This window comes from Mauremys mutica, chromosome 5 (assembly GCF_020497125.1).
Source record: "Mauremys mutica isolate MM-2020 ecotype Southern chromosome 5, ASM2049712v1, whole genome shotgun sequence".
Lineage (NCBI taxonomy): Eukaryota > Metazoa > Chordata > Testudines > Geoemydidae > Mauremys > Mauremys mutica.
In genome coordinates, this window is record NC_059076.1 from 115,086,528 (window position 1) to 115,158,616 (window position 72,089).

Below are 72,089 nucleotides of genomic sequence, written 5' to 3' on the forward strand. Positions count from 1 at the left end.
TTCCACAACTTTTCAAAGATAATCGCTAATGGCTCAGATATCTCCTCAGTCAGCTCCTTGAGTATTCTAGGATGCATTTCATCAGGCCCTGGTGATTTGAAGACATCTAACTTGTCTAAGTAATTTTTGACTTGTTCTTTCTGCAGTGAAACAGGAAATCTGTTGTGGGGGGTGAGCTGTTTTCTATGGGCATGCAGTCCTGCAGAATCCCCGAGGAGTAATATATCCAATAAACAGTCACAGACCAACTGGTACCATCTCTCAGCAGGGCATGGTGGAGTAGCTGCATATGAGTCAACAGCGTGCCCTTGTTGCCAAGAAGGCTAACAGCATTTTGGGCTGTATAAGTAGGAGCAGATGGAGGGACATGATCATTCCCCTCTATTCAGCATTGGTGTTCAGTTTTGGGCCCCACACTACAAGAAGGATGTGGAAAAATTGGAAAGAGTCCAGCGGAGGGCAACAAAAATGATTAGGGGGCTGGAGCACATGATTTATGAGGAGAGGCTGAGGGAACTGGGATTATTTAGTCTGCAGAAGAGAGGAGCGAGGGGGGATTTGATAGCTGCTTTCAACTACCTAAAAGGGGGTTCCAAAGAGGATGGATCTAGACTGTTCTCAGTGGTACCAGATGATAGAACAAGGAGTAATGGTCTCAAGTTGCAGTGGGGTACGTTTAGGCTGGATATTAGGAAAAACTTTTTCACTAGGAGGGTGGTGAAGCACTGGAATGGGTTATCTAGGGAGGTGGTGGAATCTCCTTCCTTAGAGGTTTTTAAGGTCAAGCTTGACAAAGCCCTGACTGGGATGATTTAGTTGGGGTTGGTCCTGCTTTGAGCAGGGGGTTGGACTCGATGACCTCCTGAGGTCCCTTCCAACCCTATGATTCTATGATTCTACGAAATAGCTGGGGATCACTTGCTTATGCTTAGATCTTGTCTACACTACAAAGTTTTATCAGCAAAAGTTATGCCACATTAAATAAAGCGCTTTAATTAAAACCACTGTTGCATGTCCACACTAGCTCCTTGTGTCAGCAGAGTGCATTCACACTAACAGTTCTTGCATCGACACAGACAGCAGTGCACTATGGTAGCTATCCCACTGTGCAGCTGGCCTCAGGGTGCTTTGGGCAGGGTTTGCAATGCCTCATGGGGCAGGTACAGCATCACATGATGCAGATTTCTCAATCCCATCATTCCAAGAGCATCCTAGTAGATTGCCAGCTGCTTTTTCAACTGAATTGTGGTGGGGGGGAGAGGAGAGTGGTGAGTCTGGGAAGGGGGATACAGCATGCTGACCGACCTATCCTGAGGCAGGGGAGGGGGACTCCCCCCACACACGCATATCAGCCCCCAGCTCTACTCAACACAGCAGTTTCTCCCAAAGCAACCCACTCTGCCTATAGTTCTGTGATTCCCTCCGAGTTCTCCCATAGCCTCCTCAGCTGCTGGGAGTGGCATCTTGAGCAGCTCTGTGAGCTGTTCAGTGCTGATTAATGTCAAAGCAGCACAGCAGCATGCCTCTCCCTCCCTTCCCCCCGGTCCGCGCCTGCAGCTATGTTCCTAGTGCACGCTCAGCTGTCAGATGCGCCCCAGAGCTCTGAAAGGGAAGGGGTGCATGCCTGTCGGGCAGCAGAGATTAAAACAGTGAGCAGAGCAGTCACAGCAGGCATTGTGGGATACTAGTGGAAGCCAGTTATGCTAACAAAACAAATAGCAGTGTCTACACTGACACTTTGTCGCTTTAACTTTGCTGCAAAAAGCATTATGCCTCTCGTTGAGGTGATTTTATTTTGTTGGCAAAAAAGTAGAGTTTCACTGCCAAAAGTAGCTTTGTAGTGTGTACATCTTCCCTGTTTTGTCGGCAAAAGGCAGCTTTTGCCGACAAAACTTTGTAGTGTAGATAAGGCCTAAATAGAATTCTTGTCCTCTCCCTGAGGTCCAAGCCGCTTAGAGATAACAATTTCTTCTTGGTAGAGATTTTTATTCCCTTCCCCAGAGCTGAAGCTGATGGGAAGAGTGTTTGTGCAGGTCTCCTCTTCATGGGTATGGAGGGAGCAATCAACAAAATTTTTGTTTACTGATGTTCCACAATGGCTTGTCTGGTGTCTATGGGCCTTCTTTTGTCGGAGAGGAGATGACACCTCTTGTGGTAAAGTAGCATTTCACACTTAGTAATGCTTCTCTCCTGCCTGGGGACAGGGTTTACAGTTGTAGAGCAAATACTTTTTTAGTTATAGAGGAAATGTTTCAATATTACCTTATAACACGGGGTACAGAGATTATAAATGAGATTAATGCACGTGGCAATACACAAGCATTTCATACAGTCTAAACACATTTTTATAAACCTAATACCTATTTTAACAAAACTGGCACACAGGTGAGTCAGACTGGTTTCCAGCTGTGCATTTGTCAGTGTTCAGTGAGGCCTAGGGGCTGCAGCTTGAGCTAGCAACTCGTCTGCCAGCATCACAACCAGAAACATAACATTGTGCTGACCCTTAACAGCTGTTAGTGTCTATGGCAGTATCCAGCTCAGTCAAGGATATTACTTTTATAAAGAACAACCTGAATCATCTTCTCTGTGCAAAGGAGACTATACATGATTGCTGCTTGTTAAAAACAGACCATTGCATACATTGGTAACTGCAAAGTTTAAAATAGGATTTTAAATGCCAGTATAGCACAGCAATCTTGTTAGAAAATTCTCATGTACAAGTGGTGTATGATGGGTAATACTGGTTAGGAAGCAGTACTATAGGGAGTAACTTTGACTAAAAAAGCACTGGCATTCACAAAACCCCCACTCTGTCACTGGGCCAGAGAGAGCAAACATGAAAATAACCCTGTAGCCTAGGAGTTAAAACACTAACCTATGCTGCAGAAGCGCCGGGTTCCACTTCCGGTGACTAATTATTTATCCAAATTGGAACGGTTCCAGCAGGAGAGATTGAGAGAGACCTATATCAGCGTATCATATTGCCCAGTGGTTATGGTACCTAGCTGAGAGGTGGCACAACCCTGTTCACATCCTTTCTCCTTATCAGGCAGAGAGGCGATTGAACTGGGGGGTCTCCCACATCTTGGGTAAGTACCCTAACCACTGGGCTCAAAGTGACAAGGGAGGGGCTCCTCTGGCTTCTTGCAAGAAATGCCTCCTGCACCTGACTCCAGGAGAAGGTTCACAACTGAGGCTCCAAGCAGAGAGAGATGCCAAACGCCCTGAGAGGGGAAAGGCTTAATTCACACCCCTCTCCCTGGCATCTCCCATTGACTAGCTTATGTGGCTGCCCACCAGTGTTCTGACTTTTGTGACTCTCATTTTTAGGCATCTCTCTCTCCCCATGCATTGTATAGGAAGCCTGAGCACCTAACTCAGGCCTTGTGGATTACAGTGTTGTTCCTGAGATTTGCCTACAAGTTAGATGTGGTGATGCTCAGCATAACAATGCCTAAGTCCCTTTGTGAATTTAGGCCTACATGACCTCTCCAAGGTCACACTCTGGTGTCAATGGAATAACTCTCTTGATTTTTAACAAAAAAACCTGTTATGTTTCTTACCCTGCACCATATCTCTATATTCTGAATTGCCCTTCTATTTTAAGGTACCTGAAACTCCAAAGGATACTTCTGTACTTCCTGACTGAGCCATCATCAAGCAGTATTTAGTGAGCTGCTTCATCATGTCTAGTACTGGGCTGAATAACTTAGGCTGGAGGTGTTGCTCTTGAGTACTTTCAGAAATCACTGTTCAGTCCAGTAGGTCCCAGGGTAATGGGGAGGTATCCTACATAGACAGTTGCTTTTAAAGACATATTCTTGCATAGAAGGTACTATTATGAGTACATTTTTACTATTTACAGGTTGCTTGCATTTCTCATATATAATGCTAAACACCTATCAGCCATACAGCAAACTTTTTGCTGTAGACATTGTTTTTAACACACTATGATAAATGTCCTTTCATCTGTATAACTGAGATGAAATAATAGCATACATTAGTTAGGTAGGATAATCCTGCTATGCTTAATGATAGCCTAATGTCTCCTAATGATGAACTAAAGATATACTTCAGGCCCACAGCTTCTTTTTTAAGGTGAATATTAGATGGGTATGAAGCAAAGATCCAGTAATATCTGCCAGTTTGGTACGTGTGAAATACTAATATGTGGCATTCATCTACATATTGCTCCCAGAGGGTATTTTCCCTTTTACTATCCACACCAGAGTTTCATCTTTTTGCTGGTGGTAGGCTCAACTCTTTGCTAACATTTCAAGATTCTGGGTAGTACTTTATCCAGATCCAATGATAAAGATCCTATACATTTAGATTTTTCTTCTCTTTAAAGAACACATTTAACTTACAGTGAATGTAGCTGAATTTCAATTTAAAGGCTGACTGTGCAGGCCTCAACAAAGAAAGCGAAATCTTGAAATTGCAGATATCATCAGAACACTAATTAGTATTTCAGCTGCTGCCTCGCCGATATAAACCTTCACTTCTATTGGAGAGTGGAAAAAAGATCATCTAAGGGCCATATTCTGCCTGGCCCTGTTGAGAGGGAGGGCGTAGGGATGGGCGGATCCTCATTGTCTCAGAGAAAGCATCATGAGACATTCTGCCTTGAGGAAGGAGAATACCTGCCTGGAACGCCCAGACATGCAGAGGTTGCATAACCAGTGCTACACACCTCTGCGGGGTTCAGTATGCTCCCCCATCAACTTGTGTGGCCAGCCAGAGCACAGAGGGTGGAATCATGGCCATGTCTCCTCACTGCCCCTGTTAGGCCACTGTGCACCCTCCTAGGGATGAAGCAGCTTCTGCACTCCACAGAACATGGGGGTTGAAGTTCTGGTTTGTATAAGAGCCATGAAGTGTAGCATCAGCCATCCGACTTCTGCATGTATACAAGTTCCTGAGGAGGAGCTTTTCTGCCTCCTTGGGGAAGAAGGACTCCTGGTGCTGCCCTGGACTAACATGATCATCACTGCCCCTTACTGTGATATGTGTCTAACTGGCACAATCTAAGCCTGAATGAGGAGGGTACTCAAGGAACAAAATTTCTTCTTTAACCAAAGCAGTGGAAGCTGAATGAGAGAGAAAGCTGTGTATGACTCCGCTGTGCTGACTCCCCTGCAGATAAGGAATCTTTGTTTAGAAGTGGAAAAAAATTGCTGCTGTCACACATTGCTGTTTCATTACTCCTCGTCATCACGGACAAGAGCTGCTCTCATTATTTTTCATTGTTGTCATTTATTTTTCCTTGGGAATGGAACGCTTAATAACACTTTGAAAAGACGATTGTGCTGGGTCTTTTAAAAATGATGACATCGAGCTTCATGAGACTTGGTCTGAGACTGTGCCACTTATTGAGTTGGGAGGTTGAGCATTTAGCACTGGGGCTACATTTTCCATCATGAACTGCCTCCTCCCCATGGGGATCATAGGGCTGGAATACGTTTAGCCTAAGAACCTGTCCCTAGCTCTGCTCTGAGTTCAGTAGCTTTCCTTACCCTTTTTGGCTATTACCCTTATTCCAGCATCAGATATCAATTGCCTTTCAGCTCTATAGAATAAAGCACAGGAGTACTGAACGCTTTTTCAGCTGAGGATTTTGGGTCAAATTAGGTTCAAAATTATTTTAACAGTTCCAAAATTACATCAAAAACCAGGTGATGTGTTTGGAAATAAAGGTTTTGTTGGCGTCCATTTGGGCTGAGTGGCATAACTTCACCACTTCTGAGTAACTTGCTCATCTCAAACTCACCTTGATAAAACCTTTAAACCACCCCTCTCCAGTGTGTATTCCTTATGCTTTTATGTTAGGCAGGCATCCATGCTCCACCCCCTTAAAAGAAGCTTGACATTTGCACAGAAAGCCTGTATCACTAATGCAACTGATATGGTATCCTATATTATTTTTTGCTAGAAAGATTTTTTTAAATAGTTAGACATCAAAGAATTCTGAAAGGGTCCATTTTAAAATGTTTATCACTGGAATGAAGTAAGAGGCTGGCTTACCTGAAAATATTCATTTGTGCTCAAGAAGTATAAACCAGGTTGCCAACCCTCATTATTTTATCATGAGTCTGATAGCAGGTGGGGTGGGGGAGCGTTAAAGAGCCACTTGCTGGACTCATGGTATTAGATGAGAATCTAAGCTTTCCTTTTAAACATTAAAAAAAAGGAGTTTCTAGTCCTGACTGTTGCAAATTAAAGATTGAAAGCATGACCCGTGGGGTCAGAAATCCCCAAGGCCCAAGTAGATTATAAAAATCTTGATTTTTAAAGACTCTCTCATGGTTTGGCGGGAAGGCTAATTCATAATTTTTGAATGTGTGAGGTTGGTGATACTGAGTGCAGTAAATTTGAGGTTAACCCTACATTATGTATCCAAACGAAAGAATAAATCCCTGCCTTTTGCATCCTTAATGGCACCTCCATAATTCAACTGCTCTGGGTCTGATTTGTATTTCTACCAAGACCTCTTTACACCTCGCTGACAGAGTAAAAGAATCTGAAAGAGTGGTGTGAAGAGGCTTTAGCGAAAATGAAAATCAGATATAGAGAAGTTAAATTATGGATGTGTAAAGGGACCTCTCAGTAAAGGAGAATCATGCACTCGACATTTTGAGGACTGCAAAATAAATTTCTGTTAAGGCACAGCAAGGAGGAAATAGAAAAGGAAGAAAGACACTGGTCCAGTGCAGGCACACTAGTCATATTAGATCTGTTAATTAACCATAAAAATGCAGATTAAGGACGCCTTAGACAGCATTAAATTCTCCTCAGACAAAACTCATGTTCACAAAATCCCAGCACATCAATACATGTGAGAGTTTTCTTCCCAGTCTAAGTGAACATATTTTACCTTCCCAGAAAGGTACAAATTGTGGCCCTACATCTATATATGTCTGAAGAGTGTTTTTTTCTAACTTAGCTTTCTTTGCATGTGCAAATATTTGGGATCAGATACAGACATACAGCAGTCACACACACAATACATATGAGATCAATATTTCATTTTTACAAAATGATTTTTCCACCAGACTGCCACTTCCTTCATCCTCGCTGTCAAATCCCTAATGCAGAAAAGTCATTTTAAATTAAGAAGTCATTTCTCCCTCCGTTTAGATACAGTAATAGGTTTGTAGTTGCTGTGTGATACAAATGGCATGGTTCAATATGTAACTGGCTATAGCAATTGGCAAACAAGTGCATCTTGCTTTGCTGTTGTGCTATGACATTTCCTAGTCTGCTCTGCCCAAGAGCCCTACAACTCTCCTGATCTTAGAATCTGAACTTGTGGTCAACCCCCAGGGGAAACATACTAGGAAAAAATAATGGAAACCTAGGTATTTCATATCTTGGAGGAAAAAAACTACTACAGACAGCAAGAGATATAAACTGAAATTATTGTTTGGTAACAGAAAATAAGTTTCCTACCAATCACCCTGTAAGATCAAGTGTAAAATCTTTATCTAGAGGTTAAAGTTGAAATTTACCATGGTGGAAAGGAAATTTACAAATTCAGTGAAGATTTAACAAGGCATCGATGATGGGGTGTCCACCTCACGCAGGACTGGAGGGCTTAAGGTGGCCTATTAACTCCACAGGTTGTACCTGGAGGGAGAGCCAGGGAGCAGGGCATTGATTGCAAGCAGGTTCGGCTGGGCAGGAACAGCTGGGCAGGACCTATAAAGCCAGGAAGCTGGCAACAGATAGGGGCTGCTGCTGGGAAAGGACACTTATTCCCTGGGAAGAAGTAGGAGGGAGTGAAGACCCAGAGGAGTGAGGAAGGCTAGGAAGTATGGAGGTGGCTCAAGGACAGGCAGCAAGGTGCAGGGAATGGACCTTGGCTGCTATGTAGAAGGTCTCTGAGCTGGAACCCCGAGTAGAGTGTGACCCTGGGTTCCCCTGCTGGCCACTGCAGGTGTGGCATACACCGGTGGGGCAGTGAATGGGAAGTCTGCCTGGGGTCACTGTGGAAGTGACAGAGAGTTGAAGGACTGTCCCCCGGAAGTGGGGGAGGGGATCGCCGAGTGACCTAGCCGGTGGGCTGAGTCACAAAGAGGATGCTGCAGTACCTGGGGTGAGAAAGGAGCTGCAAACTGGAGAGAGACATAGTGTGATGGTGTGCAACCACGGGGGGGCGCCAACCTCGAGAATTAGTCCCTTGAGTGACCAGGAGGAGGCACCAGAGAAATGGTGAGTGGAGCACCCCGTGACAGCATCTGAGATATTTGTACTGACTGACTGATATGTTTTTTAGTATGCAGTGGTAGAAACTCAGAGGACTTGCAAGAAAATACTCTTCTGAGGTATGCCGGCACTTCATGTTCTGGTGTTTGGTTAATGTAGAGATTAGTAGTGGGATGAATCCTCAGCAGGCAAGAAATCAGCAGAGCTCTGACTCCAGTGGAGCTAAACTGATTTATACCAGCTTTGGATTTGGCCTACAAAATGAAAAATAATATGAAAAAAAAGGTGAACTGGTGAAAAAAAGGTCACATTCAGATTCAGTTAAAGAAATGGGCAACGGGTTTGGAGTTTTTTGATGTGTAGCTTTCCAGTTTTTTTCTGAACTGGTTTACCCATTCCTAATTTCAGTGGGTTGATATGATGAAAATTTAACATAATTTTTAACCTGCAGAAGCAAAACTTTCTGCTAAACTAATACTACAGAGACAGGAAATGACAGGGACGGAGACTGAAGTCAGAACTTCAGAAATGTGGTCAGTTGTCATAAAATGGGAGTTGGGTTTTTTTTCTTTTAAAAAAGTGAATATTATCACCATTACCTACAGCTAGTGACAAGTGAGAGATAGCAAACTCTGAAGCCTCCAGACTTCCATTAATTCCATAATAGGGATGTTTGTAGGCAGCTCTTCCTTACTTGGATACACTTATCTTTGTCATTGCTCAGCAATGATGGACTCATATCTAGAAAGGCAAGTAAGTATTTTATTTTGGCATTTCTCCGTGATTAATTCTACTCCCTGATGTTATGATCGTGTCAGATATCATAATAAGAACAATACTTTGCTCTCATGTAGCATTTGGTCATCTAATGTTCAAAGACTTAGAGACACAATTAGATCAAATTCCCCCAATTTTAGACTTTTAAAAACAAGCTTTTACAAAGCCTAAGACAAATATGTTTTCATAATTAACTCTTGCCATTGGGATTTTTTTTTTAAATCTAAGAACATTCCCTTGCACTGATGTTTGCAATCTAAACAATGCAGCATTGTGTTAGTGCATGAGAACCTGAAAGTGAAATTAACTAGAAACAAAAGGCAAGCTGACAGCTCTTTCAGTTTCACACTGGAGAGAGACAGAGGTATTCGTAAATTGTTTAAAAAATGAAAATTAAATTAATTTAAAAATTGTAATTTATTAAAAAAGACTTTTTTGTAACTATGATTTCTTTGACCTCATTTGAAATGAGAACATTAAGCCTTATACATCATAAAATTATCGGATCAGAATAATCTGATTCTATAGAGTTAGCCCCCCAGTACAAAGCCAGAGGTGGGAAAAAGTAGAATAAACTCAGTCATTAATTCACTGCATCATCACTCTCAGCAGCCAAACACTATCTGGGTGGTACAAGTTTCTTTTGCTTACTTTGTTTGAGCCCCAAGGACACAAAGTACAGTAAAAACTTTGTTATCCAGCATGTTGGGGGAATGGAGGGTACCAGTTAGTCAGAAATTCCAGTTAACTGAGAGTTATACTTACCAATGGAGGGAGGTAGTTTGGGTGCAGGAGGGGGCTCAGGGCTGGGGATTGGGGTGTGGGAGAGAGTGCACGGTGTGGGCTCTGGGAGGGAGTTTGGGTGTGGGAGGGCACTCGGGGCAGGGGGTTGGGATGTGGGAGGGGTTTCCGGGTGCTGGATCCATGTGGCGCTCACCTTGTGAGGCTCCCCACAAGTGATGACGTCCCTGATGGTCCTAGGTGGAGGTGCGGCCAGGCGGCTCTGCGCACAGCCTCCATCTACAGGCGCTGCCCCTGCAGCTCCCATTGGCTGCGGTTCCTGGCCAATGGAGCTGTGGAGCAAGTGCTCAGGGAAAGGCAGGGGCAGCACACAGAGCCCTTGTGGCCATTCCTTTGCCTAGGAGCAACGGGGACATGTCACCACTTCCGGGGAGCTACGCAGAGCCTGGTAGGGAGTCTGCCAGCTCTGCGTCAACCAGACTTTGAATGGATATCAAAAATGCCTGTTTCTAGAGCTTTTTGGTTGGTAAAGAGATGGATAACACAGCTTTTAGTGTACTAAGACAGGAGGAGGATATCTACATGGGGTCCTTGCAAACTCAAAGGCACACACTAGCCAATCAGTTTACCTGGAGCACAAAGTTGTTGTTTTTTAAATCAAACAAACAAAAAAATCAGTTTCATGTTCCTCTTGGATCAGATGCAAAACTTCTCCCCATGTTCCCTTAAGCCATTTTTGTCTTTCCCCGACTCTGAAACAGTCAGTTTCTCACCATTGGCAGAGGATGGGAAAAACTGCCACTGTTAAAAAAGAGGAAATTTGAACCGATTCAGAGAGCTATGCCCTGCTTCCTGCAAATGTTTGTCTGTTGTTGCTCACCCAATATGAGATATTAGGTTGTAAAAAAGAGAGGATGTAAAACTAGCTGAATAACTAAACTGTTCTTTTATTTAGCACGATATTAGAACTATTCCATAACTGGAGTCTGGGGTTCTCTCAGGGTATTTGTGTGGCCCATTCCATGATGTGATCTACTTATCGGTGGAGTGTCCTTGTTTGCTAAAGGCGGTTAAGAATGTGTTACAGTATATATCCAGATTTCTTGGTGTGTTCGGGGAGGTTACCTAATCTATGAGGGCAGGTGTGGTGATCTGTGGTTTCTTGTATATAGTTGTCTGTAGGGTTCCAATGTTGAAGCTGATTGAAGCTGATCCAGGAAGTTGATGCTAGTATGGGAGTATTCCAGAGAAAGTTTGATGGATGGATGGTGGTTATTGAAGTTCTGGTAGAGTTTAAGGGAGAATATTTAAGTGTCCATCTGACGGGTGCTGGTGCAATGGTTTCTCCTGAAGGTGGTGTTCTCTGGGTTGTGGAGAAGTTGTAGTTGGTTCCACTTTTTGTTTTTGTGTTGAATGGCTGTCATCAGGTTATTTCATAGTTGTTTTGGATATCTTGCATGAGTTGTGTGGGAGCATGTGATTTCTTGTTTGGCAGTTTTATGTCACAACAACCTCTGATGTGGTGGTCACCTGGACAGCTGGTCTGGTGAGATTTTTGTTACCCCAGAAGGGAAAAATTCTGTATAGTGACCTGGCTGGAGGACCATGCTGCAAAGAGGAAGACCATGAAACAAAGAGGAACCACTGCAACTCCTAGAGAGCAGGGGGGCTGTGGTGTGAGCCAGTGATGGAAGCGGGCATCAGACAATCAAGAGCTAATCCCCAGATGCAGCCACAAGGCGACCCCCGATTGATGAGTGTACCCCGACAAACCCTCTCACATGCCTCTTGAGGGTGTAGGGGATCGGTGCCTTGATAGCAGGTTGTGTTTTGTTTGGGATATTTTACTGCTTAAGATTTTAAAAGAACTTGAGCTTCTGCACTTCAAATGACCATGAAAGAGGAAGGTCAATGGGAAGCTGTGAGCCGGTACCAGACAAGTGACGAGGCACATTCACTGCAGGCATGACTGATGAGCAGCGAGGGTTCTTTCTAAACTAATTTGGCCCATCCTTTCTGTTCTCCCGCTGACAATACTAGCTTCAGGAGTCTTCATCAAGTCTCACTTCAGACAGGGAACATCAGCAGGAAACTGAGCAAATAATTAGCTACTAGAATTTACTGTGAAATCAGGTTGTGTGTAGGGTTGGGGGTGGTTTTTTTTTCTCCTTTTTTCATTTTGCCATCTCAAGGTAGAAGCTTAGTAATGAGTGTTTTTAATCTGACACAAACCTCTCTGCTTCCTTCATAGTACCTCTTTTTATTAATCTGAAGGATAAAACTTTTTATGAAAACTTTCATGCTTCTGGATTTGGGTTTTGTTCCTTCATTTTGATGAGGGCACACAGCATGGTTAGGCTAATTATTTTCTCCCCACTGTCTGTGCAAACCTCATTCTTTATAGGGAGAGCACTGAAGGTCGGGATAATAGGTTTAACTTTGTAATGAGCCATACAAACAGTTCCTCTCAGCCCTGCTCCAGTAGAGGGTCTAGAGGTCCAGTTCTGCAAGGCACTAACTTAACTCTCATTAAGCTCTTGGGGAATTGAGGGGGATCAGAACTACCTAGGACTGAACCCTCTATGTGGATTTCAATGCTCAATTCCTACAGTTCTACCAAGCAGGGCATCTGTAGTGAGGTGGTGTTGCCTCCCTCCGAGCCCGAGGGGGAGGAACTGGAACAGGAAGTATAAAGGCAGGGCCTCCCGCTGAGTTGCGGCTGAGACACTGAGAGAGGCAGACGGATACTGCTTGCTCCTGGCCACTGACCCGGCTGCTGAGCCCAGTGATGCCCTGCCTGCCAGGGAACTTTGCTTCTGCCACAGACCTGCAGGGACTGCCATGGGCCACCTTCCCAGAAGAGCCAGAGGATGCCCCACTGACCCAGGTACACCCCAAGGGGAGGTGAGGAGGTGGTCCAAATATCAAAGAATCATAGAATATCAGGGTTGGAAGGGACCTCAGAAGGTCATCTAGTCCAACCCCCTGCTCAAAGCAGGACCAATCCCCAACTAAATCTGGCTACACCTTAGTCTGGCTACAGCTCTGCCTGAGGCACAGTCAGCCTGTTGCGGCTGGGATCCCTGCTGGCCCAGTGGCAGATCACTCTGCCACTATTAGGGCCCTGGGTCAGGGTCTGGTGGAATAGGGTGGGCGCAGGCCCCACCTGCCACCCCACTGCTGGGTTGTCAGCCTCCTCACTAGGCCCATTGACCTGTGTTCATTGGCCATCCACCAGAGCTCGGACACCCAACCCCTGGGATTTGCTCAGGCTCTGCAATAAGGGTCCTGAACTGATTGACTGCTGGGTGTGCTCTGTCTCTGAACCAAGAGACCAGAGCAAATTGACTACAGGTTTTGCCCCGTCTCTGCATCAAGAAACCAGGGCTAATTGACAACTGGGTTTGCCTGGTCTCTGCATTAAGAGATCAGGGCTAAAGGACCATGGTGTTTGCACAGTCCTGCTTAAAGGGCCCAAGGGCTATAGACTTTTGATTGTTGACCTCCCACCTCTGGGAGAGGGCATACCGGATCCTGAGAGAACTTGTTTCTGCCTACAGGCCAAAGCTAATTGCCCATCAGGGAATTCAACCCCGTTAGGCCAGTTGGGATACTAATGCCTAAATGCTAATTCCCACCACCACCAATGCTAGACCAAGGTTCCGACGGCAGAGTGAGATGGTGTAGCCACCTCTAACCCAGTGAGAGAGGGATGACCACCACACAACTATAGCATCCCTACAATTAAATGCCATTACAAGCCTCCACTCTTTTGTCCCCACCTCTGTGCTCTCATTGGGAGAATGAAGAGTGAAATTGCAGCTAAGTACAAACTTTAGTGTTCTATTTTTAGAATGTGTTTGCAACCACAGCAGGAATGGGATACCAGTGCTAACTGTTGTACTACCTAGTAATCCTACTTCTCTAAATGATCTAAGCGGGAAGGACAAACCAGTGTTTCTGCTGGTATCCATGGTATTAGTATCTAAGCTTAGAACCAACAGATGAAAACCTGGCCTTGTTGAAATCAATGACAAAACTCCCTGTTGATTGCAGTAGGGCCAATATTTCATCCAATATGTCCAGCCACTGCATATCTGCCCATGCATGTTTGCATGAATATGCACATGAACTAGGATACCAGCAGCAGCACTGTTATAATAGTCACAGTTTACCCCCATAATAGACCACCCCCATTGATGTCAAAGGACCATTTTTGGAGTAAAGTACTATTCACTGTGCGTGAAGGGTTCCCATTATGGCACACATTAATTTATTACAACTTTGGTTTGGAGGAAAGGATTGACTGAATCAGTACAAAGAATTCTGTCACTGGGGTCAGCTGGGGCAAATCATTCATAGGTGTAGGTGTGGTGTTGGGATGGTGGAGAAAAATGGGTTTGAGATTCAAGTGTTTCTCTTTGTATAGGTAACAATAGATCTCAGTACAAGGTAAACCAATACTTTAACCTTACATTGCTATTAGCTTAAAACTCAATAATGAGATAAAGTAACCTGATAAAATTATTTAAGCAGAAGTTCATATACATGATTGTGATAAATTATACCAATAATATTCAAAGGCGCCTTTCAGTTTGTTTTATTCTTTTAATAAAAATACCATTATTCATTATCTTATATCAGTTTCATATTGTATTTTTCAAAACCCAGAATATTACCCAAAGGAAAAAAATTGTCATAACTTCAGCAGAGCTACACTGACTTACAGCAGCTCAGGATATGGACCAAAACACTGATTCATGTCAACTTTGACAATTATGGTACTCACAATGTTCAACATTTGTTTTTAGGATTCTTTGCAGTCAAATAATACCATTCACCAGGGGATCTCAAATGAACTACATAAGAACAGCCATACTGGGTGAGACTGTGGTCCATCTAGCCCAGTGTCCTGACTTCTGACAGTGGCCAATGCCAGATGCTTCAGAGGGAATGAACAGAACTGGGAAATTATTGCATGATCCATCCCCTCCCAGTTTCTGGCAGTTAGAGGCTTAGGACATTCAGAACATGGGGTTGCATCCCTGACCATCTTGGCTCATAACTATTGATGGACCTATCCTCCATGAATTTTACCTAATTCTTTTTTGAACCCAGTTATACTTCTGGCCTTCACAGCTTCTCCCTGGCAATGAGTTCCACAGGTTGACTGTGCATTGTGTGAAGAAGTACTTCCTTTTCTTTCTTTTTAAACCTGCAGCCTATTAATTTCACTGGGTGACCCCTGGTGTTCTGTGAAGAGGTAAATAATACATCCTTATTCACTTTCTCCATATCAGTCATGATTTTATAGACCTCTATCATATTCCCCTTTAATTGTCTCTTTTCTAAGCTGAACAGTCCCAGTCTTTTAGTTGCTCATTATATGGAAGTTGTTCCATACCCCTAATCATTTTTATCGCCCTTCTCTATAGTTTTTCCAATTCTAATAAATCTCTTTTGAGATGGGGTGACCAGAACTGCACACAGTATTCAATGTGTGCCCATGCCATGGATTTATATAGTGGCATTATGATATTTTTTGTTTTATTACCTATCATTTTCCTAATGGATCCTAACATTCTGTTCGCTTTTTTGACTGCTGCTGCACACTGAGTGGATGTTTTCAGAGAATTACCCACAATGACTCCAAGATCTCTTCCTTGAGTAGTAACAGCTAATTTAGACCCCATTGTTTTGTATGTATAGTTGGGATTATGTTTTCCAGTGTGCATTACTTTGCATTTATCAACATTGAATTTCACCTCCCATTTTGTTGCCCAATCACCTAGTTTTGTGAGATCCCTTTGTAACTCTTTGCACTTAAGTCCAAACAATTTTCTACTGTCTGCAAACTCTGCCATAAGAACATAAGAATGGCTATACTGGGTCAGACCAAAGGTCCATCCAGCCCAATATCCTGTCTACTGACAGTGGCCAATGTCAGGTGCCCAGAGGGAGTGAACCTAACAGGTAATGATCAAGTGATCTCTCTCTTGCCATCCATCTCCACCCTCTGACAAACAGAGGCTAGGGACACCATTCCTTACCCTAATAGCCATTAATGGACTTAACATCCATGAATTTATCTAGTTCTCTTTGAAATGCTGTTATAGTCCTAGTCTTCACAACCTCCTCAGGCAAGGAGTTCCACAGGTTGACTGTGCGCTGTGTGAAGAACTTCCTTTTATTTGTTTTAAACCTGCTGCCCATTAATTTCATTTGGTGGCCCCTAGTTCTTATATTATGGGAACAAGTAAATAACTTTTCCTTATTCACTTCCTCCACACCACTCATGATTTTATCACCTCACTATTTATCCCCCTTTCCAAATCATTTATCAGTATCTTGAACACCATTGGTCCCAATAGAGATCCTTTGCGGATCTTGCTATCTACCTCTCTCCACTGTGAAAACTGACCATTTATTCCTATCCATGCAGATAGTAGGAGGGCAGAGTGAGGGTAGCCGGCTCCAGCACTGTTACTGAGCATGCTCAGTCCATGTGAGCATGTTTAGTACAAGACAAGAAGCAAATGGGGAGGAAGGCGACCTCGCATGTTCCTCCCCGATGTGTTACCTCTGTTCTTAATCCTCCTCTGACTGGTGATTAAAAAGTGCTGGTGGAATGAGCAGACAATTGAGAAAGCACTTAAAGGGGACAGACTGCTGTTTCCTAAAGTGACAGCATAAATCAGGGGTCTCAAACTCCCAGCCCGCAAGCCACCTGCGGCCCGACAACCTCCCCACTGCAGCCCGTGGAGGAGAGACGGGAGGCGAGACACAGGCAGACAGTTGCCGGCAATGTCCACTGTAGGCACCACCCCCTCGTACCTCCCATTGGCAATATCATCATTAGTTGATATCATTAGGGACGGCGATATCATCATTAGTTGCTGGGCAGAGTCAGCTCAGTCACGGAGGCCAAACATCAACAAACTGACAGAACTGAAGCATTGCCAGGTGTCTGGCAAACGCTAAAAACTCTCTGGCAGGCGAAGAATTGTATAAAGTTGTATGACAGTTTTATTATTTCTAAGAAACTCAAAATAAAAAATACAATATGAACGTTTTCTTTTCTGAACACCATCTTCAGTTTTCAGAGTAGCAGCCGTGTTAGTCTGTATCCGCAAAAAGAACAGGAGTACTTGTGGCACCTTAGAGACTAACAAATTTATTTCAGCATGAGCTTTCGTGAGCTACAGCTCACTTCTTCAATGCATAGAATGGAACACACAGACATGAGATATTTATACATACAGAGAACATGAAAAGGTGGAAGTATGCATACCAACAGGAAGAGTCTAATCAATTGAGATGAGCTATCATCAGCAGGAGAAAAAAAAATTTTTTTTGAAGTGATAATTAAGATGACCCATAGAAAGTGTGAGGAGAACTTAACATATTTCCCTATGTTAAGTTCTCCTCACACCTTCTATGGGTCATCTTAATTATCACTTCAAAAAAAATTTTTTTTCTCCTGCTGATGATAGCTCATCTCAATTGATTAGACTCTTCCTGTTGGTATGCATACTTCCACCTTTTCATGTTCTCTGTATGTATAAATATCTCCTGTCTGTGTGTTCCATTCTATGCATCGAAGAAGTGAGCTGTAGCTCACGAAAGCTCATGCTGAAATAAATTTGTTAGTCTCTAAGGTGCCACAAGTACTCCTGTTCTTTTTACCATCTTCAGTGACATCATTAGCCTGCTGGGAGGATTTGAAGATTGGCACTTGCCCTGGCCCTAAGGCAAATTGAGTTTGAGACCCCTGGGATAAATAGATCTGCAGCTCAGGATAGAGGGAAGACAGTCTACACAGCAGGGAGAAATGCCTGCAGTCTTCAGCATGTGAGTTTAGAAAGGGACAGAGGTAAGCAATTGAACAGTTTCTCTGCCAGTCTCTGTGGAGAGGAGCCAGGCAGTCCATTCCAAAAGAGGTCTATCGGTTTGGGGAATGAGGGCAAAGATAAGCATCCCTTGCTCCCAGAAAACCCAAAGGTAGCCATAGGAAAGGGGAGCAGGGAATGCAGCCAAGATAAAAATCATCCGATTTTTGAGTGCACCCACCTCCTTTCCTCCTATAAAGCTACTACTGAGCCTCACTATCTGGCACATAAATCTCTGTGAGCTGCAATCACCTATTTGTTCCAAAATAACATCCCACATTCCTTAAAAAGACACCAGAACAATAGAATGGGACTTCAGATGCATGACAGCAGAGAAGCTTTTCAGCAGAATGAAGTGACAGGAAGCGCCAAGAGTTTGGAATTGCTACCTTTGGAGCGGAGATATAGAAGAACATGCAAAGGAGATTAAAAAGGGAGAAAGATATGAGCAGAGACAGATTTAAAGTTACATGACCGACAAGACTATTATTTCAGCAAGAACATCTGAAGGGTGATGATTTATAATGAATACCGTGTGTATGGAGAAGAGGAGCAGTAAGAGGAAATAGGAAGTAGCAAAGTAAAATTGCACATAAAACAGTTTAGGGTGATACTGTATGGCAGGGATTGCACTAGAAAGGTGTTATAATACTACAGTACAGAAGGCAGGTGCGAAGGCAGGAAGGAGAAGAGAGGAATGGAAAGACATTCCACAATGTTGTACTGGAAGAAAGTGCGCCAGTTTCGGTAACACAAAATTACCTAACCACATAAGGAGCTGCTGTAAGTATACTATGAACGGTAGTGTTCTAATACAATGATAGAGCCAAATGCCCAGAGAGCCCAGCTGCTGCTGGCGAAGCCACCCAAGCCTGTATGCTGCTAGCTTGTTTACCGCAATGGTTCCTGCTGACGTTATGACCGACTGGCGTGGGAAAGTGCCCTACTGCAGAGGAAGAAATAAGGCTGCCAGCCCTAGAAACCTTCAGCAATGGTTGCAGAGTACCTCCACGGAAGTTTCATCAAGAGCTCTCAGGAGGATTCAAGGGACATCTCTGTGTATCTAAACAAACTGCTCTGCATGGCCACTGCCAGCTAACTCAAGAGGGGAATGAAAAGGCATGACATGGGTAATGGTAATAAATAATTGGAGATATACCACTCTCCTAGAACTGGAAGGGATCTTGAAAGGTCATTGAGTCCAGCCCCCTGCCTTCACTAGCAGGACCAATTTTTGCCCCAGATCCCTAAATGGCCTCTTCAAGGATTAAACTCACAACCGTGGGTTTAGCAGGCCAATATGCAAACCACTGAGCTATCCCTCCCTACCTGTTTGCCAAACAGGCACAAATTAGTGCTCTTCTGGCCACCCTTGGCTTATGCAAAATGCTACAGGCAAGTTATTCCTGCCAGTAGCAAGGGTAAAGTGTTCAAGAGGGGGTGCATGGGGATGTGCTAAAATGGGTTAACTATGTGACTGACTTCCTAAGACACATGGAGATAATGCTACCTATCTGTGTTGTACCTCTACCTTTTCTACTAAGAGTAATTAATGAAAAGTCAATAACTGTGTCCTGCTAAGTTTACACACTTATCTGAGGACCCATCCACTGCTTCAGGCTCACCCATTCTTGACTGCTGGGAATGACTGGACTGTGGTAGAGTCTCAAACAGATCCTGGCTTGAGGCATTGCTGTAAACCCCCCACACACACACCCGCCGATCACATATTCCCCCATCCTCCTGCTTTTCCTTCTCTACCACCTCCTCCTTGCTGTTCACACCTGGGACCTGGGACTCAGGCTCCTTGGCAGCATCCATCGGCGTGTGCAGGGCAATGGTGGGGTGTCCACCATATATGGCATTCAGCTCTTTGTAAGAGCGACAGATCTTCAGTTTGGCACCAGATTGACTGTTGGCCTTCCTGGTCTTCTGATACGCCTGCCACATTTCCTTTGCTTACATGCAGCACTCCTGCTGATCTCTATCATATCCCTTCTCCCGATCCCCTATGCAATCTGCTTATAGATGTCTACATTTCCGCTGCTGATCCATAGCTGTGATTGCACAGCCTCTTCTCCCCATAGGCCCAAGAGATCCAATATGTCCTGTCTACTCCAGGCCAGAGCACATCTGCAGCATTGTAGCTGGCATGGTCAGCTGGGCAGTTGCACGCAACAAGAGAAAGCAGCTAGATATGCTTTCCAAGATGGATAATCAGGAAAAGGCATTTCAAATATTCATGGGATTCTAAGAGGGGGTGTCTTTTGGTCTCTGTGACCCGTGGGCAGTGGAGTTCATAATTGTGACCATAGCAGATAGTGTCAGGCATTATGGAATAGCTGCTGGAGAACTATTAGTGTCAACACAGGTAATGCATTGGCTACGTTCATGCTGCGTCGACCTAAGAACATAAGAACAACCATACTGGGTCAGAACAAAGGTCCATCTACCCAGTATCCTGTCTTCCAACAGTGCTCAATGCCAGGTGCCCGAGAGGGAATGAACAGAACAGGTAATCATCAAGTGATCCATCCCTAGTCGCCCATTCCCAGCTTCTGGCAAACAGAGGCTAGGGACACCATAGCTAGTACATTGACCATGGCTCAGTGCCAGCACTGCTCAGTGGGAGACAAATTTAATCATAGGCACATACACAAATAGGTCAACACACTGCAGTTAAGTCAACCTAATTTTGTAGTGTAGACCAGGCCTTAGTTACCAGATCCTACATGTCTGAAAAGCAAAACCCTGCTCCAATATTGTCATGTCAGAGTCAGCTTCTGCTGGAGAAAGATGAGTGATTCCCTTCCTGACTCAGATTATTAAACTCTGCATATGGGTTTAGTTTATATGTCCCGAAAAACCTTTCCTTGATCCAGGGCAGCTACCCCTGCTTTCCAAATCAGTTTACCAACTCAAAGGCTCAATACTTTCTCTGAGAGAAGGGCCATTGAGGATACAAATGCTCTTTAATGATGATTAGTTGGCACCTTTCAGAGGCTTAACAACCTACTTTAGATTCCACACCTCGCAGACTAAACTGCATATGTGCCCCAGCTAGTTTCTGTATTGTCCTTCAAAACAGGAAGTTTGACATTTTCCTCCATAACTCCCCATAATTTTCTTTCATGAATGACGAATTAGGGACTGAGGTGCAGTCTCTGTCACTGAAGGTTAATGCATTAGGAAGGAAAAGAGCCCGGAGCACATGGAGAATGTGGCACCAAACAAGAGAAGGAGCAGAGTGTTACAGGAGTTCTTTAAATATACACAAGGCACTGTGAAAAGTCAGCAATCAACAATCCAAATCAATGGTTATACCCGGGATGAATTTGGCCCATTGTCTAATTAAGACATCTGTTGGTAGTTACCACCTCACTATGGCTGTTAATCAACACTGTGTGATGTCTTTCTACATTAACTTCTCAGGCAATAGGCGTTACTCTTAATAGAAATATTCCTTAAATGAAAAGCTAGTTGTAAATGGGAATTTCATGGTGTTAACATGCTAGCGTAACCTCTGCACCATTTAAGCACATTTCTATTTTTCTAATGAATATTAATAGACATTGAGGGACAACATGAATGCTTTGCTAGCTAGGCAACATCCATTTTTTCCCAAGTGACTTAGGGCCTGATTTAAACTTCCACTGAAGTCAATGGGAGTCTTTCCACTCACTCCAGTGAGCTTTGCATCAAGCCTTCAATATCTCAGTGATAGATGCTTTAGAAATATCATACTAGGTGAGTGATAAGCATAAAGATTGCCATGCATCCAAAGGGTCATTTGCTTCTCTTTCCTGTAGAGAGAGTGTATAATGGTCAATTTTAACATTCAGAAGGGTTTCCTACTCACGTTCAGAAAATCTCTCCATCTGATTTATCACTTGTACTCAGCTTTATTCGAGTACCCTAGTGAAATTAGGTAACCAATAAGAGAGCTAAGGGTCTGAATTTCCACTGCCTTACACCTGGTAGAATCATTTACAGCTCTGCAAAGTGAGTACAAAGCTGGTATAAAACTATCGGTTGGATTTTTTTTACACCAACTTTATACTGGTGCAAATGACTTCACACATTGCAAGGTGGCAGAGAAATAGGCCCCAAAGGGGATGTCTGCACAGCCCACAGAAACAAGCCTCCCAGCCCAGGTCCACAGACATGGATGAAAGAGGCTTGCAGTAGCACTCTAAACATACATGTGTGGACAGCGCTTCGAAGTTGTGGCTTAAGTTGGCGCTTGGGCTCAAAAGCCTAGGGAGAAGGATAGGTGTCCTATCAAGAGTGTTCAGGCACCTGGATTCTATTCCCAGCTCTCTCACTGATCCATTGTGTGCCCTTATGCAAGTTATTTTACTTCTTTTTGCTTCTGTTTACCCATCAATACATGGGCACAACATTAACTTACATCAAAGGAGTGTTGTGAGGTTTCATTGTAATTATATTCACCCAAGAATTCTGAAGGAACTCAAATATGAAATTGCAGAACTACTCACTGTAGTGTGTAACCTATCACTTAATGCCAGATGACTGAGGATAGCTAATGTGATGCCCATTTTTTTAAAGGCTCCAGAGGTGATCCTGGCAATTACAGGCTGGTAAGATCAGCTGCTATCCTCTGTGTTGCTATCCTCTGTGTTGCATCCTGTGGAGGAGCCATCTCTGCATCCTCACCCATTGATGAGGCTCACAATCTCACAGCATCCTCAGAGGAGGGGAAACAACAGCAGAGGAAACCCTTGAGCAGTGTACTTGCCACTAGGGATGCACTTCAGGGCACGGCTCCGCCTTCCCGCCTTGTGAAAACTGGGCCAGTCTGGTCTCTGCTCCTAACCCCCTTCCCACCCCACACACACACATGCATCTCTACAACACCTGCTCTGTGAAGGGGTCGAGGGGTCCCTGCCAGGCTGGGAGGGCAGGGGTGAAGAACCATTGTAGCTGCAGGAATAGCAGATGTACTGAAGGTGGCAGAACTGATGTGGGGCTGCTGTGGTGCATAATTAATTGCTGGGATAGGGGTGGGGCCGGGCAGATGTGGAGCACAGAATGAATTAATTAGAAGTTTGGGGAGGGGCTGGAAATGCTACATCATCAGACAGCCCTTGAGAGCTCCTGCAGCAGGGGCCAAAATCACCTTACACACTAAATGTGGAGAGCTGGCGACATTAACTGTCACACTCTCACAGGGGGCAGGCAAAATCAAAGAACAAAGCAAAAACCACAATGTAAATGCTTTAAAAAATCACATGATTTTGGGGCCAATCGCATTATATTTGATCTGCTGGAGTTGGCATTACTGAGTTCATTCTCCCTCCTCCAGCCCTACTTCTCCTTCTTGATGCCTGACTCTGCCTTGCAATCTTAATCCTGTACTTTATGACATACCCTGTAACTGCTGGAATGGCATGGATGCCTGCACTCTGGTGTCACTGCAGGTTCAAATGTGAGTGGCACACAGCCTTTGAAGGCATAGTCCTTTGTTTAAGTCAACTACTTATTTGGACAACTCTTTCAGGGTGAGCATTTGCTCACATGAAGTGACCTGCCTCTCAAAGATTTTTGGTAATTAACAGAAAAGTTAATGAAAAAATTGTGAAAGGCAAATGAAGTTGGGTTTTGATTTAACAAATGTTCCCATTTATTTGAAAGGTCTACAATACCATGGTGTATTTTTTCCTGATAATCTGATTTGGCCAAGAGTGCACAAATGCAGTAATGCTATTTCCTGATCCCTGCAGGTGCTCAGCTTTTACCCTGCTGTCTGGGACATGAATGATTACCCTTATCCGTCACTTACTTAGTTTCAAATGCTACAGCGGTCACAAAATCGTCCTGCAGCCAGTGGGCAAGCCAGCAATGAAGAACACAGAGTAGAAGGAATGTGATTGAGAACAGAATGGGAGAGCAGTTACATACATTGAAGGTAGATAGGGTGACCAAGCTGTGGTTAATGTTTTAACACATTGCTAACTAATGATTGATTACTGTGTCAATATTAGTACATGTTAATTAAAATCATGGTAGCTAACATGTTTTAAAACACAACCAATTTTCCTAGTCTAGACAGGGCACACTGTAAACTACATGGTAGCTGAAGGCCAGCATTGTCCTTGCTGCAACAAAAATCTGGAGTTCCAGGGTATTTAGGTATTTCTCACTGGGCCAGTAGGCCGTTTCTTCCAGGTTCTTTTGTATACAGGATAAACAGGGTTAACCAGAAAGAACTCATACATTCCACTCTGAAAAGGGGCTGGAGAAATTGCTGATGCTTGTCTATGGTCCTTTTTTTTTCTTTTAAGGTATTGAAAATGTGAACAGAGTCCCAGACAGATTTAAACTTGCCTTGATAATAAAATGTAAATGCATAAATCAAACAGTTTGTCTGAAGCAATAAGCACTACAAGATGCAGCTCAGACTGGCAGCGTAAGAGAAATTACACAAATAGTTGCCCATAGAAAACATGAATAAAATCTGCCTTGAATTATTTATTTTTAGTGCTTTATTTTATCTCCTCTATTTTGGAAGGCTGAAAATTATTCCTGATGAGAGCTTTTGAGTGCCTGAGTCTCAAATTAAAACAACACATTAATGTCTTCCATACAACACGGTGGTAGCAAGATTAGAGCAGAGTGCTTACTAATGTACAGGCTTCACCACTTTTCACTAATGGGACCACTAGTTTGCACCACTTTAATTTACTGCCTTAAAATGTATCCATGAAACACAATGTTCTTGGTTGTAAGGCAACCGAATAAAATTTAATATATACAAAAGTGGCAGAAGCAGAACTAATCCTTTCCAGGGTACTGGCCCTTGCATCAACTGTATTTATTTTGGAATCTGATTAAAAACATGTCTTGCTGCGTTAGCAAGATCTCATAGGGAGGGAAATCAAATGTAGTGTGGGTCATAAGAGATTTCAAATGACCAGATCATCTATAATTGGGTCTTTTTCCCCCTCCTTATTGAGGGAGTTTTCTTTATCAGAGCCTGTGGGTCTTTAAAGCCGTTTTCTGAGCCAAGCTTCGTGGCTTGGCATTGCATTCTTCTAGGCAAGGAGAGGACTTCTTTCTAAGCATATCTTTGCTGTTCCTTACCTTGCCAGTGGAGTGTTGTCAAGCTTTAATACATGGCCTGACTTTGGTTTACAGCCTCTGGTTCAGGTCTCAGGTCTTTCACCAGGTCCAGTTCTCCAGGCTCTCTCTGTACTACATTCCCTGCTTTTTTATGTGGAGGACGTTTACCCATCATCCTGGAAAAGTGGAATGCATGGACTGCAGATGACCCAGATGGGCCAAACACTGTTGTTGGCCATTTTGCTTTCCCAATCCATACACTCATGCCCCATGCGACATGCAGGGGCGGCTCTAGCCATTTCGCCGCCCCAAGCACGGCGGCACGCCACGGGGGGGGCGCTCTGCCAGTCGCTGGTCCCGCGGCTCCGGTGGACCTCCCACAGACGTGCCTGCGGAGAGTCCGCTGGTCCCACGGCTCCGGTGGAGCATCCGCAGGCGTGACTGCGGATGCTCCACCGGAGCTGCGGGACCAGTGGACCCTCCACAGGCACGTCTGTGGGAGGTCCACCGAAGCCGCCTGCCGCCCTCCCGGCGACCAGCAGAGTGCCCCCCACGGCATGCCGCCCCAAGCACGCGCTTGGCGTGCTGGGGCCTGAAGCCGCCCCTGGCGCCAGGTGAACCCTAAGCTGGGGGCGTTTTCTGTTTACTTCTGCCCGTGTTAACTTTTATTTTGCTTTCTTGTTATAAACATCTCCTGAGCAAAAGATCTTGCTGACAGTCACTGTTTTTTTTTCTTCTGCTTACCTAGGAGGAAGAGTGAAATATGAATTAACCAATAAATCTTCCTGCTCAATATCTCCGATTTCTTAGGCATATTATAATACTAAGCATATTTAGGGTTCAACCTGGAGACCAGTCCTTGGCTGGAATACTTAGGCTTTGTGCTGAGCTGATGGAGGTACAGAGACTATAAGGACTCCACTGTATGAAGGCTACTAAGTAGCTTCCATGGGCCTTTACACAAATCCCCCATAGGATGGGAAGACAGGAGGTTTAAATCAGCAGCAGATCCCCTAGGCCCCTCCTCAGTCATCAGTGCCAAATCCACTCATGTCCCCATGGGCTACCACACAGGGAGTTCTCCTGGAGCAAGCCACACAAGGGATACACAGTTCTTGTGCTGCTCTTTCTGCATCCAAGTCTACACTTGCACAAATTCTGCTGGAAGTCCAAGGAACAGCAGACTGTATTTGTCCCTTAAGCCACCTTTCATCTGAGTGAAAGTGCTTTACAATCATTAATTCACTGGGGTTCATGGCATTCCTATGAAGTTAGTAACTCTTATTAACTCCATTGCCCAGATGTGAAAACCGAAGCTTGGTAAAGTAATTACTTGCTCAACATCACACACTGATTTAATGGCATTTAGAAAGAGAACCCAAGATTCTTGATTCTCCTTCCCTTGATCTAACACTCTCTCCCATGCATATCAATCTCTTATTTTTGTGAGCAAAACTACTTACAATAAATGTAAATAAAATCCCACTTCCTGTGTACATTATGTTTAAATAAATCATTCCATCCTCCCCCATTCTTCCCCATATGTTCTATAACATCTTAGGTTAGAGCAGAAATAGAGGATCTTGTTCTATCTGTTTTTCTTCTGGATTCCTGCTCAAGATTTCAGTGCCTTGGAGTGATCAGTAATGTTTAGTGAATTTCTGCTTGTGTCTCTTGGGCACTGAAATAGTTTAGCCTCGTGATGACATCTGGAGCTCTGGGTCTGCCTTATCTCATCTCCCTGAAGTCAATGGAGGCAACAGAGGATCCTGTGGTGACAATGGTTTTTCACATCGTAAATGCCAAAATCAGAATGAGAAGACCTCATTCTCTCATCAGATGTTAGAAAACTAATCAGAGTCTCTGCATGATACCTTGATAGAGGCTGCTTCTCTGTTACTTAAAATACCATGTGTATTTGACAGGTCTTCCTAATTTCAGTTCTCCTAATATGGTAGAAAACAAGAGCAATCGTACCTTGTGATGAGGTGTACCAGCCCTCCGCTAGTTCAGCAGGGGTTAATCCCAATCTGTGGGCTGAGGAGGCTCTGTTGGGCATGCTCCAGCTGGAACCTGGATATAAAAGGGAGCAACGCAGCTTAGTTGGGGTTGACTCCGTAAGGGAACAGAGGCTCCTGAGTAGGGACCACTGATACTCCAGGACGCAGAGGCCAGCCAGACTGTAACAACCAATGACCCCCAGACTCCTGACACCACAGAGGGAGGAGAGGCTGTGGGACCCAGAAAATGACTAGCTGCATAAGAACAGGTAGGAAGTAACCCTGGGGAACTTAGCGGGAACCAGTCATAGAACTGGGTCTTGGCTCAACGTGTTTCAGCAGAATCCCTGCTGAGCAGATGGCGGGCAACCCCACCACCACCAGGGCCCTGGGTTGGGACGCCGTGGAGTAGCGAGGGGCTGGGTCCCCCTAGCCTGGCTGCCACCTGCCCTGAGGCAATGACCCACCTCTCAAGATGTCCCGGCCACCAGGCCACAGAGCCCTGCGAGGAAGGGCAGCCATATTGACTCTGCCACTAGGCCGTGCAGCCCTGAGAGGGAAGGCATCTATATCAACTCTGACCATGGAGCCACACAATCCTACGAGTGAGGGCAGCTATGTGGTCTCTGGTCACATGACCATGCTGCCCTGCTGCTCAAGCAAGGGTAGTCCAGTCGACTCTGGCCATTGGGCCACACAGCCCTGATAAGGGAGGCAGCTATACTGATTCTGGCCACTAGACCATGTAGCCCTGCAATAGAGGGCAACCACATGGACTCTGGCCACTATATTAACATAGCCCCGCTAAATAGGACAGCCATATTGACTCGGGCTACTGGGCCATGCAGCCCTGTGAGGAAGAGCAGTCATATTGACTCTGGCCCCAGGCTGTACCACCGTGAGTTGAAGGGCGGTCAAATGGATGCAGACACGGGGCTGTAAGTCCCCTTGGGATGGGGTGTATCAGCCCCATGACATACCTCTATATAAAAACCACACTCAATTGCTTTCTAGAACCTTTAGAGGGAAATTAGTCAGGCTGCAAGACACAATAATAATAAGTTTTCCTTAAAATAGATCTGATTACATAACAGATTGCTGTATTAAAAATTAAATAACCCTTGAAATACACAGTAATTTGCAGGCACAAGGGAACTGAGCCTAACAAACGGGAATGCATTAGCTGCGCCTACTTTTTAAAATCCAGTCTATAAATACTGTACCATCTTCCTATTTGTTTCATATGTGAGAGGACCAGACTTTGTGAACCTGCTTGTTAAAAATCAGTGCTGAGTTAATTTTGACTGATTGCGTTTAGGTATGCTGTAGTCTTAATATTTCTCTAATTGGCTTAGATTCATAGATTTCCAAGCAAGACAGGACCACTGTGACCAATTAGTCTGACCGCCTGTATTACACAGGCCATAGAACTCCCTCAAAATAATTCACAGAGCATCTCTTTTAGAAAAATGTCCAATCTTGATTTTAAAATAGCCAGTGATAGAGAATCCACCATGCCCCTTGGCAAACTCTTCCAATGATTAATTACCCTTATTGTTAAAAATTACGTGTTATTTCTAGCCTGATAATTCCAGACCGGCATGTGACAATTGCTATTCAGCTCCCAGAGTATGCTCTCTTGCATGCAGTTTCTGTTTTGTTGTGAGTTTAGGACCTAATCCTGACAGTAAAGTGATGGGAATTGAAGAATTGAAAGGGCCCCCATCCCTCACTAGAGGCACTCAGCATTTCACAGGACAGGGTAATGTACTTGTTTGGTAGTGGTTATTCCCAGTGTCCCCATCTGTAAAATGGCAATAATAATACTTACCAAACATAGATGTCCATGAAGCTTAATTAATTAATGTTTACAGAGTGTTCTGAGATGCTCAAATGCCAGGCTGTTACAGAGTGACTGGCTCCTTCAAGAGATATTGGGTCTAGCCCCACCTAGGTTTCACTCAGCTTTTCTCTCTACATGGGAAGAATTATCAGTCACATGACAGGGCGATCAGGAGGCTAATTAATGCCAGCGTAGCAATAGAGGAGAAGCCTTTAGAGAGCCAGAAGACAGATAGGCAGTTTGTAGAGGAGAATGCCCGTTTGCCAGCACACCCCAAGAAGGAGGGATGTGGGACTCCTGAACCACGGAGGGGAAGGGTTAGCACAGGCATAGTCAGTAGGCAAACTATGGGGCCAAATCCGGGCCTCCAGACAATTTTTAATAGACCCTGAAATCTTTTTTATTTACTTATTATCATAATTGTTATTTTTTCTTTTCTCTGGAGTCTTGATCTTGACTATACCTTGACCAAGAACACTGGATCTTGACAAAAATATAATTGATTACCCTGCGTTAGGGAGAGGTAGCAATGATTCGGTGTTCTGAAATGACTTAATAAATAAGACCCCACAAGGGGGAATCGTACTTTAAGTATTCTGGCTTGTGTGTGAATTATTGGAAGAACCATTAGGAAGCTGAAGGCAGACTGCCTGCAGGACCACACCATGCAACAAGGGGGCATGCTCTGGGACAGCACCCTGCCACAGTCACTACAGAAGTCCAGAGTATTTCATTATTTCTTTTAGCTTACGCCATAGCTTAAAGTGGAGAGGCCCTTGAAAACAATAAGGTTACCTTATTGTTCAGTGCCGATTAATTATTATTATTGTTATTATTTGTATTGCTGTAGTGCCTAGGAGCCCCAGTCCTGGACCAGGACCCCACTGTGCTAGGTGTTGTCAAACACAGAACAAAAAGAGAGTCATGGGAGATCATTCCTAAAACTGGTGATGCCTGTGTTTTGCATCCTGTACTGACTGACTGTTGTCCAGCAAGTGAGTTTCAATGTTTTACTTTTCGTATTAGACTGGTCCCATATTGTGTATATCTATTGTATTATCATAGTTATTATAGGTGGGACTGGGCAAACCACGTGTTATTGAGGTTGCTTGACGCTTCCCATTATGAGCGAGGGGTGCTGTGGAAAAAATAAGCGATAAAATGTCCTGTGGCACCTTACAGACTAACAGACGTATTGGAGCATAAGCTTTTGTGGGTGAATACCCACTTCGTCGGATGCATGGAAAAAATAATATTTTATCAAGTAACTAAAAATTGCTAAGTGCTCTGAAAAATTAACCCCCCAATGTCTGAAGTTGGGTATTGACAATTAGTGTCCATCTGACAATTTTGTCCTTACTCTCTCTCTATCTCAGTCTCCCATCTGTAAAATGGGTAATAATACCACCACTTATTCTACAGGGGTGTGAAGATAAATTCATTCATGTTTGTGAAGCACTCATGATGAGAGCACCACAAGGAAATTAATAATTTTATATTTGGTGCGTGGTTTAAATGTTGTGTGCTAAATAAGACCCAGGACCACACATTCAGTTTTTGAGAGTAAAAAGAAATTTGAATGACTGCCCATTCACTGAAAAAAAATTGTATCATAGTTTGCATTCATCTGGTGGGTAGTTGTTTTATTTATGGGCTGTTGGAAGGTGAATTATTGGAGGGTTCTGTTCACTGGCTTACAAATTTATTAAGCTATTTTCCTTTTTTATTATATTTTAATTAAATTTTGTTAGGCTGTCAGAGGAGTTTAGATATAGGGGGGCATATTAATAAAAATATTATTATTTTCCAATTTTAATCCAAATCCGAGATACAACCTTCTTTTGCTTCTCTCCCACCCCTCAATCTGTGGCTGCCTTTTCCCCATTCTTTAGAAGCAGAAAAGAATCCTGTGGCACCTTATAGACTAACAGACGTTTTGCAGCATGAGCTTTCGTGGGTGAATACCCACTTCTTCAGATGCAAGTTGGCATTTTTGTTCTTGTTCCCTCCCAGCCAAGTCTATCAGGATTTCAAATGTTACTTTGTAATTACCCAGTCCCCAACTTTGTTTTACTTACACAGTCTTCTGAGGCTACTGTTATATTACAACTAAATAAATACATTAAACTAAAACTATGGAAAATGTTCTTCTCAACCAGTGGAAATAACGTGTCCTGCTTTTGAAAACAGATGCATGATTTTAGCTGCTGCAGTTTGAAGAGAGCCCCCGAGGAGGAGATTGCAGTAAACAAGGTGGAAGAAGGCAAGGACAAAGACAGTGTTTTAGCTGTAGAACAGAAAGGGAGAATTGGACTTTTGATAAGTTATGGAGGAAAAAGTGGCATGACTTGGTATCATTCTGGATAGATTGGGAGGAGTCAAAGATGATACCCAGGTGAATGATGGGGAAGATGGAGGGGCCATCCACCATAATGGATAAAGGAAGAAATGCAGAGGGCTTGGGAGACAAAATAAGGAGCAAGATTTCAGCCATATTTAGTTTGAGTTGTTGGCAAGTCATGAAGAATGGTAGGACAGAGAGATGGTCCAAAATGAGAGGCTGAATAAATGGAGATAAAAACAACGAGGAGTCTGGTGGCACCTTAAAGACTAACAAATTTATTTGGACATAAGCTTGCATGGGTAAAAAACCCACTTCTTCAGAAGCACCAGGCATCTGAAGAAGTGGGTTTTTTACCCACAAAAGCTTATGCCCAAATAAATCTGTTAGTCTTTAAGGTGCCACCAGACTCCTCATTGTTTTGTGGGTATCGACTAACACGGCTACCCCTCTGATAAATGGAGATAGGTCAAGTGTGGAAAGGCATGTGAGTCATCAGCTAGAGAGGTAACAGTGGATGAAGAGGTCATTAGAAATCTTGATGAGCACTCTTTCAATTTAGTGGAGGGGTGGAAAGGCAGTTTGGAAGGGATTCAGGAGAGAGTTAGAGGAGAAAAATTCCTGGTAGCGGCTGTAAGTGGCTTAACTGAAGAGATTAGAAGTGATTTTGAGTGCTGCTTTGTCTTGGTAATATGTTTTATTTCTCATAAAAGTTCTGAGGGTTTTTTAAAAATCGACATTCAAAAACTAAATCCTGGGAGTTTTGGCAAATAACCACAGTTGTTTTATTATACTAATTTGTCATGCTTATATTTGATCTCTAACACAGCAGATCCCTGCCCCCATGGTACATGGTATCTTATTGTGAGTTAACAGTATGGCTGCAGTTATATTTGTCATATAGCAGCATTTTTTGGGAGTAATGCTATAGTTAAGGGTGATGAGGCACTTTTCATATTTAGCTGCATTAGGCAAGGGATAAATTATCTTAAATGAAACTTTGTTTTGTTTTTTTCAAATTTATTTAAAAAATAAACTTTCTGCTGTCTCTAATTCAAGGCTATCCCAGAGAACAGAGTAATGTTCCGGTTTGTAACAACAAGAGGTGGTGCTGGCCATTAGTTCTTTCTTATGGGAAATGTATTTAGAACAATAAAAAAGCTGTGCAGAAGAGAATTCTTGTTATACATTCCTCACATGAGAGTTGAAGGGCACACTGAGTCTATGAAAGCTTTCAGAAGTATAAAGTAGGAGGCAATCTGGAAGGCCAAGGGAGTTGTTGATAGGAATGTGGAACCTGTCTCTTGTAAATTTCTGATTTCAGTCGAGCTCCAACTGATAGTAAGCAATAATCATCATTATATGATGACCATTCATTGACCTATGTAAAATGAGTTGGTGATTTCAATCAAGTTACTAGTGGACAGATGCCCATAATCACAGCTGGTAACTTTAAGTCTCAGCAGAGCAGCGAAGTCCTGAATGGACATGGAGACTGAACAAACCACCCATGCCTAGAGACTGTATGGTCCCTTCAGAAACATGAAGCACATTGTTGGGGTATTGCGAGTATGAATGAACCGCTCTTGCTCAGATTGTGCCTATCCTATGGGTAATCTCTGGCCTTCTATTAAGAAGTTGCCAACCTGCCACCTTGGAAGTCCTTCGTGACTTTTTTTCTTTTCCTAAGGCTAAATGTGAAGTATTAAGTAAAATATCTGAACATTACATAATTTAAATAAAATAACTGAAGACCAAGTTTCTTCAGCATCCTTTCTGCCACATTCAGGGCAGCAGCAACCCAGTTTGCATGCACATTGGGACAAGTTAGTTAGCTCATCAGATATTCTATACTTGCCTTCCATCTCCTCCTTGAAAAATAAAAACAGAGACCCTAATGAGCATTAATTAGGGCTGAATTTTTCCCCCACCATGTTTTTGTTTGTATTGTTTGTTTTCTGTAAATCCAGAGGAGGAAAAAAAATCATATTACTTCTCCTTCAAATATAGCAAACATAATAAAAAACAAACACGGTAATTAGCTTCCCCATTAAGTATACCAAGCATAGACAATAGCAGTCGTACAGTGCTGATTACAGACAATATCCTAGCCTATTTTTTATTTTTATTTTTTTACTATTCAATCAACACTGCTAAATAGAAACCTCAGTGCTCTATATTATAAGACAGTAGCTGGCAGTTATACAAAGATGCCTTACACAATGTCATCTGGCTTCATGCCTGATTCTCATATTACCTTCCTCTCTCGCCTTCAACAGCAATATGCACGGCTGATTAGAGAAAAAATGCAGAAGCTATTTCCTCCTTTCCTTGCTTTTTTTCTCCATCTTCATGCCTTGAGGAGAAAATTGAATCACATTTGTTAATTTTACCATCAGAGCCTTACCTGAGAATGGGAAGCAATTCTCTTTCAGCCCAGCGTACATTATGTCTAAATTCATATATGAACACTGTTCTGTGTTAGACTAATTGATTAGTATTTGATTTCAATTTGAGGGATATATTGTTTACAATTGTTCTATAGAAGTGCTGTAGTAGCCTCAATAGGATAAGTCTGACTTTCCCTTTTTGTTCAAAATAGCGATTCAGGAGCTTATACTGCATCCAGCAAGCTATGAGTGAGATCTCTGAAAACAGCATTTCAGGCTGACAATGGAGAGAGCTGTTTTTCCACAGTCATTGTAGCTAAGCACTTCTCATGTGACTACATTTGCAAAGACTGTAGAAGCCTGTAAATACAGGCCAAGATCCTGATCTTGCCAGCAACTGCTGCTGGAAGAGATTGTGGCCCCTATCCTGCAAAGAGAACTATGAAGGCGGAGACAGTCTGTGTGGAGTCCCGTCAAGACCATCAGGGTGCTGCATGAGTACAGGGGTCTGCCCAGGCAGTTCTTTTTGCAAAATTGGGGCTTCTGTGGGGATCAGGGGCACAGAGTCCCACAGCCAGAGGTAGTGTTTCATGGAGGGCCTGCAAAACAAATATTTCCATTCCCTGCTTTGTTTCTGTCCACCATATTCATCAATAGGCACAAAGCCAACCTAAGGATTTGAGGCTGGACCCCAAAATTAACTGATTCACATTACATAAAGTGTAGGGGAGAAGGGGGCATGGGGCAGGTGTATCTTCAGGTCTCCCTCTGCCCCTTGCTATAGAAGTGTAGCCCAGCTCTTTGTTCCTTTCCATCACAGCAACAACTTTACACCAGTTGATTTTGCTGGGGCTATATACATAAGGGAAAGGGCGAGACGCTAAATGGAAGCTGAGATTCTCTTTTAAATTTCTATTTCTTCAACATCAGAGAGGACCACAACTTAAAGACCAGCTCTGCAGATTCCCAGTCACCAGAGCAGACAGGCTGCAGCCTCTGAGGCAGAGTAGGAATTGCACCCTGGTATTGCCCCAGATTTACTTGAACTGTTCCTGAGCATCTCAAGTGATAACTGTCCACCTTCTGCCTGATGTAGGACTTGTGAATAGCTGCAGTTATATGCTGTAATCTAAAGCAACAGCAGCCCTAAATCAGGCAGTTTCATGCAGGCATGATGAACTAGTTTCAAACATCAGGGAAGTCCCTGTCATGTATTTATAATTAAAAAGTTAGTGGAGCAAATTTGTTTTGGCAAAAAACTTGTTCCCTAGATACATTGCCCACCATGCAAAGTGCACTCAGACAATATCTTCACTGCTGCAGGAGTTATTATAAAAGGCTGAAAAAGCATGGTGCTGGCAGAATTGAGCACTTCATTTTCTCAGAATTGAATTTATGTGTCTGTCCCTCTAACTTACTTACACTCCAGAGGACGTGACACTGAATAGGGAGACCTTGGGAATATTTCTTGTTTCTGTGAGCAAGTACAATAAATAGGGGTGAATCCTCCATAAAATCAGGCTGCCTCTGGCTATTAAAATTCAAACACCTGTGTGCAAGCTATATAAAGCTTTGCACATCTCTGATCTTCATGTAGCACTCACCAAAAGCCCCTTGATTTCTTCATAACAGACTAGAGATGAGGTTGGGAGAGGAAGTGTTCGTTAGAAAAAGTGAAGTTCACATTATGAAAATGTTTCTTTTTAGAAATCTCCCCCTACCACCACTTCTTGCAATGACTGTGGTGCTGAATATGGATTCAGATCAATCCCTATGAGTCATTTTCTGAATTTGGAGAATATATACCCAACTTTTTTTGATGTGGAAGAGCTCATAATTCAACCAGTGAATAACTACTAGTATTTTGAAAGAATGGGTCAGAGTTCAAATGTGACTTTACCGTACTAGAAAATATAATAATCGGCATGCCTTTGACTAAATGATTTGATATCTTCTCAGGGAGAAAATACCAGATTCTAAGTGTTCTTTAACCAGGCAGAGAAAGACATAACCAGAACCAATGGCTGGAAGTTCAAGCCAGACAAATTCAAACTAGAAATAAGGCACACATTTTTAATAGTGTTCAGAGGCCAGGCATGCAGGGACATGTGGGGTCACGTGCCCTCCCTCCCGCAGAGATTTCTGACAGGGTTTTTATGCCCTGCCCTGAACCCTATTATATACCACCAGAACCTTTAAATTGTCCATCCCCCCTCCCCCACCAATAGTTATGTGTCATGATTAACCACTGGAACAAACTACCAAGGGGAGCAGGGATTATCTATTTCTTGAAGGCTTCAGATCAAGACTGGATGCTCTTCTGGAAGAAATGCTATAGCCAAGCATAAGTTATTGGTCTCAATACAAGGCTAGCTGGATGAACTTCTGTCATGTGATATACAGGAGGCCAGACTAGATGATCTAATGGTCCTTTCAGGCCTTGAAACCTATCAATCTATGAAGGTCTTGCATATAAGCAGACACAGAGGCATGAATCAATGTAACCATATTTTCACAAAAATAATAAAAAGACAAAGATAAAAAGTCTGCAGTGATTTAAGAACATAAGAACTGACATACTGGCACAGACCCATGGTCCACCTAGATCAGTATTCTGTCCCACACAGTGGTCCATATCAGAGTTTCAGGGAGAATGTACAGAACAAAGTAGTTGGAGTGATCCACCTGTGTCTTCCCCTTCTGGCAGTCAGATGTTTAGGGTTCCTCAAGCTTGGGGTTGCCTCCCTGACAATCTTGGCTAATAGTTATTGATGGGCCTATCCTCCATGAACTTATTTTTGAACCCAGTTATATTTTTGGCCTTTACAACAACCAATGTCAGTGAGTTCCACAGGTTAATTGTGCATTTTACAAAAGAGTACTTCCTCTTGTTTGTATTAAACCTGCTGCCTAATAACTTCATCCGGTGACTGCTAGTTTTTGTATTCAAGCTGAGAGTGCCCAATGGATTTATAAAGTAACATTATGATATTTCTTGTCTTACTTTCTATCCCTTTCCCAATAGTTCCTACTTACATCATTGTAAATCCATAACACCTCACTGAAGGCCATTTAGCCCATTCATCCCACCTTCTCATAAACAAACTAGGGAAACACAACCTAGATGGAGCTAATATACTATTTCAGGAAAGATGCAGTAGCTATATTTTACTTAGATTTGGGTCAACATTGCATACATATTTATTTATATTTATTAATAAATATTAGCACTGAAGGTTTCCTGTAGTCATTTAGTGATGTACTATGCTGTCATCTTATACGTTGTATACTACCTTTTGTAGTGACTTGTACACCGTATTTTCAAATAGCTATGTGGAACATGATGTTGAATTACACCTGATTTTGTCTGTTCCCTTAATAAGACATTTCAGTAACAGAGAAAATGTAAATTCTACATGGGTTATTTGTTACTTTAAAAAATGGACACAGAGAGGTAAAGGCATTCAATATCCATATTATCTGTACAGCATCTGATAAGTGCATAGATACTCCCCAAATTGTTACAGGCAATTCTGCATCTCCTTATTTTCAAGTAAAATAATGTTATAGTTTATAAACTACAGAAAGAAGGTAATGAACTCATAATGCTCACGGGGAATTATGGATTTGATGTCTTGGCACAAATCAAGTGCAGTATTTTAAGATCTGTAATAAAATTTGCCATCTTGCCATTTTGTCAGCCGTTAAATTAAGGGTAATTTAAGATACCATTAAGACTTTCTTTTTAAAAGAAATAGAGGATATACTTTGAGTATCAGAGTTTAAAGCATTAAAAGACACCATAAACTGTTTAAGGGATATCTTTGTATCAAGCTGCTGTGGATACATTATCCTGACAGCCTGTTTTCACAGTGCTAAGGGAATTTTGAAGTACAAACAGTTAACACAAGGCTGTGAATGTATCAAGCAGAGATTAAAAAAAAATACTGTGATACAATGCCATGGGATAACATTGGAAATATTAGTGACAGGAATTATTAAATACTGGCCAACTTGATAACCCTCCCGATGGCTAGTGAGCTCTTATACCTCCCAGTGAAACCATAGGAGTACTGGGTGGAGGTAAGGACTTTTGAGGATTGGATCCAGAGTGTACACATTAGCATCTATAGTAGTTGCCCATAGTGCCAGGTAAATTTTGAGGAAAAGGAAAATGATTCCAAATGAATTATGATTTCCCAGTGCCAAATCCAAGAAATATGAACAGATGCAATTTAAAAAAAAAGTAACATAAAAAGAAGATGTTTTGATGCTAAAATTGAAGATCTTCATTTAATTATAATATTTTTCTTGCATTGTTAACTTTCAAGTTGTTACTAAAGATACTAGGTCATAATGAAAGGTTCATGTACAGTACCTAGGAAGTTAGAGACACTTATGTCTGTCAAATACAATATAAAACCAATGACCATTCATGGTCATTAAAGATCCAGGGCCATTTTTCACAAGAGTAGCAATGTTAAAGTGAGCAGTGTCATGGCCAAATTCCAGTTTGGGAAATGACAGTCTGCCTACCTGAAATATCTTCTGGATTTTCAGTTGGAGAAGTTCATTTTCATTTCCTCTCCTATGGTGTTAACTAGTGCAGAAAAACTACCCTGCTCCCTTTCAGAAGTGAGCCCTATATAGAGATAGCCAGATGCTTTGTCATACTTAGTAGTGCACATGCAGGGGAGTAACCCCACTGACTATACACATGGGTAAGTGCTACTTGAGGTGAGCATGATTGCAGAATAGGAACCAGAGTTTGTAGCCAGAGATACTTCTGGATGGAAAGCGACATATACATCGTGTATGTATATTTATGCAAGAAGTGCAAAAAGGAGAGCACCATAAGCAATTTGTGCACCAATCCTACAAATAATGGGTTAGAATCTTTGTTGTATCCAGCTTACACTGGATGCAGCAAAGATGGGGGCTATCAGGGATCCGATTACAACTCTCTGATTCTCTACTCAACCCTTGTCCCAGGTTCAAGTTAAAGGAGCAGAAGAGCTGCTCTAACCAACATCAGCTGGCAAAAGGGCCAGCCCTAGCTGGGATAGCTAGAGCGCATTATGCTCCAGCTATTTTTCCTCCCTATCCCTGCATTTGGGTCTATGGGAAAAGTAGCATAAGAGCCAGCTCTTCCAGCTCTATGCCAGCTGGGGATTTCCTCAATCCAGGGTAAGTGGCACAAAGGGAGCATTTGTAACCTGCAGGTTCAGCTCTACCATGGGTAGCAATGACGGAAGCTTTAGGGTAGACAGAGGTCAGGTTTTCTTACCTCTTTATCATCTAAACACTGCTCTGGTAATGGTTAAATGATGTGAATAAGGAAACTTCAAGTCTGTAATGCACTTCCCCTTATTCTGACAGAGCTCTGATTGTGTGACCTTCAGTTTAGACTGCAAAATCTCTCTTCTTCCAGTCTTTCTTTGCAGGGGAGAGGTGAGAAGATGACTGGGTGCTTTTGGAAGAGTTGGAGAAGCTGGAGAAAATTGGGAGGGTTTTAGCTTGGAACAGTGGCCCAATTTGTAGGTCATAAGAATTTTTCAATGTATTTTGTGCACATGGCCAAAGCTTTGGATGTAAGCATTTTAAATCAATCAAAATACATAAACTGCTGACTCCCACTGATGAGCTGCTTGTGATCTCAACAGCAGGTAGCACAAAACTGATTAAAAGTTAATAGGTTTTTTTTCTCATAGATCTCAAATTGATCTATACCTCACCAGGCCCTTGCTCCTTCACAAAGTCAGGTAAGTGATACAAGCTTCCAGTTACAGGGACAGAGGTTACTTTTCCAGGAATAGCAAGTAAATCTCCTTGGTCTCAAAGCTGGTATAAAGGGATCACCATAAAGATGGAGAAATGATTCCTTGTAAATAGATTATTGGATGAATTTTGCGCTATGTTTCATTAACTTATTTACGAATTTTTTTAATTTCCATTATTTGATGCATTCAATTGTGTTGAGTTACAATTATTGGTCATGATGGGTTACGAATTGTACATATCCTATTATTTTTGTGAATCCAGTTCCCCACTCCTATCCCAACCCATTTGTTTGTGTCTTGTAGACTTTAAGGTCAGAAGGGACAATCATGATCATCTAGTCTAACCTCCCGCACATTGCAGGCCACAGACCCTCACCCACCCACTCCTGTAATAGACCCCTAATCTCTGGCTGAGCTACTGAAGACCTCAGATCATGATTTAAACACTTCAAGTTACAGAGAATCCACCATTTACATTCATTTAAACCTGCAAGTGATCCGTGCTGCAGAGGAAGGTGAAAACCCCCCATCCTAGGACTGCATTAGCCTTTTTCACGGCCACATCACATTGGTGGCTCAGTCATCCTGTGATTAACCAATACACCCCGGTCTTTCTCCTCCTCTGTCACTTCCAAGTGATATGTTCCCAGCTTATAGCAAAAATTATTTTTGTTAGTCCCTAAATGCATGACCTTGCACTTTACACTGTTAAATTTCATCCCATTTCTATTACTCCAGGTTGTCCAGATCTTCTTGTATGATATTCCAGTCGTCCTTCATACTGGCAATACCTCCCAACTTTGTGTCATCTGTAAATTTTATTAGCACACTCCTACTTTTTGTGCTAAGGTCAGTAATAAAAATATTAAATAAGATTGGTCCCAAGACTGATCCCTGAGGAATCCACTAGTAACCTCCCTGCAGCCTGACAGTTCATCTTTCAGTATGACCCACTGTAATCTCCCCTTTAACCAGTTCCTTATCCATCTTTCAATTCTCATAGTGATCCCCATCTTCTCCAGTTTAACTAATAATTTTCCATATGGAACTGTATCAAATGCCTTACTGAAATCCTTTGTCTAAAAAAATCAGTTATCTTCTCAAAGAAGGAGATCAGATTGGTCTGGCACAATCTACCATAAGTGTTGCCCCTTATGTTTTGTCTTTTAGACTGTAAGCTTTTGGGGGCATGCCAGGTTATTTACTATGGTTGTACAGTGTACTGCACAAAGAGGTATTCACCTAGCTGGCCTCTGAGCACTACTGCAACATAAATGTATACCATTAAAAATATTTATATATTAATCAAATAATATTTGGCAATTCATTTGACAGCTTTTTAACCAGTTGTTGTATACTTTATTTATTAAGGTTTGTGATGACCCCTTCAAAAAGGGGGACAGATAGCTCAGTGGTTTACTCATTGGCCTGCTTAAACCCAGGATTGTGAAATTCAATCCTTGAGGGGGGCCACTTAGGGATCTGGGGCAAAAATCAGTACTTGGTCCTGCTAGTGAAGGCAGGGGGCTGGACTCAATGACTTTTCAAGGTCCCTTCCAGTTCTAGGAGATAGGTATATCTCCTATTATTATTATTGCAGTAAGACATTAACAAACAAAGATATTTCCCCTGCTAAAGCAGCAGTTTAGTAAGTAACCATGTTAATACATAAGCCAGAGGAAATACGGTTGAGAGAACAGAAACCTCTTTACGGTTGGCAGCAATAGATAAGCTTTTGAAAGTGCATTTTTCAGCTGGACTAGATAATCCATGCAGTGTGCAGTAGCCCCAGGGCACAATGTTTCATCTAAATTGTGATGCTTACTCAGCACTTACAAGGGAGACTCTGCATGTGGGGTTTCAACAGATACTGACCAAGCAAGTAGCTGATTTGGGTCAAACTGGGTTCATACTGCAATGAAGAAAGCCTGTCATTTTTGCCTTCAGTATGACTGGAGAGTAATAAACTTGACAGAATATCTTTACTGAGTAAACATTTGGTAGCAGCTGAATGACTGTACACAAACCAATTTTCTCATATTGATGGAATGTTATCTTGCATCCTTAAATTTTTACTATGTGCTTAGCAATGGCACAATAGCCTCCAACACCATTGTTGTGCTATTTTGGTCACCATCACAACTAATCAGAGGGAAAGAATGACCTTGTGATTAAGGAATTGAAGGGGGACTCAAGTGAGCTGGGTCCCATTCCCACTTCTGTCATAGGTGTCCTTGTGTGACCTTGGGCAAGACACTTAGGGTTAGAGCGCGATATCCTTACTCATGCTGAATAATACCTTGCCTCACAGTGTGGTGTATCGTTGAGTAGTTCCACTGAACTAACTGGCCTAATGATGTTAAAATCAGGCCCTTAGTTTCTATGTGCCTCAGTTCTTCATCTGTAAAATTAGGGCAATAATAACTGTCCTTGTCTGTCTTCTCATTTAGATTGTAAACTCTTTGGAGCAGGGACTGTCTCGTACTATGTGTATGGAATATGCCCAGTATTACAGAGCCCTGATAGCTGTTGGAGTGTCTAGGAACAACTGACATACAATAACTAGTATTAATAGCCCATTTTCTCATCCTTTGACTTCAGTGGGAGTTTTATCTAAGGAAGAGCCAAGATTAGGTGCTGTCTGGATAACACAATTTGCAGTCATGTACAGCAACTATAGATGGGCCTGAGCCAAAAGGTTTGGAGATATTCAGATCTGGAGACTTGGCTCCATTCTAGTAGCAATGTACATAAGAAATAGAGTGCCATTATTTTGTTTTTGAATAAGAGTGCCATCCATCATTATTTCTAGGGCCCTACATGGAATCAGGAGTTAATATGCAAAGAAGATTGTGCAAATTAGCATGATAAAATGAACATCTCCTTTCTGCCTCCACCCACCCGCTATGAACATTTGCCCATTTGTAGAATCCAACTAAACTTTTAAGATTCCGACATTTTGGGGAAAAGTTTCTTCACTTATAGTTTCTAGCTGGGGTCATCACCAGAGTTGTCAAAATATTGCAAGAAAACCTGTCCTTGTGAGCATTCTGGCTGCAACCTACACTGGAAGTGCCTGGAAGCTCAGGAGAAGGACTGTTCAGCTGAGATTTCCAGCCCAGTTTCATGGACTCAGGAGATTCAGAGAGTTTTACTAAGAGTCCAAGAAGCATCTGAACTCCTGGATCTGATTCTCCTCAGACAGCCATGAGTATCTCCCATTGACTTCAGTGAGCTACTTGAGTCCTGTGTGGAGCTAAATTAAGGCTCTTTTTGCTAATTATCTAAACTGAATCTGAACTTTTGAGATTTGCCCATCACTATTATGAAAAACTTCTTTCACCTGCACATAGAATATTCTAAGGTTTTGGAGAATTATAGGTGCTAATTCATATATTTTCATCTAGATCTCATCTGCTCTAAAGATTAGAATTGTTAACAACGTCACAGAACACTTGACTTTATACATATTCTAAAGTTAACGTCCTCTGACCTCGAACTAACAAAACTTGCTCCCTACACTTAATCCATTAAAGTTTAAACAAACAAGCACATTGCAATCACTTTTACTTGCAGAGTAATATTTGTTTGGTTTAAAGCTTAGCTACCTTATAGCTCGTTGATTAATAGGAGAAAAAAGTGATAAAATTTCAGAAGTGAGTGTGTATAGCATGGACTTTGTATTCTGTAAAGGACTCATCTTTTGCTTGGCTTTTAAAGAATAGACAGTTCCTGCTACATTTCATTGGCTAAAGGATGGAAATGAAACCGATCAATGTTTATAAAGAAATGTCTTTCAGTCACAGTGATACCTGTCTTTGCATAAATATAAACCTGACACTGAATTCAGTGTCGTTGCCAACTTATCAGAAGGCTCTGGGTGTGTATATGTAAACAAGTTGTTTAATAATAACCCCAAAGGAGCTTTCTTTTAACCTAAGCACACCCGTCAGAGTCCCCTTTCCATGCTATGCTTTTTTGTGATAATTGGGTCTACAAATTTATCATAATCTGAGCTCAACTGTAAAAAGTGAGTAAAAGTTTATAAAGCGTCACAACCTATAACAATAAATGTTGTTGAAAAGAGGTGCAAAAGCAAGACGGAAAAACTGAATTAGTCCAAACAAAAAGGCTTATTGGTATAACGCAAGGGTTGTGTGACGATCATGCTTGGTAAACCAGAAATGTGGGACTGGAAATTAGTGAACCAAAATTGGTGTGTTGGATTTTAGGCCTAACTGGTGGATAAAATAATGAGGGAATGGACTATTCCACCCATCACTTGATTTTAGGGTCCTTAACAAAAGAGACTTTGGGAGATAAATTGACTACTACAGCGACTTTCACCATTGCAGCAGTCACCCTACTGTTTCTGGAGACCCCAGACCTTTGTCATCCTGATCCTGAGAGATGTCCTGACCAGACTGAGCCAGAGAGAGGGACCCACATGACATCACCACCTCTGATTGAACCCCAAACACCACCTGGGATGTGACACTTTGTTCCCATCACTCTACCTTTAAATGTGCCTTTTTCTTCCCTACCTTATTTTTTCTTTCCCCAGCTCTCTCTCTCCTTTTTCCTTCTGTCTCATTAGTGTCAGGCTTAGTTGGCCAAGACGCATAGTTTGCAACACTGCTGTAAGCCTGTGACCAGAAAGAGGCAGCTAAAAGCAATGCCCTAGATAGCATGATTCTGGCACAAGTTTGCCAGGTCTTGGAGTGGCTGATCAGACCGTGTGCTCTGCCTGTGTTTTTCCAGCAGTGAGCTTGTAACAACAGAGACAGAAGCTGCATTTTCTACCTTTGCTGTTCTTTTCTCTCCTTTTGTGTGTGTGTTTGTCTTGTTTTGTCTTCTAGGAAATGGTATTGGACTTTAACAACAGCAGCAATAACAACAGCTGCAGCTCATCTCAGCTAAGTTCTTTTCTTTACCATGAAAGGGACAGTTATTGCCATCATTGTTACCATCTAAGAGACTGTTAAACAAGGGGGCAGGAGGAGGGCTTCCTCCTAAAGACTCTCCAGCTAAAGCCAAAGAGAACCAGGGACATTGTTAAAATGAAGACATTACTCAATACTTTACCTGCTTTTCCATCTTTTCCTGTATCTTTAATAAAAGCTTAAAAGGATTTTTAATGGTGTGTTTGCCATGGTACTAAGCAGGCTGAAGTCTCTATATACCAAACCTTGTTTAATACTCTTTAATGTTGGACAGTGACTGGGCTATGTTAATGCCTTTGACTTTTGTGCATATATATTCCATCTAAATTAATGCAACAGACCCCAAGTACATTCAGGACCATATGTTTCAGGTGTCTTCCAAGTATGAGTAATAGCTTTGTGAGATGTGGCATACTTGTATGTCCAAAAGGCTATGGGAGTGACTGAAAGCTCAATGTGCATGATGCTGCATTTCCTAACTGTCATAGTGCAGGCCATCCCGGCATGCCTCCTCGCAGTCAGGTGTAGCATTGCAGGTGAGCCCGGCCTTGGTTTCCCCTCACTCGGGGTATAAACAAGACCAAACAGGTCAAGCCTTCAGGTATTAAGGAGTGCTCCCCTTTGCAGGGTCTTAGTTATTAACAAAATAAATAAATAAATGGTATAATCAAACCTTCAGCCCAGCATCTTAGCTGGGAGACAGAGTCTTAGATTATCTGTTCCCTCCTGAGTGTGCTGCTTGCTTCTGTTCAGGCCCTTTACCAGCAGGGTTCTCTCCAGGCCTGTGCGCTATGGAAATTGTCCCCCGCCCCCAGCTTTTCCTAAACTAGACAGCAAAGTGCCCCTACCCCACACATATCCCCCTACTCCACACAGACCTCAGAATGCCCCCCACACACACACATACCCCTGAATACCCTTCTTCCCCACCCCACCGGATGGAGGGGCAGCCAAGCCAAACCTGAATGAGTGGTGTTGTGACTTGGTGCTCAGGGTTGGGGCACTGCTAAGATTTTTTCCCCACCCCAGTCATCGGGTGCCCCCTGAGATAGGGGCCCTGTGCAAGTGCACCGAGTGCATTTTGTTTAATCCAGGACTGGTTCAGCTCAGGTCTCTGCCCCCGGAGCCAAGTCTCTTGGAGCTACCTGGGTAGAATCCTTCTCTGGATTCAGGGGTCCATGCAGGGCCGGCTCTGGCTTTTTTGCCGCCCCAAGCAAAAAAAAAAAAGAGAGGGGAGGGGCCGCCAGAGCGGCAAAGCAGGGGAAAAAACAAAACCACAGCGGCGCCAGAGCGGCAAAGCGGGGTGGGGGGGACAAAAAAAGGCGCGGCTGGAATGGCAAAGAGGGAGGGGGGAAACTGCAGCATAGCCGGAGCAGCACAGCAGGGGGAAAACCAAAACAACAACATAAAACCACGGTGGGGCTGGAGCGGTAAAGGCGGGGGAGGGGCAACAGGGCGCTGGAGCGGCAAAGCGGGTGAAGAAAGAAAAAGAAAAAGAAAACACGGCGCAGCCAGAGCGGCAAAGCAGGGTGGGGGGAACAAAAAAACGGCGCAGCTGGAATGGCCAAGCAGGGAAGAAAAAAAAAACCCGGCAGCGCAGCCAGAGCGGTAAAGCAGGGTGGGGGGAAAAAAAACAAAACCTGCACGGCTGGAGCGGCAAAGCAGGTGAAAAAAAAAAAACCTGCGGCGCGGCTGGAGCGGCAAAGCGGGGGTGGGGGAATGGCACGGCCGGCAAAGCAGAGGAGAACAAAACAAAAAAACCTACAGGGCGGCCGGAGCCAGGGGACTCCCTGTGCTGCAGAGTGCGCGCCCGGTCTAATGGGGGGGAAGGGGAGGGAGCGAGGGGGGAGAGAGAGAAGGGGGGCAGCCAGGGCTTCAGGGGGACGCTCACCCCGTGGCCCCAACCTCCGCGCCGCCTGCCGGGAGGGCTCCGAGCTGCTCCGGTCGGTGGGGAGGGAAGGACGCAGGCTGCCCTGCCAAATTTGCTGCACGTCGCTCCCCTCCTCTGCCCCCTACAGGGCAGCCAGAGCAGCAAACAAACAAACAAAAAAAGTGTCAGTGCCGCCCTAGGATTGGGCGGAATGCCGCCCCCTAGAATCTGCCACCCCAAGCACCATCTTGCTCAGCTGGTGCCTGGAGCCGGCCCTGGGTCCATGGAGAGCTAACAACGGCATCTCTTTCCCAGGGCAGTATGTAGTTCCAGCAGGCTGTTACCATTTGGGAGTTCCCTTTGCAGAGACCAGGCACTCCTGGATGCCTGCCTTCTGAAGCTGACCCTTTAGGAATCTCTAGGAGCACCTCCCCAGGCTTCCTGCTCTGGTGGGTTCTCTGGAGAGTTTCCTATCTCCAGGAGTACTCCCTGTAGGTGCCCTACTTTGGTAAGCTCACCTGATCAGCTCTCCTAGGAGTTCTGCTCCTCAGAAGCTTCTTGTCTCCTTGGGAAAGCCTTCCTTAACTAAGCTCAGGGAACCTTTTTGTAGGGCCAGGTACCTGTTTACTAATTAACCATTCAGCAGCTACCTGGAGCAGTCAGTGACTGCCAGCTGTTCTTTCAGAAGGCATTAGTGGGCAGACGGGGCCCTGGTTCTCATTTGTCGTTAACCCAGAAAAAGTGGATAAGATTTGCTCTAAATCAGGGGTAGGCAACCTATGGCACACGTGCCGAAGGCGGCACACAAGCTGATTTTCAGTGGCACTCACACTGCCTGGGTCCTGGCCACCGGTCCGGGAGGCTTTGCATTTTAATTTAATTTTAAATGAAGCTTCTTAAACATTTTAAAAACCTTATTTACTTTACATACAACAACAGTTTAGTTATATATTATAGACTTATAGAAAGAGACCTTCTAAAAATATTAAAATGTATTACTGGCACGCGAAACCTTAAATTAGCGTGAATAAATGAAGACTCGGCACAGCACTTCTGAAAGGGTGCTGACCCCTGCTCTAAATGCAGCACCTTGATGTACAATTTCTTCATCACTTTAAAAACTCACCTTATTGCTGAACTCCCTCCTGATTGGTGAAGGAGGAAATGGGGGTCTCCTTTTGGTTTCTAGAAGAAGATCATCTTTAGGGTCATAATGCCTCTCTTGTGTTCTTTATGGTTGAGCCATGTACAGAGCTTTTAAATTTCTTCAGTGGCTGATAGACATTCATGTATCTGAGGAAGACCAATCTCACACACTACGGTGATGAATGCTCAGGCATTTGCTGAATGTCATTCATAGATCCAGATCATGCTGTATGACTGCCCTGTCCTCATCATTATTTACCATTCTGCCAATCTTAGTCATCCCCAAATGTTATCAGCATTGATTTTATATTTACTTCTAGATTATTGAGAAAAATGTTGAATGGCATCAGACATCGTACCGATCCCTGTGGAACCCCATTGTTAACACCCCCAGACCATGATGATTTCCCATCGACAACTCCTTTTAGAGATCTGTCAGTTAGCTTCTTGTTAATTCATTTAACATGCACTTTATGTATCTTATATAGTGCTCATTTTAAAATGAGAATGTCATGCTTTATTAATTTAAATGCCTTACAGAAGTCTGTTATATCTACAAAGTTACCTTTATCAAGCAAACTTGTAATCTCATTTAAAAAATGAATCAGGCTTGTTCGACAAGACTTATTTTCCATCCTTTGATTCTTTAATAATTGAATCCTGTATCAGCTTTTCCATATTTTTCCCAGGATAGATGTCAGGTTTATGGCCTGTAATTTCCCAGGTGATCCTGCTTGCCCTTTCTTAATATTGGTACAACATTAGAACTCTTCCAGTCTTCTGGAATTTCCCTTATATTCCATGGTGTGTGAAAAACTAACATCAGCAGGCCAGAGATTTCCTCAGCCAACTCTTTTAGGACTCTTGAGTACAAATTGTCTCAGCCTGTTGATTTAAAAATATGTATCCCTGGTAGGTGCTGTTTAGCATCATTTTAATACTAATGGACTAGAAATTACTTCAGCATCATCATGTGATACAAAGATATCATCCTTCTTCTTTCCAGATTCCCAAGATTCTTAAGGAGGGGGAAATGAATGGTTTATTTGGCATGTCATTATTGAATACTGTATGCAGCATGGTTGTAGCTGTGTTCGTCCCAGGTTATTAGAGAGACAAGGTGAGTGAGGTAATATCTTTTATTTCTTACACAGAGTGGAAGGAGAGCTCTGTAAAAGCTTGTCTCTCTCACCAACAAAAGTTGATCCAATAAAAGATATTACCTCGCCAACGTTGTCTCTATGTTATTGAAAACTGTGACTTGTCAACATATTTGTCTTAGTTCCTTGCTTCTTTCTGTAATCGAGACACATTAGCCAAATGCACAGTGTTCTATGACTCTCCATTTCACCCCTGTCTGTTCTGAGTGGGGAATCTAACATTAATATAATAAGCTAAAATAGAGCACTTTTATATCAAGTGTTCAGGTGTCCTAGAACTGGGAGAGAGAAAATTCCTAGCCACATGAGCTGGATTTTTCTAATCTCAAGCCTCCTAATCTTCTTCTCCGGCTCCCAAGAGAAATGAGGTGAGGTCAGAGAGTCTGAGACTTCCTCCCCGTTAGGGCAAGTGATGAGAAGCTAAGGAGTTATGCAAAAAGGTTAGAAAGTGAGATCCCTGTTTGTAGTTATCTGTCCTCAGTGTGTTTTCCTTTTTTCATTAATTACAATAGGAGAGTTGGTAGCTATTATGATTTGGCTACTTTACCTGAACCAACACATTTACAGGTAAAAGTTGGATCAAATTACAAGAGTTTTGGTGTCTTGGTAACTAACTCATCTCTGTTTTGTGGTAGCCTTGGAGGTCTCCATTAGTTGAAATGATATGGAAACAATGCCTTTGTTATCATTTTAGAGCAAGAAGCAGTTTTTACTGTTTTATATATGGAATGAAAGAAAAAGCATGCAGGCAGGAGAAGGGTATCTGAAAGTAAACATCAAGAGATAACTTAGAATAATATTCCCATATACTTCAAACAATCCAAGTTAATGTTCTTTGTCTATTTTATTTTTAAATGAGTAATTATTTTCTTCTTCTCTTTGGATAATCATTATTATCCTAGTACTGTGTATGACAGCTGTACTTGCAAACTGACAACAAAACAGATGTAAGGTAAAAATAATAAGGGCCTGCTATTGGGATGTAAAGAGACAGAGAAGGCAACAATGTAAACAAAGTTTTTAGATTAGAGGAAGTGGGAATGCAAAGATTACCATTTATTGCTTAGATGTGCAATATTCTTCATGAATATTCAGAGTGACCTTCATCTTTCAATACTATTCCATTCTAATAGTTCCTATAATATGTTTCTCAGGCTGAGGGACAGGATACTGGGCTAGATGGATCTTTGGTCTGATCCAGTATGGCTGTTCTTATTTTCTTATATGTTTACAAGCAAATGTGGGGGATGGGCGAGCTAAGTTTTAAAATACATTCCCCTCTTGTTAACATATCATGCCCAAGATTAAGAATTCTACAGAGGCTTAAGAAGGCACAAAGACTAAAAACTTTCAATGAGATATAAAACTAAAACAGATTACAGCAAAACAAGAACTATGCTGACTGTTTATCAACTGCATGAAGATAGGGAGATACTTTTTATTTTCTCTTGAAAAGGATTTGCTGACTAGGACTTTACAACAGATTTAAACTTTTGAAAATGTATTTAATCTTGAGAATTATTCTGCAAATAATTCTTGGTCTGAGCTCATCTGTATGCAGCTAGTTGCAAGTATTCCATAGGTGAAAAATACGCTATTTAGGCTAGATACGTAGGTCAGATGGCATGGATCCAACTGGAGGAATAGAGACTTGGATCCACAAAGAGATTTAGGCATTATAAGGAGGAGGACTTCCCTTATAACCTTTAGCCAGTAGTTAGAGTACTCACCTAGGAGACCCCTGGTTCAAGTCTGCCCTCTGCCTGCAGAGGAGAATGGATTTGAATAGGGGATTTGCCACCTTTCAGGAGAGAGCCCTAATCACTGGATTATGGGATATGTTAATGTGGAGTTACTCAATCTCTTCTGCTGAAGTTGTGCCACTTTAATTAAGTAGTAATCAGGATAGCGACAGAAGGAGAATCACTCCGTGCACTCATATGAAAGATGGCAGCACCCTGTTCAAATCCTGTCTCCTTAGCAGGCAAAGCAGGGAGTTGAACTGGTGATCTCCCACATCCCAATGAGTACCCTAACCACTGGGCCAAAAGTTATAAAGGATGGCTTTCTCCTCCTCCCCCTGGTGTTTTGTGTTGACAGCCTCTGAGCATACTTACCATATTGGGCCCTGCACATGAGTTAGGTGGAAGAACACCTATCTTACCCCGTTTGTGGATCACTCTGCAGCTTGGATAACAGATAGGCATCTGGACGCCTAAAGTGAGGCAGCAGTGCTCATGCTCACAGGCAAGAATATAGGTGCCAAGGGACCTTTCACTACAAAAGCTTAAGTGCTTTAGGTTCCTACAGGGATAGGTGGCAGATAAGTGAGTGGGGGATCACAGTGTCAACTAAAAATGGAACTTAGGTGCCTACATTTGGTGGTTAGGATCCGAGTCAGAAGTCTTAGAATCAGATGTCCAATGTGAATGTTTGCGATTTCATTTTCTAAATTCGGTTTATTTTCTGCAATTTTGGTGACTGTTTTGACCAGGAAACTCATTTGCTAAGATATTCATAGCAGATGAAATCCTCCCATGTGCAGAAAGCCAGCAGCAGGGCTTTGCATCACTAACAACCAATTTTGGTGGCTGTAATGGGGAGTAGGCGTTGCATTGTCTTTTACCACATGAGTAAATTTAACTCAGAAAACAATAAAATTATTCAAAAATAATTGCATATGGAAGTTATATGATTTACGGTTTCCAAACAGCTCTTGGCACTCTTGAGCTGTCTTTTGTAAGCTCAACCCTTCTGCTATCACAAGTATATTTTATCTATGGTATTTGTAAGGCACCCTTCTTCATGATATCTAGGCACCAGACTTCCTATGACGCCTGGTCTTCAAACATTTGAGCTGTTATGTCTCCCAAAATCCACACTGTCCATCATGCTTTTTAATTTTTAATGACAATGATTTTAATTAGATCAGATCACCAACAGGAAAATAAAACCCCTACAAAATAAACAAGTTAGCAGCGTGAGACAGGCCTGGCTTAAAATTCCCACTTTATCACACAATCAGCATACAGCGCCACTTCATTCTTGAATTCAGTCTCCAACCTGGCTTCATTTGTCACTGCTTCCAGCTGGCAAGACTTTGGAATGCTACAGCAGAGAATGTTCCAGACCTTCAACATACAGTAACCCCACAACACACACCACAGTTCTTAAAGCTCCAGATGGGACATACTACCAAAAGGATGCATTGTTAGCTTAAAAGTACGCCCAGTTATAAGTCATTTCAGCTCTGGTGCAAAGACGTTTCAGATTTATAATACACATTTTACATTTGTTTCAGCCATCAAGGCTTTTGAGGCCCGTTAAATAGTCATAGATTTTAAGGCAGAGGAACTATTCTGATAATCTAGCCTGAAAAACACAATACAGATGAGGCCATAGAATCTCACACAATCATGTCTGCTTCAAACCCATGACTTCTGGTTGAGCAGACCATATCTTTTAGAAAGATTTGATTTAAAGACTTCAAGTGATGGAGAGTCCACCATGTCTCTAGGTTCCAATGGTAAAATAAAACACTACACTGCACACACCATTTCTCCCGGGGGGGGGGGGGGGAAGGAGGGGATGAGAAAAAGAGTGAACCACACATGACCGATATTAGCTGTGTTTCTTAACGCACTCAGATACTAATGGTAATGAGTGCAATATAAGAATATATATTACCCTCACTGTTAACAGTTTGTGCCTTATTTCTAGTCAGAATTTGTCTAATAAATATACCAAAAAGTCTAATTTCTTTCTTTTTCTGAGACAACATACAAATCTACATGGCTGTCTTTGTTTATTTCAAAGGGGCTCTCCCATTGCCCACCTGTTCAAACATAGCTCTGTAGAACATCAAACGCTCCAACACAATAATGTAAAGGTTCTGAATATATTTTCCATTTTCACCCAATTCCCCATTCTTTTCCTAAAGACTGTATACAACACCTTTCAGCTAGCAGAACTTAATTACTGCTGCACATCAATCACAATTTTTAGGCCCACTGTGCAAAGCAAGCAGGATTCACTTGTGTATTGCGAAGGTCAGTCCTTTGTTTTGCAGTGGAAAAAAACCATAGTACATGCATCAAAAGTACAGATATGGAAATGATTAAAAGGGAGATTTTGGCTGTGTACACATTCTGAGTGGCCAGTTAAGCCTTTTCAATTATGTTTTAGCCATGTACCAGCTTCTGCTGGGATCTCCTCACACTGGAACATGTACAAAAAGCCTTTTACTGATTCTAACTGGATAGTGCAAGGGAAATATTGATGGAGGGAGGGCAAAGATAAAATAGCGTCCTCTGGAAATCAGGGTGAAAAAAAGTGGTGAGGAGAGTGAAGCTGAAAGAGTTTTTCCATCTGTCAGCCACTTGCAACTCACTCCTACAGTAAAAAGCAGTGGAAACTGTTCAATAGTGTTTACAAAGGAGAGGATGAAATTCACCCCTGTGACTCATGTAAGCACAAGGTCTATGTATCACTTAAGCAGGGCCAGCGCAACCCATTAGGCGACCTAGACTGTTGCCTAAGGTGCTAACATTTGGAGGGCGGTGACCACGGCAGCCGGATCTTCAGCCGCCGCGGTCGTCGTCGGTATTTCGGGGGCGGGACCTTCCGCCGCCTCTGTTGGGGGCGCCATTTCGGAGGCGGGACCTTCTGCCACCTAGGGCGCTGGAAAAGCTGGCGGTGCTCCTGCACGTAAGCCTCTTAAGCCCTCAAAATAGAAGTGGAAGGAAGATTCAAAACTTCAGGCTTGGTTTACACTTCAAAGTTAGTTCAATGTAAGCGGCCTTGTGTGACCTATTTTTGTATGTGTCTACATTTACGTTCATTTCCCACTGATTTAAGTACCCCATTACGCCAACATAGCAACACCAGCTCTCTGAGTGGCGTTGAGCCAAGGCTGATGTACGGAGGTCAACGCAGCATGAGTGTAGGCACTGTGCTACCACCAACAGCTTTCTAACAATGCCCGACACTGACCGCTCTGGTCACAAGTGTTAACTTCACTACCCAGGGATCACGCCTACTGGAAGCCTCCCCTTTAAAATCCACGCTCATTTTTTAAATGCTTTTTCTGGTTGTCCAGCTTGGTGAACATGCTTTTATCTGCTCTTTGTTGTATACAACTGCCCAGCTGACCATGCTGGCTACATGCTAATTAATTAAATAATTTAATTAATTAATAATTGGAGATATACCAATCTCCTAGAACTGGAAGGGACCTTGAAAGGTCATCTAGTCCAGCCCCTGCCTTCACTAGTAGGACCAATTTTTGCCCCAGATACTTAAGTGGCCTCCCTCATGGATTGAACTCACAACCCTGGGTTTAGCAGGCCAATGCTCAAACCACTGAGCTATCCCTCCCCCCCTCCAGATGTGCTCCTGCCTAGAGTAGACAGGAGATATTGGATCTCCTGGGCCTGTGGGGAGAAGAGGCTGTGCAGGCACAGTTCTGAATCAGCCATAGAAATATTGAACTCTATGAGCAGATTGCTCAGGGGAAGCAGGAACAGGGGTACAACAGAGACCAGCAGCAGTGCCATGTGAAAGCCAAGGAACTGCATCAGGCATACCAGAAGGCCAGTGAGGCCAACAATCAATCTAGTGCCAAGCAGCAGACCTGCTACTTTTACAAAGAGCAGCATGCCATATTTGGTGGAGACCCTGCCACAACCCTGAACACCACCGTGGATACCTCCAAGGAGTCGGAGTCACAGGCCCCTGCTGTAAACAGTCAGGAGGAGGAGTATAGGAGGCAGGTGAACAGGGAGTCCAGCTCTGCCATGAGACAGGACCTTTTTTGACTTCACCACAGTCCAGCCAGTCCCTTCAGCAGGGTCGGCTCCAGGGTTTTTGCCACTCCAAGCAGCAAAAAGAAAAAAAAAAGCCGTGATTGCGATCCGCAGCTCTACTGCCACCGCTTCAGTCTTCAGTGGCAATTCGGCGGCTAGTCCTTCGCTCCGAGAGGGAGTGAGGGACTCACTGCGAATTGCCGCAAAAGACCCGACCACTGGCCCCTCACCGTTGGCCGCCCCAAGCAGCTGCTTGCTGGGCTGGTGCCTGGAGCCAGCCCTGCCCTTCAGTCAAGCACGAGAGAGTGTCATACAGGGGAAGGAACCTCAGGTAGGTGTGAAAATGTATTTCCCATTATAATGATGGTGTCCCCAACTTAGCAGGACACAGCTATTGACTTTTATTTACTTTACTTGTATTCAAAGAGGTAATGGTACAACAAAAAGAGGTAGAGTTACTATCTCTTTTTCATTCCCATCTAGAGTTGGGCAGGGGGACCATGAGGAGCAGTATGTTTATGTACACCTGGATGTCCTTTTAATCCTTCTGAAAGATCTCAATGAAACTTCCATGGAGGTACTCTGCAATATTCAGCCCAAAGTTTCTTGGGAGGACTGCCTTATTTCTTCCTCCATGGTAGGACAGTTTCCCATGCCAGTCAGTGATAACTTTGGTAGGCATCATTGCAGTAAACTGGCTAGCAGCATATGGGCCTGGGAGACTTCAGGATGCAAGCAGCAGCTGCACTCTCTGTGCCTCTGTTACCATCAGGAGTGAGATATCAGCTAACATCACCACTGCCTCTGGAAAATGGTGCCAGTATACAGTGCCACTGCCTTGTACTCCCATATAGCTGCATGCAACTAAGCAATTCCTTCCTCGCTTCCCTCACCCCTGGCAGGTCATACTCACCATGGCTGCAGCTGAGAGTGGCACTGGGAACAAGCAGTCCAAAGCAGAAGTGTCAATAAGCTTGTCTTGTTTAATACTTTAGGGGTGCAAGGGAAGGAGAGAGTTCTGAATCTTAAGTTTCGCTTTCCATTCCTACTATACTGACAGTGGATCCTCTGTGTGTTTTATCTGTAGCTGCAGCCATTGCGGCCTTGAGGGGTTCCCCCTCCACATCAGCAGAATAACGGACCCAGAGAAGGAGAAAGAATAGAATGCAGGAGGACATGTTCTGTGAAGATCCTGCTGCGTCAGACCAGAGGGCCTGGAGGATGAATATTGCAGACTGTATGGAGAAAGAAAGAGCAGACAGGAGAAAGGTGCAGGAAAAGGAGAGGGAGACACACCAGGACATTATGAGGCTTCTCCATAAGCAAACTCAAATGCTGTAGACTCTTGTCCACCTCCAAATTCAACAATCTTGGGCTTGCCTCCCTTTTTTAATCCATCATGACCTCCACTATAACGTTGGTCTACCCCATCCCCCACCCTGAGCATTCCATGTGGCTTCAGGGCTCACACACCCACTCCACACCCAGGGGAACCATGGACAACCACAGCTTCACATTGATCTGTGAGAGCCAACACTGATGTTTGTGTAGCTACAATGGACATCAATGTTACTTCCTCGTGTGTATATATTAAGGTTCCTAAAAAAATTAATTTAAAAATGTGTTTACTTCCAAGTTCTTCAGATTTTTTTTTGGAGCCAGTTTCATAAGACAATAAAACTCTTTTGTTTTGAAAGTAATTAATCTTTATTAGTTTACAACCCATGATATATAATGCCTGCTGGTAGTGAAGGTAGTGGTCTTGTACATTCACAGGATCAGTGCCAAACAGTGCAGTTGTCATAAATGTACAGCAATACATTAATAGGTTCACCAGCAGTCATATATGCACAGATGTGCAGCAAGCACCACACAACTCCGAACTGCGACCCTAGGTTGAACACAGCACATTGCTGTGGCTCACTAAAAGTGCTCTTTCAAAGCCTCCCTAAGCCCTATTGCTCCTTGTTAAGCTTGTCTGATAGCCCTTGTGTACAGCTGTTCAAAATCCACCTCACCCCCCATTTGCTTCACAGATATTATGCAGGATGCAACAGGCAGCTATAACCATTGGGATATTTTTTGCACAGAGATCCAATCTGGTGAGTAAACAATGCCAGTGCCCTTTCAATCTACCAAAAGCACATTCAACTGTCATTCTGCACCTGCTGAGCCTGTAGTTGAATCTTTCCTTGGTGCCATCAAGGTGGTTGGTGTACGGCTCTATGAACCTGGGAGTAAAGGGTAGGCTGGATTGCCCGGGATCACTACTGGCATTTCAATGTCACCATTGGTAATCTGCCAGTCAGGAAAGAAAGTCTCTGCTTGTAGTTGTCTGAACAGTCCTGGCTTCTTAAAGATGTGAGTGTCATGCAACTTCCTTGACCAGCCAACGCTGATATCAGTGAAGCATCCCCATGAACCGCCAGTGTTTACATAACCGTGGAAAAATAGTTTTCATTTGCTGTCCTCTGTGGCAAGGTGATCTGGGCCAAAATAGAGACATGTGTGCCCCATTTATTGCTCCACGGTAGTTCAGGAACCCCATTGCTGCAAATCCATCCATTATGTCCTACACATTGCTGAGCATCACAGTCCTGCATAGCAGGAGATGATTAATGGCTCTGCACACTTGCATGACAGTGGATTTTCCCACTCCAAAATTACTTCCCACGGACCAATAGCAATCCAGTGTTTCAAGTTTCCACAGTGTGATAGTCACTCACTTCTGCACTGTTAGTGCAGCTCTCATTCTGGTGTCCCTGCATTGGATGGCTGGGGCGAGCTTTGCACACAGATCCAGGAGTGTGACCTGGCGCATCCAAAAGTTCTGCAGCAATTGCTTATCATCCCAAACCAGCATTACAATGTGATCCCACCAGTCAGTGCTCATTTCTTGAGCCCAGAACACAGCTCCACTGTCTGCAGCTGCTTTGTGAATGCCATCAACAACCTTGAATTGGTTCTTGCTATGTCCCATAGCAAACTGTCTGCCAGGGAATCATCATGTTCCCTTTGGTTCTTCTTGTGGCTTTGCAAATAATGGAGGATCAGCTATTCAGTGCTTACAACGCTCAAGACAATAGTGCACAGCTGTGCAGTCTCCATGCTTCTGTCAGATATGGTGGACATAGACAAATCCTACATGGGTTTGTGGGAAATTGAAAATATGTGCGAAAATTATGGGATAGAGATATTATGGGATGAAGAACACTGTATTATGGGAAGTTGACCCCCTTGCTCCCAGTGACCCCTGCATGACTTGTTTCTGCCCCACCATGCATTGCTAAAACCAGCTAAAAGGCTGCACTGAACAGTGATGTGTTGTGCACTCGGATACCTATCCATGGTGCACCGCAAGCACTCCTGGTGAGTATGTGCAGTACTGAGCACCCACTAATTTTTTCCCGTGGGTGTTTCAGCCCTGGAGCACCCACGGAGCTGGCACCTATGCTTGGATGGTACATTACTGGGGAAACCCTACTGGTGAGACACAGAATGGATATCTTGAAGACTTGTGGTCATTTAAGAACCTATAGCATTTTTCAAAGGAGTAGAGACAGGTATTTGTATTACTATCTTGGACAAATTCTATTGGGCCTCCCTAGATCCCTCGCATAATTTCAGGTGGATACAATATTCATCCTTTTTTACCTAAACGCTTGTACAGTGTTGCTGTGTGCTGTTAAACAGTTCTTGCACCTCACTTCAAAGGTGGCTGCATCTCTCCTTTGTTGTACTTCAGTTAGTAAAATTTGTTACATGTTTTGGCACTATCTATGTAATAAGATTCCAGGATTGTCACTCCATCTGTGTGTCACTCTGAAGCCTAGAATGTCTGTTGAGTTAGTGTGAAGCAATGGAAACAGCTACAAGCATAACTGAAAGCTCTGTTTGTTTAGAATATCACCAGGTTCAGTCATCGCTGGGATTCATGGTCTGTTATCTCTCTATTTTTCTCAGCCATTTTCTGCTTTTTACACATTATGAATTACACTCATATGACAGCATGGGCTTTCACCTCATATAAGTATAAGATCATTATCATTACTATTAACTAATTAGCTCCTGGACCACAAGTCCTGCCAGAAATGTATTTATTTATTTTGCTTAAAGCAGTCTTCAAGAAACAAGATGGTGCAATGTATCAAGGTCTGAGTGTGAGGTTTGTGTTCCTAAAGCAGATCAGAAAAGAAAAAGTGACATGGTCTGGGAAATCAGCCCAAGAACTATTTAATTACTAATGAACATTTACCTTGGTTGAACTCCAGCTGAATTCATCCTCCACCTTCTGCCTTCTCCCTCTTTTTTTTTTTTTTAATCCTGGAAACTAGTATCAACAGGTCCTAGCATACTAATATACCTCATGGTGTGTTCACAGACCAGGCTTTAACTGGTGCATGACTGAATGTTTCAGTTCTGGCTGCGTGTTCTGATATTAACTGTGTTTGTCATGCTACATAAGGGCTATGATCAGCAGCTGGCCTAAGGCAAGGGAAAGTAATCAGTCTTTTGGAGAACTTTTCTAGTGGCTGCCAAGAATTTTCTGCATGAGGAAGCCTATTAACAAGCATCATGTGAGAGAATGTTTACAGAAAGTCAGAAAATGCTGACCTAGAATAAGGAAAATGTCCCCTCTAAATAGTTTCATGGTTGATTAACTCTATGATATTTCATTGATGGGATTTATAGATAAGGGTTACTAACTAACTACACAAAAGTGTTCTAAAAACACGTTAACATGAACTATAGTTTAGGTTCATACAGAAATTCTCTAACAGATACTGCATTTCAAGGGGCAAAGGAATGTTCTTTGTGTATAATATTTATGAAAAGCAAAATCCCACAGCTCAAAGGGTGTATCTGACCCACTGTGCTGCTTAATATTTATCTAAACCTCATGACTTAGTGAGCATGGTGATAGCTATATGAAATCCTTGTTCAGAAATTAACTCATTGAGTTCCAGAACGAAACCTAATAAAAATGCAAATAATGTAATGAAAATAAACTGAACAATTACCAATATCATATATGTGACCATTAATAATCCAAAATGAAAAGGCCCTTTTCTTATTTGTCAAATCAGTTTCCAGTAGGTTTGCCAGAGTGGTGAATGATGGGTAACTGTGATAGGTAGGTGTAGCATCCTGGTCACTTAGGTACTTGTGTAACAGTGAAGATTACAGGCTTAACTGTAAGCAATTAACCTGTTACAGGGCAGATTGTTGACATTTGGAGGCAAAAGCTGGACTAACGAGGTAATCAGCTCAATAAGGGGAAGATACACAATTGGCAGGAACAGGAAGTAAATGGGGAGCACAGAGATTGAGCTCTGTGTGATAGAGGAAATTGGATAGAAGGTTCCTCCTGAGAAATGCCTTTGCTATGTTCTGCAAGCTTGGAATCTAAAAAGTAAAGGTGCCCATGGGGAAAAGAAATTGGACAGTGTGTATGTTGTGAATAAGAGACAATGCAAATGGGCCAGGCAGTGCAGCACATTGGGTAGCTGAGGGAACACCCCATGATAATAACATAGAATATTTCTTCTAATTCAGTGGTCAGAACTGAAATGTAGAATATAAGATCTTAGTCTGAGTGATATTTGTGAAAAATACATTGTCAAGGATTTTTCTCAAGGCAAGTATTCCAGTATTATTTCAGATAGGTTATACAGTGTACTTGCCTCTCAACTTCTAGCAGACTGAGGTGCAGCGCTTTTTTCTGCTTCTTTCCCAGTGCTTGCAAGCTAGTTACAAGTGCAAACTGTAATCCCCAAAACCTACTAATAATTATTACTTAAAACCCTAGATATTCTCTAGCGACAGTGTGAGCGCCTCCCTACTGACATGCCCATGAACTCATAATGTGGGAGTACAGTCTTTATGTGACATCTCCTGCCATTGTTGCAAAATGGTTGGAATTTCCACATCCTATACAAGCTACACTTAAAACTGAAATTTGTACAGACAAAAACAGTGATGTAATTGAGTAGGACCTGCAACATATGTGTTTAATGGAAGAGATTAGTCCACACATGTTGTCACATGACACACCCACCCTTAGTACTTTGAAAAAAAATTCAAAATATACTGTGAATTTCTTTCCACTGGTGGGGGCGTGGGGATGTAACCAAGCTGAAAAATTTTTTTTTAATAATTTGCAGTAAAATTTGTTTTTCAGTAGACTGAACTGAGATTTTTTACTGAGACTTAAAAATTTTTACCCAAAAAAAAAAGTTTTACTGAAAAAAGTATTTTTTAATGAAAAACTGGGAAATTTTGACCAAAATAAATATTTGGTTGAAAAGCAGATTTCTGTAGGGAAAAGTTTAAAAAAAAAACCTTTTTAACCAGCTGTGGCAGTTGTAGACCAGCCTTTTCGTGAGTTTTTATACTGCTAGACCATAGAGATGATTTTTTTTTCTGTCCCCAACTGTCATGTGATGGCATCACCTAATATCATTATTGTCACTTTGACATGAATACAAACTGTTTTTAAAAAAATTACTAAACAAAAATGTGTGTGTATTATGTGACTGATTGTCTCCATCTCCCTCAGCCTTCATAGGTTTCTCATCTGATTAGTTTGCAAGCTCTTCAAATCAGAGACCATGTCTACATTTGTTTGTGCAGCACCTATAATTAAGTCTGCAAGTTTCTCACAGAGGTCAGGGATTCTGCAGCAGCTGGTGGTCTTGGGCCACCGCCAGCAGCAGCAGCAGGAGGAGTTTGGGTGTGAGAGGGGCTCAGGGCTGCGGGTTGGGGCCTAGCTCCATGTGCTGTCTCCAACCACAGGCACTGACCCTGCAGCTCCCATTGGCTGCAGTTCCTGGCCAATGTGAGCTGCAGAGCCGGTGCTTGGGATGGGGGCAACGCACAGAGCTAGGAACTGAGGGAGGGACATGTCACCACTTCCAAGAAGCCACAAGGAGCCGGGTAGGGAGCCAGGCAGCCCCCACCCAGCAATAGCAGGGGCCCGGGCTGCTTTCCCCGAGCACCTGTGGCACCCTGAGCATCCGTGGCGCCCTGTGGGCCGCCAACCCCTCAAGCATCCGTAGTGCCCCCAGGCTGCCCTTCCCCCCGCAGCACCTCCTGAGCCACTCCTCCTGAGTACCCACACCAACCCCTCAAGCACCCATGGCACTTCCAGGCTGCCCCCCCCCAAGCACCTGTGGCACCCCCCGAGCCACCCCTCCTGAGCACCCATGGAACTCCCCGGGCCGCCCCGACCCCCCCCCCCCCAAGATTTAGTCAGGGGTATATAGTACATGTCATGGACAGGTCACTGGCTGTGAATTTTTGTTTACTGGCCGTGACCTGTCCTTGATTTCTACTAAAAATACCTGTGACTAAAACATAGCCTTACCTATAATGATGGAACCTGGATCCTGAATGGGACTGCTGGAAGGGCTTCAGGATATCACACAGAGTCTTTATTAGTGGCTACTTTTCCAGTACCAAGTTCAAGCTACTGTTTTTCTTGGTCTGAGCAGAGTAGTGCAGATAGAAATAACTACATGTTTACTCGCAGAGCCAGTCCTGAATATGGAGTATGGAATTTCACAGCACCACCCCCTCCAATTTCACTAGGAGGTATGTTAATTCTCCGTCCGAAGTTCCCAGAGAAGATAATCTGCAGCATCAGATGGGCTGATGTAGCCAGAGATCTTCCTGGCTGTGGTGTGTCTCATTATTAGGAGGAACTCCCCAATTCTAGTTTGATGCACTGCAGAGAACAGGGTCTGAATGGATCATATGCTGCCTTCCCCATTGTCAGAGGCAGGGGAGAGAAAGGGGCTTGGCAGCCAGTCTTGTGTGACAACCCACATTTTCTCAAATATGTTGCTTCTTGTGTGTTTTTTCTTAAATCCACACCTGCACATAGTGGTGTGCTGACAAGTACAGCTGCTGCTGGCAAGTACAGCTGACCTAGTGCACTAAAATAGACATTTAAGCAGTGGTTTGTCCAGTGCTCCACAAGTCTGCAATCAGGTGGGACCTTCCAGCTGACAAAATCATGCGCTACTGGGGCCCGGGTGCAGGGTAGAGTGAATCTCTTCCTCCCTCGCACCATGTAATGGTAGCCACCAACAACTCCCAGAAGCCCTCTTCCTCCAGATGGAGTAAGTCAAGTGGTAACTTAACTTTTGGGTAGGCTACAGTTTACTTCATTGCCCTTCTCCAGTGCCTAAAAAAATCCCAACTCCCATAGAAAAGCACTTGGAGACCCAGAATTCAGTCAGTGAGGATTTTCAGCAAGGATAGCACAGAGTCAACCTCCTCACAATCAGTCCAAAAGAACAAAAGGAATGAACTTAATTCTTAGGTACCAGCTTCATAAAATCTTATGCTGAAGTATAATTAATAATAATAACTTAATTTTTACCTCATAACATGGCTATTTTATAAGCCACTTACATCACCTTAACAGTTAAACACAAGTAAAGAAAACAAATTAAATCTAAACGGTGCAGTCCCACAGAAATACATTGAGAAGAAACTCAAGAGTTCCCAGAAGCTGGCAAGTTCACCTGAGTCTCGGCGTCTTTGATCACCAAATCTATACAGAGGGGTAGCCGTGTTAGTCTGGTTCTGTAAAAGCAGCAAAGAATCCTGTGGCACCTTATAGACTAACAGACGTTTTGTAGCATGAGCTTTCGTGGGTGAATACCCACTTCTTCGGATGACTTGCATCCGAAGAAGTGGGTATTCACCCACGAAAGCTCATGCTACAAAACGTCTGTTAGTCTATAAGGTGCCACAGGATTCTTTGCTGCTTTTACAAATCTATACAGACTGCTGAGTCAAAAGCAACATCTTCCCTCCCCTTGCTTGCAGAAATTTCATTTGGAAGCCATGCAGACGCTTCCTCCTTCTCTGCTAAAATCACTGAGGCTATGTCTACACTACCACTTATGTCAGTATAACTTATGTCAGGGGTGTGAAAAAAACACCCCCCTGAGCAACATAAGTTACACTGACATAAGTTCCGGCATGGACGGCGCTATGTTGGTGGGAGAAGCTACCACTGCTAGTTGGGGGTGGATTAATTAAGTCGATGGGAGAGCTCTCCCCCGTCGAGCGGCTACCGAGAGATCTTACAGCGGCACAGCTGCATCGGTACAGCTGTAAGCTCTCTAGTGTAGACACACCCTCAGTTAGCTAGTCAGCTAACCAATTAACCAACCATTCTGTTAAGTATATAGATTTTTTTTAAAAAACAAAAAACCTGTTACAAGAAAAATACACAACTGAGACTAGCAAAGGAAATGACTCTTTCCCCGTTATCACATTTAAAGAAGAGTTGGGGAATCAGACTTGTTGAGACAATTTAACTAAAACAATTTGGCTAAAATCAAAACATTCAAAGCATACAATTAAAATAAAAGAAATTATTTCTCCCTCCCAGTTTCCCCTTGCTATAATTAACACTGCCAGGGCATCCCTGTTGGAGGGTTAACAATATCACTAACCTGCTGCAAAATACTTCAGAGCTAGGGACAACAGCCTGCTGCCTGCTTCCTGCTCCTGGGCTCAGCCTCTCCCAGCCCACACAGGGCACATGGCCTTTTGCAAAGCAACTGCCCTGACTGCTCGCCTTCATGAAGTCTGAGCCCAGCTACAGGGAGCCTACTGAGCATATCCCAAACTACCACACCCAACTCCACCCCCCATTTAGTGTCTGGACACTCATGAAGGAAAATGTTAGCAGCATACAACTGTGATCTCCTCCCTCCTGTAACACATCCCTATGGCGCCTTACATCACTACTCTACTGCTTTTCCTCCTCCAAACCCTGAAAAGTGGTAGGATTCTTTATCTAAGAATAACTCAGAAGTGGGTGATCACTAGATGACGTCTCTCTGGGTGAGTATCCTGACCGGAACAGCAACAGCCTCTAATTGAACAACCTGTTTCACATCCTCTGGACTGATTTAATAGCCCCCAAGTCCCTGATTACTTGCTTGTAAAAGACCAATATTTCCAAAAAGCAGATTGCTGTGGCCTGCAACTAGTAGAAGATCCATGTTGCAATGTTTCAGAGTAGCAGCCGTGTTAGTCTGTATCCGCAAAAAGAACAGGAGTACTTGTGGCACCTTAGAGACTAACAAATTTATTTCAGCATAAGCTTTCATGGGCTACAGCTCACTTCTTCGGCAATGATGAAACTCTGCTGTTACCAATGCTAGGAGTAGTCCCTTCTGTCTGCCTGAGGCCTAAATATGTCTGTGTGGAAGACAACGTTCTGTATCTTCTGCTGTTATGGCTGTTTCTCTTTGTTACATTCTGAGTAAAGGCAGTTAGTATATTTTATAAGGTGCACTGCTTACCAATCCAGGGGAACAGAGTTCCCCAAACCTCTCTCCATGGCTCTGAAGCAATTAAATTAGCTAGATCAGCATCTGACCTGACCCTTCATAGTTTAGGACCATGGAGACACACACATACAATTATTTGTGTCAGTGACTGTGACGATGCTGGACAGTTACAAGGCAGAAGACACCATGCAGTATATATATTTTATCTGAGTTGGAACATGGCTTAACACATTAAGAAGAGATAGCCTTCCCAAAACTATTTGTCAAAGCCTTGGCAGAGAGACTTCCAAAGGAGCCACAGAAGCCTCTGCATACCTTTTTCAGCTAAACCCACACAAGCACATGTAATGCATTACTTTGTGTGAACATGATGAGAGAAAATTAAATGTAAATTCTGTGCCCAGCCTATGAATCTTAGAGTATCCTAAATTTTCCAGGAATGAGGCTGAAGGCAAAGCCTAAAGTGTCCAGAGGGAAAATGTTTATTTTCAGATTCTATTGGAGCTGACGTTAGCAGGAGAAATGCTGTTCACTTCAAGTTAAGCAGAAGAGTTTTGAAGTGGGTGCAGGAGTGTGCAGGATGGGGGTGCAGGCCTTCTGTGGCCTGGCTAACTACAGGATTACACTTTACAACTTCCTCTACTGCAGCGTTTCTCAAACTGGGGTCTGTCTACCTCCGTTACGCCAGCGGGTTTGCGGACCCCACTGATCAACTCCTCCTCCTCCCTCCCAGCACCTTCTACATGCCGAGGAAAAAGCTATTCAGCAGTCTGCAGAAGGTGCTGGGAAGGGGTGGGATGAGCAGGGATGGGGTGTGCTCAGGAGAGGGAGCAGAATCATGTCCGGGGCCGCCGACCCCGCTGATCAACTCCTCCCCCTCACTCCCGTGCCTCCTGCATGCCAGGGAACAGCTGTTAAGTGGCGTGCCGGAGGCACTGGGGGGGAGGAGAAGAGCGGGGATGGAGTGGGCGGAAAGAGGCAGGGAAGAGGCGGGGCAGGGGTGGCGCGGGGGCGGAAAGAGGTGGGGGTAGGGCTTTGGAGGAAGGGGTGGAGTGGGGGTGGGGCCTGGGGCTGAGCGGGGAGGCTTGGGGGGGGTCTGTGAAAAATTTTAAATCAAAATGGGGGGCCTTGGATTGCTAAAGTTTGAGAACTGCTGCTCTATAGCATGTGGTACTGGTTAGTGATAGAGACGGATACTGGACAAGGTGGACCTTGTACAACAATTCCTATGTTTGAGCAGTGCTGGGAGTAAGCTGACTGTATGGTCATACATGTATTTTGGTAATGATGCTTAACTGCATGCTTTTTTTCCTATGTGAATTTTGCCAAAAGGGGAGGAAGATTTACTCAGTGATTGTTTGAGAATAGCAGTGTTGGGATTTGGCTGACTGCATGACCCTATATATATTTTGGCAGTCCTGGAGGTTGCTTTACCCTGTGCTCTCCTATAGGATTTCTGGCAATGCTAATGGTAGGCTAACTGCATGCTATCCTGTGAGCCTGAGGTTTTCACATGAGGTTGCATTTTTTTAAATTTAATTCCCCTCATATTCCTAGAAACAGGGAAATAATTAACTGAAGAGGAATGGCTGATTGTTTTAGATGCTAGTGGAAGAAGAAGAGGAAACTTGGATGCTATAGACCATGAACCCAACCCCAACTCAGGAACAGTGTTTGCTCTACCATTGGAAAGGCAAAACCTGATGAATGAGGTTTTGCCCAAATCAAAACACAGCTGTCCTGCCCCGTTTCTAATGTTAGCCCCAACCACATGAAATGTAAAAGTAGAATTGTCATGATTTCCAGCAAATCTGCGAGGAAAGGGACCAGTTTTAGCTCTAAGTGATGCTTTCAGAAGTCTCAATACCCTAGCTCCTCCAGGGATTTATTATTCACTTAAAATTAATTACAGTACAGTAATTTAAAAACATTAAACCACATCTTATTAACACCATGCACATTTATGGCACTGTAGAAATGATAATGAGTAAGGCTGCCTGTATGTCGCGGAGGTCACGGAAGTCACAGTGACTTCTGCAGCGGCCAGTGTGGTTGGCTCTTTGGCTGCCCGAGCAGATCAGGCAGCCCCTGGGCCACCCCTCAGCAGCAACAGCAGTAGTTTGGATGTGGGAGGGGGCTCAGGTCTGGGGCAGGGGATTGGGGTGCAGGGAGGTGCTTACCTTGGGGGGGGCTCCCCGGAAGTGGCCAGCATGTCCCTGCAGCTCCTAGGTGGAGGGGCCATGGGACTCTGTGCACTGTCTGTGCCTTTAGGCACCACCCCCGCAGCTCCCATTGGCTGAGGCTCCTGGCCAATTGGAGCTGCGGAGCTGGATCTTGTGGCAAGGACAGCGCACGGAGCCCCCCTGGCGCTCCCTCCCCCTAGGAGCTGCAGGGACATGCCAGCCACTTCCAGGGAACTGCACGGGTAGGGAGCCTGCCAGCCTCACCAGCCCTCCCCACCCAGTACAAGCAGGGGTCCCAGGCCACACGTCGCCCCGTCCAGCACCAGTGGGGTCCTGGGCCACACACCTCCTCAGAGCACCCAGCCCAAGTTTTAGTTAGGGGTACAAATCATGGACAGGTCACGGGCTATGAATTTTTGTTTACTGTCCATGACCTGTCCATTACTTTTACTAAAAATACTCGTGACTAAAATGTAGCCTTAATAATGAGCAATAAAAATATATGTGGAATTTTAAAAAATGGGTTGTTTTTAAATGGTTCAACCAACATTTTTTAAAAAGTGATCATCCTAATACTTTTTTTAAAATGATTAAAAATCTTCATTTTTTTTTAAAGTAGGCTTGAGTGTGGCAATGTGAAAGATCAGAGCACTTTGGATCCTGGAGAAGCGTAGCCATTTGCCTCACATGTCACTAAGCAATGAGGTGCAAATGGTGTCCATGTCTTTGCTGCTGAGAAAGCATGCAACTAATGCTGTGCTGTTATGAAAAGGAGGACAGGATTCCAGACGCCTGCCCAGAGTGGGTGGACAGCCCTGTGTGACATGGAATTCAGCCTCAGGGGGACCTTCTGCACAGTCACACACAAGGCACAAGTGGAAGTAGGTGTCACCATGCCTCAATGGGTCACAGCTGAGAATGCCAAATTCAGGACAAACTGCTGCAAAATAGGGCAGACTCTCCCCAAACTGGTGGTTATTCTATCATTAGATTATACAAAGCGAGTAACAAAAATGAATTTCTATCTCACCACACTGGTCAACAAAAAGCCCCAAATGTAGTCTCCTTAGGCATCCCAGCCCTTGGCTCACCACCCAGACACTGGACTATATGATGAGTAGTTACTGAAAATAAATTTCATCAAATGTACGGTCCTTTGACTCCCAGGATATCAGCCACTTAGCCAGGTCAATATATAACTTAGATCTTACCCAATAATCATGCTGATGCCAATCCTTTAATAACTAAAACTAAAGGTTTAATAATAAAGAAAAGAAGGAGAGTTATTAATGGTTAATAGATCATATACATATAAGTGATTTTTCAGTATTCATAGATCAGGATCAGAGCACTGATGGAATAAACTGCTGGCTTGTAAAGTCTCTCTGGTAACTTCCAAAAGATTGGAAGGTCCTCAGTCCATAGTTCAAAATGTTCCTTTTAGTTGTAAGTCCACAATCCAAAGAATCAGGGCAGGAAAGAGGCAAAATGGAAATATCTCAGGGTGTTTTTATACCCTCTGCCATGTGCCTGAAAATTTACTGTCTCAAACAAAGCTCACAGCCCAGGTGCCTGGAAAATTACTGGCCCAAGATGGAGGTTAGGATCGCATGAGCATATCACATGTCCTTACATGCTTTGGCCCCTTGTATTCTGAGGCATCCACAGGAAGAGCTATCTGGGCGGAATGAGTTTCTTCTATAGCCCATTGTGAGAGTGATGTGTCCTTAATGGGCCATGAACACATGGCTGTCTGGCCTTGATGTAAATATTATCTGGTGGGTGTTACCCGGGAACACAACACATGCATAAGATACAAGTCCCTGGCCAATATTCATAACTTCAGTTACAAGGATTACACCTACATATAAACAGGATAATCATACTTAGCAAATAATACCTTTTCCACTGACACTTTAGATGCCATATTTTGTACAAGTTTTGTTGCAATTGTATAACAGTGGTAGCAACAATGATACAAATGGTCATATTCAATCATACGGCATCACATTAGGGTGTGGACCAAAAAAGCCAGAGTCAGAAAATCTGCCACTGAGGAGATCCGTCCATGCGCGCTCGCCCCCCAACCTCCCATCAACTCCTGCAAGGAGCTGTATAACAAGCAAGAACCTACTCAAGACATTGGTCTGAAGTAAGCTCTTTGATTCCTTTCTACTAACCACAACTACCCCCATTAGTGTCTGACCTGGCTAATCAGGGCAAGCACTAGACAGCTGATTTGCCCTTAGTCATGTCATTTGTTGTTCTGAACACCATACACACTATGAGTTCCTGTTCTATGCAGAGTGCTTTTAGTTTGGATTGGGCTGGGTTTGTTTTTTTAATTACACTATATGCTGATTACATTATGGCAGCAATCTGCCCTATAGGGCCTCTGGGTGAAACTGATCCAATCCAAATTACATTTAAATGGACTAAAATGTATGGTATTTGGCTCCAGTACAAATGAATAAAATTGAAATAATGCTTATCATAAAAGCAACCGATCCTGTCAGCTACTTTAAATACCACAAGGTCCTGCTTGATTCTGATTTAATCTTTCAAATGTCACACTGATGAGATACAGCCAGTGAGCATTTTCTGACAAAAGCTCTACATTTTGTGTATAAATACACATTGCTGTGATTAATACCTTCAGTGCCCGGTGTATCAGCAAGTTTTGTGCTTGTCTAACTCTCAGCCATTACATTTGTATTTCGCTGAAGTCTGTACAGTACAGTTGATGTTGTGGTCTAGGACTGGGCACAGTTATTTTAGAAGGACGCTGAAGTTATCTTGATGAGAAGGAAGCATTTCCCTCTGCTTTACTAGCCATAAGGGAAATGCAGTTGGCCTAGATCTCAAGTTTCACAGGCTGATGAGCAGTCCGGAACATTTGCTTTTCTGACCTATGTTTGAAACAGTGATAATAATCTTGAGTGTTATGCCGATCTCAGTAGCATTTCTTTTGATGTTAACTCTTGTCGCACCATGACAAGTCTCACAAGATTGTCATGAATCTGAAACTCTCACCAGTATTATGATGTTAGGGGTATTGAACAAGTTTCTCATGCTCTCCTGATGCTTGAAAGTATCTATGTAGTTTGCATTTATTCAAGATGCCTGCTTTCTCCTATTACTTCTTCTGTGGCTGAAGTTACAATCTACCTTCAGTTAAGATGGGCAACCTTTCCCTTTAGCCCTTGCAGCTGGAAGCGACACTGCTCCTTTTAAAGATGGCCACCATCTTCCATTGTTTACAATGGAACTGAAACCAGTTGCCTGTAATGAAGATAACTCCCCCCTCAACACACACACCTGGTCTCTCTGTGGTGTGAACTGTGAGAAGACAGGGAAATATGGAGGAAAGAAGGAACTAAGGGTGATGGGGAAATGCAAGAGAGTTACTGATGGAGGTGCTATTGGGAGACTGAGAGGATATCGGCAGATTTTGGAGGCAAGGGACGGTAGAGGGCCTGCCGGGATGCAGAGGAACATGGAGAGAAGGAAAGAGACTAATGGGGGAATATGAGGGATTGTAGACAAATAAGGAGTAAGGGAGGCAGTATATGGGATATGAGGGGGGGGGGTGTGGAACAGGAGGCTGCAGGAGCTTGGAGAGAGAATGATAGTGAGGCAGGAACCTGGGCAGAGGGTGGGGAGTGAGACAGAGAATCATAGAATCTGCTGTTCCTTTCTCCACTGCTGGATCCTCTCTTTCTTGATCCTCACCTGCTTAGTGTTAGAATCAGGCAGAGAGATTTCATGAGCGTCTCCCAGCTGTCTCCTCTGAGTTCCTAGTTTAAAGCTCTTTTAAACAGCTGTGCCAACCTCTGTTCCAGAAGTCTATTTCCCTCCCTGCTCAGGTAGAGTCCATGCCATGAGAACACCACTCTGTCCATGAATGCCTCCCAGTGGTCAAATGTGCCAAAGCCCTCCTTAGAGAACCATTGCCTGCGCCATCTTTTAATCATCATAATCTTGTCTTGCCTTCATTCTCCTCCTCTAGAGACAGGTAAAATCCCACTGAAGATCACCTGAGCCTCCATTTCCTTAAGTATCTTCCCCAGCCTCGCGTAGTCTCCCTTGAGGCATTGCAGTGAGAATCTAGCTATATCATTTGTTCCCACATGAAGGACAATCAGTGGATTCTTTCCTGCTCATATTAGGATCCTCTATGAGTCTATGAACTTACTTGTGCTTTATTTCTCTTTGTCAACATTTGTATCCTTCATCATGCTAAAAAAAAGATTATTGAAGTGAATTGACCCTAGGTCAGATGTGGAGTGAGGCAGTTTTCAAATCATTTTCATGGAAAGATTACAAATATTTTATTCTGTGGCTTTGAAAAGTGAAAGTAGAAGACTGAAAAGCTGAAAAAAAAATCTTTAAACTTGCAAACTGAGGAAAGGCAGAATGCAAGTGAATGAAGACACTTCCAAAAAGGGTCAATACGCTCTCTCTTTTTTCCCTGAAAAAAATAATATTTTTGTTCACATAAGCTGCATGTTTATGTCACTATTATGTCACTATTCGTAAAAACTAACTGATTCTGTCTTGGTGCAATGAGAAATAATTGAGCAGGATAAGGTGAAATTGAATGAACAATGGCCTTTCTTACTATAGAGCCCTTTGCTGAGGTAGGCAGGAAGAGAACTGGTACTGTATATCTGATAGAGGCAATTTGCTGGATGATAGCTTTTCCCCTAAGATCTAAGGACCAAAATGGTATAATAAGCAACTCACTGGAGACCCACTAATATAAGCCCTAAAATGAAGCCCTCTGTGGTGAACCAACTGTATATTTCATGTGCAAGTCATGCCACTGAAATGTTTGATGTTCCTCAGGAGAGCAATAGACCAGTGACAAGAAAAGTAAACAAGAGCTGGGGATGAAGATGTCCTTGAACTGAAAGTACTTTTCTTTAAGGATCCCAGAAGAGTGAGTATGAGAGAGAGAGAAAAATGTGAAGCTTGATTGCTTTAAAGTAGGCAACGTTTCTGATGTATTGAAGGTAAGTATTTGTATTTTTAGTTCAAATCACATTTCCATGTATTTGTGAGAACTTGACTTCAGTTCACAATGTATTGATGCACGATACACTCATATTAGATGGGGAAAATATGTCCATCAGACATGCTAATAAATAGTTTAATAAAAGACTATTACTATTGTATGTTGTATTAATAGAAGGGTATCTGAAATGTTCTCCCTACAAAAATACTATGTATTTCATTGCCTATTTTAAATGGGATGGACTGTTAAAAATGGAGTTGAATCCCTCAGTTTGGGTAGTGATGAATGTAGTGGTAAATCAGATTCCTTTGGAAACCTGATAGTATGTCTTAAACTTAAAAACAAGTTGAAGTGAGAAGAAGCTGCAGGTGGTCAACAACTCTGAAACTCAGTCATTGTGCTGAGTTGGGCAGCCAAAAAATTAAGATAAACATCCCACTAGCTTCTATAGGCCCTGTAAATAAACCTAAATCAATGTAGGTCCTGGCATATGGTGGGTTCCCATACACCATGCACACATACACACAGGGCTAGTGAAGAAGAATCTTTTACTAGAAATGGCTGGGAGGAAAGGATGCAAATAGATCTCATGGCA

General features: G+C 43.2%; 1 long non-coding RNA gene across 1 annotated transcript; it reads right to left on the reverse strand.

The window, feature by feature from the left end:
* Positions 1–25,228: 25,228 nt before the first annotated feature.
* On the reverse strand, positions 25,229–46,456 carry LOC123372080. Its single transcript, XR_006580083.1, has 4 exons — positions 46,384–46,456; positions 33,140–33,238; positions 26,676–26,771; positions 25,229–25,442 (listed from the first exon to the last, which is right to left on the reverse strand). It is a non-coding gene; the product is annotated as an uncharacterized LOC123372080 (long non-coding RNA).
* Between the last annotated feature and the right edge of the window lie 25,633 nt (positions 46,457–72,089).